The 72,089-nt window shown below is 34.3% G+C and overlaps 7 protein-coding genes and 1 long non-coding RNA gene across 8 annotated transcripts; 3 read left to right on the top strand and 5 right to left on the bottom strand.

The window, feature by feature from the left end:
* Window positions 1-1,989: 1,989 nt before the first annotated feature.
* LOC101245783 (probable polyribonucleotide nucleotidyltransferase 1, chloroplastic) lies at window positions 1,990-5,856 on the bottom strand. Its single transcript, XM_010326760.3, has one exon. The coding sequence runs from the start codon at window positions 5,752-5,754 to the stop codon at window positions 3,034-3,036; it is 2,721 nt and encodes a 906-aa protein (XP_010325062.1). The 5' UTR covers window positions 5,755-5,856; the 3' UTR covers window positions 1,990-3,033.
* Window positions 5,857-13,555: 7,699 nt separating this feature from the next.
* On the bottom strand, window positions 13,556-16,560 carry profilin (protein). The gene is given in 4 exon segments (NM_001247044.3): window positions 13,556-13,840; window positions 13,933-14,076; window positions 14,457-14,594; window positions 16,320-16,560. Coding segments are annotated over 3 exon segments (396 nt in total). The 5' UTR covers window positions 16,443-16,560; the 3' UTR covers window positions 13,556-13,840; window positions 13,933-13,941.
* Window positions 16,561-24,478: 7,918 nt separating this feature from the next.
* Window positions 24,479-32,302, top strand: LOC101245480 (ATP-dependent 6-phosphofructokinase 6). Its single transcript, XM_004245088.5, has 14 exons — window positions 24,479-24,897; window positions 26,099-26,145; window positions 26,250-26,289; window positions 27,035-27,097; window positions 27,215-27,352; window positions 27,433-27,591; window positions 28,105-28,158; window positions 28,666-28,734; window positions 28,994-29,123; window positions 29,505-29,773; window positions 30,711-30,759; window positions 30,842-30,996; window positions 31,804-31,978; window positions 32,122-32,302. Exons 1-14 carry the CDS (start codon window positions 24,796-24,798, stop codon window positions 32,172-32,174), a joined length of 1,503 nt encoding a protein of 500 aa, XP_004245136.1. The 5' UTR covers window positions 24,479-24,795; the 3' UTR covers window positions 32,175-32,302.
* A 6,056-nt stretch (window positions 32,303-38,358) lies between these two features.
* On the top strand, window positions 38,359-40,516 carry LOC544143 (exocyst subunit exo70 family protein). The gene is given in 1 exon segment (NM_001247463.2): window positions 38,359-40,516. A coding segment is annotated over 1 exon segment (1,893 nt). The 5' UTR covers window positions 38,359-38,430; the 3' UTR covers window positions 40,324-40,516.
* A 1,657-nt stretch (window positions 40,517-42,173) lies between these two features.
* LOC138337777 (uncharacterized) lies at window positions 42,174-43,166 on the top strand. Its single transcript, XR_011211188.1, has 2 exons — window positions 42,174-42,311; window positions 42,793-43,166. It is a non-coding gene; the product is annotated as an uncharacterized lncRNA (long non-coding RNA).
* An 11,082-nt stretch (window positions 43,167-54,248) lies between these two features.
* LOC101245189 (serine/threonine-protein kinase Aurora-2) lies at window positions 54,249-57,252 on the bottom strand. The gene is made up of 9 exons (XM_004245087.5): window positions 57,094-57,252; window positions 56,628-56,765; window positions 56,195-56,341; window positions 56,008-56,103; window positions 55,658-55,753; window positions 55,471-55,567; window positions 55,211-55,328; window positions 54,816-54,888; window positions 54,249-54,721 (listed from the first exon to the last, which is right to left on the bottom strand). Exons 1-9 carry the CDS (start codon window positions 57,136-57,138, stop codon window positions 54,620-54,622), a joined length of 912 nt encoding a protein of 303 aa, XP_004245135.1. The 5' UTR covers window positions 57,139-57,252; the 3' UTR covers window positions 54,249-54,619.
* Window positions 57,253-58,045: 793 nt separating this feature from the next.
* On the bottom strand, window positions 58,046-58,468 carry LOC101245571 (oleosin Ara h 15.0101-like). The gene has a single exon (XM_004245335.1). It carries the CDS (start codon window positions 58,466-58,468, stop codon window positions 58,046-58,048), a length of 423 nt encoding a protein of 140 aa, XP_004245383.1.
* Window positions 58,469-58,929: 461 nt separating this feature from the next.
* LOC101244793 (uncharacterized) lies at window positions 58,930-63,063 on the bottom strand. The gene is made up of 5 exons (XM_004245086.4): window positions 62,765-63,063; window positions 62,167-62,305; window positions 61,952-62,077; window positions 61,767-61,857; window positions 58,930-59,360 (listed from the first exon to the last, which is right to left on the bottom strand). The coding sequence occupies exons 1-5, from the start codon at window positions 62,848-62,850 to the stop codon at window positions 59,191-59,193; spliced, it is 612 nt and encodes a 203-aa protein (XP_004245134.1). The 5' UTR covers window positions 62,851-63,063; the 3' UTR covers window positions 58,930-59,190.
* Between the last annotated feature and the right edge of the window lie 9,026 nt (window positions 63,064-72,089).

The raw sequence follows: 72,089 nt of genomic DNA, 5'->3' as shown, positions 1-72,089 counted from the left end.
GCACCCACAAATTTGTCATCATGATAGGAGAAAAAGAGACCAAACACGATCACGATAACAAAGGTGAAGATGGAAAGATCTGTGAGCTAAAAGCACAAGATTTCCCATCAAACAAGACTCGAAAGGGTAACACTCAGTAAAAGGGAATAATCAAGCCTTTGACTAATACAAGACAAAGTAGGAAAACTCTTAAGAGAGGAACCAAAAAGGATATACATCAGTAAAGTAGAATAACCATCACCTCCCTATCCACGTACAGTCGTGCATCCTCTTCAGGATCATGTCCATGCCGCAGAAGTTCAGGCAATACAGGAACTTCACCCATAAACTGTAACCTGGAGCGAGAATATCACTAGACTGCATTGAATTGAACACGTCGTTTGTGGTATAAAAACATCTAGACAGACATTAACAATATGACCCATGTATTCAATGAGGAACAGGACCATGGTGAGAACATTCTTGGCTTCAACTAATTCTCCTGTGTCATTCCAAGTACACTAGCTCCCTCACTAGGTATAAGTATTGTGATCCTGTGGCAAATACCAGAATAAGTTTATAGACATAGATGAATACAATAGAAGCAATATCAAGAGTGCGGTACGGAAGAACCATCCATAGACCAACAATATTTGCTGATTCAGTAGTAAACTTAGTGACCAAAGCCAACTCGGAGAGCGCACGAACCACACGACTGAAAATTGAACCATTGTCATGAACCTGCCAACTCCTTTAGGAATGCACGGTAATCAAAATAAACCAGAAATGATGCTGTATACCACTGGTGTTTATGCTAAAAAAAAGAACCAAAAACACCAATTGTCATCTGCAGAGTGAGGAAGGAAAAATAGAAGAAATTACCAATTTGATCCTTTACTTGAGACGTAGAAATAAAGTTCCAATTACCGAGGAAGGGTCATATTTGACAAAAATATGTGTGCGCCAAGAAGTGTGTTGCCTTTAAATACCACACCAAGGGGCAGGAAGATTATCAGGCAATATAAACTCCACCAGCATCGCACCAAAAAAAGAATACACAAGGGAAAGTTTGGAAAACCCTCCCAGTAGCTTGTAAGGTGCAGAAGCAGTTCACTGCCTTCAACACCCATTTTAAATCCACCTATCATCCATGAAGTCCTGCCCAGTATCAACCCACACATCCACAACACTATCAAATGGTAAAATACCTAGTATTGGTTCAAGCTCAAAATGGAGATATGGCACATCCTCATATGATGGCTAAAACAACTTATAGACCAGATAGACAAGGAGAAAAACTGTACTTTATTCATACACTAATGAAGAATATATAGGAGTTAATACAACACAATGAGTCCTAAGTGATGCAACAACTAATCTCAGCTGTACAACCAGATGACTGTGAGATAATTAAAAAATATTCATGTATCTCTTTTAATAGCAACATGAGGTATCAAGTAGTAGACCAATAGGAAGCTTCTCACCAGAGAGTTCATATGCGTTGTGTTGTACAGAGCCATATGATGGAGCAGAAGCGTTGAAATTAGTGCATAAGCATGAGCTATGGCTAATAGAAATGGATGCGCATTTGAATTGAATCCCAATTGTAGAAACAGGGACAGTTAACTGAACATTCGCTAAGATTGGTGCAAAATTGTCTAGAAAAAATTCTAGTCTTTAACAAACAGAATTTCTTGAACCACACTCATTGAACCTTCAAATTCATCTAGAGCAGAGTGACTCTCCAAGCTAAAGATTGTTGCATCAGAATGGTCATCAACAAACACCTTGTCATTGTCTTGTTAGGAACATTCATTGAACAGTGAGCTTCGGTAGTGCTACATATCATTCTGTAGATACAAGTACCTCATCATCTGAATTAAATGGTGAATCCTCTGCCTGTGTTATTTCATCAAACACTTGTTCCGCATCCGAGTTTCCAACTTTGGAAGTTGAATCAAATGTACAATAGGTATGGGTATTGCTCAGGTTAGCAAACAGAAACCAATGTAACAAACTAAGTTTTGTATTGATCAATAAAAAGAACTCACAATTAAATTGTTCATCAATTTAGCAACCAAATAACAAAAGTAAAATAGAAAAGGAAGATTCCAGACTGCTAGTACAAAATACCTAATGAGAAGAAAATAACACAAGTCTTGACATGAGTCCTAACAGATTATTTCTCTCTTCTATATGTAGGCATCTTTCCAGGGTCCCAAATGTAATTTGACATACTCCCACAAGGGTCTTCCACCACCATGGCTAGGTTTATAACACCAAAGGTCCTCAAGCACTCAATTCTGGAAGGAACTAGACAAATATCTAGTAATTCATTGTTCCGTGGCCGAATGATACTTGGAAGATAATTAATTATTTTAATATTCAAGCGAAGCTCTTATGTAAGCTAGTATCAGATGGGAAAAGGGATAAAGATTTGTCCAACCCCAACAGGACGTTCCAGCATCTCAACAAGGCTCAAGTGAACTAAAGCATTAAAACCCGTATATGGGCTTCTACATCTGCCCATGAGCAGGCAGTTTAGTAAAATGAAGATAAGAGATAATAACCATGAAAGGAAAGAGTGAAAAACAGCTTGAAATTACTAACTTCAATCACATTCAGAATGGTTACAGGCAGAGATGAAAAAAAGCTTCATGGATGTATAAGCAAGCTGATCGTACTGGTCTTTCTTTCGAAAAAATGCATCTTGATCAGGGATGCATATGTCGCCGAGAAAATTACTGCATTTACATTTTTTTCCGCTGTTGAAAATATCAGAATCAACCTGCTTACTCTCATGTCAGCTTGAATCATATCCCCCCTCTCAATTTGATAAAAAGAGAACTATCTGAATTTCAGCCTATCCAATAACTCAATTCTTCCCAACTCTCCATCCTCTTTAATATCCAACTGAGAGGACAGTCACCTGCCACATTTTCAAAATGAGACTAAATTAATCCCTCATTATAGCTTTCTTATACAACTTTTGACTCTCCATTGACTGATGTTGCCGCCACTTATATTTGATTGGGACTTGTCTGGTCCATCTTTTTATGGACTTACTGATCTCTTGTCTGCTTCTTTCACTGGGCTTGATATGTTGACCGGAACTGTTTTCTCCTTCAGAGGATTCTCACTCTCCTTTGAGACGGTCACAGCTTTCTTTAATTTACCCTTGTCTGAAATTTTTGGTGAAACTGCATTGTCATTTGAAAGGCTACCACTGCGTGGTTTTGTACTTTGTCTCTCGGTCTCAGCATCTGGAAGTAATGCACGTCGGCTTAAGCGAAGCTGCCCCTTGTCATTGATCTCTATGAGCTTGACATCCAGGCGGTCTCCAACTTTGAAAGCATCTTCAGCCTTGGCTAGCCAATTTGCACTCAGCTCACTGATATGGCATAATCCCTCTCGTCCAGGCACGATCTCCACAAAAACACCATAAGGCGCAACCGATTTAATTTCACAGTTCTTATATATGTCACCAACAGTTGGAACCATTGTTAGATTACTTATGATGGCTTTTGACTTTTCCAGGCTTGACAAATCCTTTGCAGTTATTTTCACCACACCATCATCTTGTGTTTCAATAGCTTCAACACCAGTTTCTTCAATAATGCTCTTCACCTTCTTTCCACCGGCGCCAATTATAAGGTTTATCTTTTCTGGTTTAACCTTCATAACATGGATGAGCGGAGCATATTTCGACAGCTCTCTTGAAGGGGGTGGTGAGCATTTTGACATCTCAGCAAGAATGTGCTTTCGACCATCTTTTGCTTGTAAGAGAGCTTGTTTCATGATTGGCAGTGTGATTCCTCCAACCTTTATGTCCATCTGAAATGCTGTAATACCAACATCATTTCCAGCAACCTTGAAATCCATATCTCCTGATGCATCTTCAGAACCCAATATATCTGAAAGGATGAGTGGAGTTCCATCTCCACCAAATTCCTTTGTGTCCAGAACCATACCCATTGCAATACCTGCAATAGAACACTTAACAGGAACACCGGCATCTTGCAAAGCTAAGCACCCACCACATACAGACGCCATACTCGACGAACCATTGCTTTCAGTGATGGTACTCTCAACACGAACAGTGTAAGGGAAGTCATCTTCAGGGGGCAGTATTGGTTGTAGTGCTCTCTCTGCAAGCGTGCCATGACCAACTTCTCTTCTAGATGGGGCCCCTACCCTCCCAACTTCACCAACGCAAGAGGGTGGAAATGAGTACTGAAGATAAAATCTCTTGTATTCATCTTCATCCACAAGGTTGTCTATCTTCTGTGCCATTTGCTTATCTCCAAGTGTTACCACCGCCAGTGACTGTGTTTCACCTCGAGTGAAGAGAGCACTCCCATGTGCCCTAGGAAGCAGTCCACAGCGTGCATCAATCAATCGTATCTCCTGAGGACTCCTTCCATCACTTCTCTTACCCTTGTCCACAATCTGTTTCCGCAAAAATTTGGACATAACTTCCTTAAATACCAGCTTCACATCAACCTCAGAGAACAGCAATGGCACAGATTTTCTTGCAACTGGCTTTATGTGAATATCACCCTCATCAACTTCACCATCAACCACCACTTCTTCATCTTCGTCCTCCTCCTCTAGCAAATCTGGCATCGTCTCAGTTGACACAAAAGCTTCCATCGTACTGATATAACCCTTTTCAGACAATATGCTTATTACATTATCTTCCAGTGATGATAACGCCTTTCTTCTTGGAATCTTGTTTTTGATTTGTAGAACTTCCACTAACTCACTGCCAGCAATTTCTTCCACTAGCTTATACAGCTCCTTAGGAGGTAATCTGATTGCATCAAACATTTTGGGCTTTCCACATTTCTGCACTAAAGCTTCCACCTCCTTGCAGATACCTCGCACAGCATCTTGCCCAACTTCTACAGCTTCAAGCAACTTATCCTCCGGAAGAAAATCACAGTACCCCTCAATCATCAATATTGCTTCTTTGGTCCCCGCTAGTAACAAATCCAACTTGGAGTTCTCCATTTCCTTAATGGTTGGATTCAGGATGAATTTTTCACCAATAAGACCAATTCGAACCCCAGCAATAACTTGTGAATTCGGTACTTGTGACAGAGCCATAGCAATTCCAGCAGCAGTAACTGACAATGCATCTGGTGGATGCACACCATCATAACTTAATACCCAAGAAAGCAGTTGAGTTTCATGATAAAACCCCTTAGGCATGGTTGGACGTAAAGGCCTATCTATCAATCTACAAATAAGAACCTCATGATCTTTCGTCCTCCCTTCCCTTTTAAAAAACCCCCCACTAGTCCTACCAGCTGCAGAGAAACGTTCTTGATAATGTACAGAAAGTGGGAAAAAGTCAGCAGGCTCACTTGGTACATCAGCTAAACAAACAGTTGTATAGATAATAGTTTCTCCATCTCTAATTGTAACAGCCCCACTAGCTTGCCTTCCTATAAGACCTGTTTCAACGGTAATATGTCTATCACCAACAGGAATTCGAACAGAGAAAGGGGAAGGAGAACCTGGAACTCCTGCAGTATCCTGAGCTAAAAGAGACAAGTCCTGAGGGTCAACTGAAGCTCTTACGGAGAATTGCTTAAGACTTCGTCTTCGTTTTCGGCTTCTGTTCCTCCTGTTTTCCAATGTTGAGGAAGCAAGAAACTGATAGGTTGTGCTGTGAAGCTGTAGAGGGAAAGCGTATGACCTGCAGAGTTCATTGCGAACTGTTGGTAGGAAGTGTAGAGGTCGGCCATGGAAGCTAGGGTTGGCGAACATTGCTGCTTCGCCACAAAACTACAGGTGCAAAGTGAGACAGGGAGTGCTGATATCCCTTTGAAATAAAATGAATAAAATTAGAGGATAAGAGAAAATGCATTGACTTTGGAAATATGAAAAGTTGAATAATCTAATTATTCATTGAACTTTTCTAACGGTTATAAAATTAAACTCATAAAAATATAATCAAAAAGAGAAAAAGAAGACAAGAAAGTAGATAGAAGAAGAGGATGTTTCTCCTTATTCAAGTATATGTAAATCTCATTTGTATATCATACGATAACGAATAAACAACCTTATTTATAAAATGAGAAATCACTTCAAAAGTTACCATAATAAATAAATACATTTTTATCCAAAAAAGTTCATAAACCTAGTGAATATGGATGATTGTTCATGTACTAACTTTATGGACTATCCACTCATTCAATAGATTTATAACACTCCCCATTGGATGTCCATAGATAATGTGCCTCGTTAAAACCTTACTAGGAAAAATCCTGTGGGAAAAAAGTCTAGTGAAGGGAAAACAGTACACATATCTTTTGATACGCACTATTTGTTGCCTCATTAAAAACCTTGACAGGAAAACCCAGTGGAAAAAACCTCGATCAAGGAAAAAGAGTGCAATGCGTATTATACTCTCCTGATTAAAATATCACTTAATTTCTTGTGATGATGTCTACAATCTTCGTACATTGTGGTTGATATATTCTTTTTCAAAGAAAAATCACACATTTTCTGAATATGGTGCGTCATTTATCTCAACTAGACGCACTTTCGACTTGCTTCATGGAGGGCTTTTATTTCTGCATAGCAACATTTGCTTCATTGATCGCCAAGATATTATTGTGTCTCCACATGCAAACACATAGCGTGCTTGAGATAGAACTTTATGCGAATCAGATAAATATTCTGCATCTGCGTAACCAATCAATTTTGTCTTGGATTCCTCGGAATATAATAAATCCATAACTATGGTCCTTCGAGGATATTCAATCATGTGCTCAACACCATTTCAATGTCTTTTTTTCGATGAGAAACTAAATCTTGCCAGTAAATTTACTGCAAAACAAATATCTGATAATATTGTTAGCAAAATGCACTAGTGCCTGATTGCACCAAGGTGTGGAGTTTTTTCACCAAGAAGCTCTTCATCCTTCTTTTGAGATCAAACTGAATCATTATTTATGTCAAGCGATATCATAATCATTGGAGTACTCAATGAATGTGATTTATCTTATACAAAAACATATCTGTGTATGTGTAATGATAGACAAATATTTCATTTGTCAAATTATCAATCAGTAGGTCAAGATAAAATTTTGTCTTACCAAGACCTTTTCATAAAAATACAAAGACAATTAGGATCATTATTTTGTATCATTTTCTTCCTTGACTATTTCAATCCATATAAGGATTCTTGAAGCTTTATTGAAAAAGTTTCTTTCAAGCTTTTATATGCTTCAGGCACCTCGATTGCTTCAAGGATTTCCGTATAACCTTCATTGTCTAGCTAGACATGACAATTATTCATTATATGCATTCAAGTTTATGTTGTCAGATCAAAACAAACTTTATTGCATCCACCATAGGAGAATACATCTCCAATAATGTTAGGAATTTTGCGACAAACCTTTATACCCCAAGGAACAAGTTATACTTGATATATTACGATTATACCATCGCATAATAATTTATCGTACCCCACTAACATTATACCTTGATTTATGGACTATTTGTCCAAAACATCATTTTTCTAAGTGAAACAATATACTTGAATATGTATTTTACTTGGCCAACCATTTATTTGTCCAAACTATATGACATATTTGAATTCAAGATCCTCGTCACAATTTATATCATTGAGCGCTACCTCATATCAAAGATACCGTCGACGGTTATTTGATATCAATTCCAATATGACATAACTTGTCGAGATCTCTTCATTTTTCATCATTTTTTATGTACCTTAACCTTTTCCGAGGTTTTATGAAGTGTTATGTCAATGTGCTCTTTTATAGCACTTGTCTCATTATCATGACCATATTGATCATTTGCCCCTTTTCTTCATCAAAGAATTTTATATTTGCAACCGATTGGTCTATTACGCTTCGGCGTATCATAGACTCTGTCTTTCAAGGACTTCAGATTGAAGCATTTGCAGCTGAATTATATCATAAGGCCAGTGCATTTATCTGGCAATTGATTTAAAACATCATGCAAATGAATTATCTCTTGAACTTGAAGTTCACATATTTATTTAACGAGGATTTTATTAATTCATAATTAACCTCACATAATTTTCAGCTGTCAAAATCATCTCTCCCCCTAATGTTAGAAAATCTAACATTCATCCCAACCTTATTTGGGAATTCATCTTTGTGCGTGGTGGAGCAATTAAAATCATAACCGCACATTTAACATTTTAGATGAAAATTATATGGTTTCTGACCCTGAACCAATTTTAGTGGGGAAAACTTGTTGGCTTGATGCATACATATGTTGCTACATGTTAAATAAATTTATATCATACCAAACTTTATTTGGGAGTTTTATTCTTATAATTGGAGGCATAAAATTTTTCCTAAATCAACCAGCATTATCAATATAATTTCACAATTTGAAACTATGCCCTTAATTTAACAATTCGAGCAAATAACCTTACAAAACCAATTTGTAAGTTAACAACAAAGCACACGTGATCATCGCATAGATGCACCTATCATATTGTTGCAAATGATCCACATGGCAGGTGAATTGGTCCATATTCACCTTTTTATATATTCCAAAAACTTTAGGGGATTACAATCTCAACCTTACCTGGTATAATGAAAACAAGCAACACAAGAGAATTTTTAAAAAATCTTTTAGTTCTTAATCATATAAGCCACATAAATTCTCAATTATATTTGCATCACATCCAAACCATGATGGTCAACTGGTCATGCTAACTGATATTTATTTCAGTACATGTATAATTTACTTTTGCATGTGATTTCATCAGTATGTTCATGTTTGTCTGCAACAAACAAGAGGAAAAGTGGGGTAATCTTTTACATAAATATTTATAACCCTCTTCGATTGTAGTGATTTAAAGTCTCAGTATTTATTTTCAATTCATTCGAAACTTAAAAAGTTCTTTTTTGAGACTTACTACAACCCCAATATTATTCTTCTGATAATAGCACAACTCGTTAGAACTTGCAATTAATTTTATGTACTATCACATATTGCATGACACCATCCCTATGGTGAGCATCTTCTTCAAGGAGGAAATTATATTATTATTGTCATGGTCAAAATCATTACGAGCAAGACGTCTTTCTTGCTTTACTTTTGTTGTACCATAGATACACAACCAATGACAAATTTGTATTGTAATGACCACAACCCTTATAGGCAAGAACTATTTATTTCTTTTTCCCTTTCGGTAGTTCATAATAAACATACCATAATGACGTATAAACGTACAATACGATTAGCCATTTCTGCCAAATAAAATTTATTTCCTCTCAAACCTCTCGTAGAGGTGAGTTTTGACATATATCATTTTTTCTCAAACCTCCATAGAAATGAGTTGTGGAATATATTCAATCCATAATGATTTTATCACATCTTGACTCATTCTCTTATAGAATGGTCGATAATTCACGATACTCATCACAAGTCACATTCTCTTCAAGGAATGGACTAATCATTTATATGTACTTCATAAATTTGCATTATAAGTACATTATCATGTTTTAAAATTCAGCATATTTTCATGACACACCTCAACATCACTTTGAAAGATCAAGTGTACCATCACTTTATCTTCTTGTCTCATGATAGAGGATTTATAAACTTGTCAAGTTATTAGGTTGACAACATTCACAAGTCTAATAACTTTTCATACTATTTTGATGATAAAAATTGCCTTCACATTTTGAAGGACTATTAGAAGAACTCATAGTGTTCTTTCTTTTATCATTACCACAATGATGACTATTATAATTCTGTCGTTCCGCGCCCTTATTCATATCATTAATCATTTATCATCTTTCAGACTAATCATTCACTGCTATCACATTCATATGATTGAATGGAGCAAGTCAACAAACGGATTTCAGAGATATCACATGTTGTTACCACATTCTTTTCAAGGAATAGAGCAAATTCAATATGATGAATTTCAAGACATTTCATGAAAAATGTATTATTTTTGTCTTAATCATCATTTTATCACCATTATGGTGCATTGAGATTCAAACTCAATGTCTTATCCATACATTATTATCACGGTGCATCAAATTTGATGTCTTACCCTCTTGGTGCGATAGAATTTGAATTTATCGTCTTATCCTCAAATATTTTTCACTATGTGCATCTGGACTTAACCTGATGTTTTACCCTTTTTGGTACGATGAGACTTGAACCCATCGTCTTACCCTTAACCAACGGTATAATAGACCGAAGTACAACATGACTCACCCTTTAAGTCTTTCAAAACAATCAAAATAATATTCAAAATCATGCTATTAAAAATTTATACCTTGTTCTATTTTAAAATTTTTTTATAGCATATCATATTCAACAAATAGTAGTATATGTCTTCGGTTCCTGATAATTGTTAGTGACTGAATACTATTTTATTCAAAATCATAAAAATATTTTAGAAAATACATACATGATGTTATACATATAATACCTTGATTCTCATAATGAGATCAACCAAAACATGAGTTAAAGAAAAAACTAAAACTCAATCTTAATTGGCTAGAGACTCGTGCTGATAACGTGTTATAAAATCACATTCATAAGAATATAATCAAAGAGAAGAAAACAAGAAAAGTAGATAGAAGAAGAGGAAGTTTCGTCTTATTCAAGTATATATAAGTCTCATCTGTATATCATACAATAGTGAATGAACAACCTTATTTATAGGTTGAGAAATCACTCCAAAAGTCACCATATTAAGTATCATAATAAATAGATACATTTTTATGCAATGAAACCTAGTGAATATGGATGATTGTTCATGTACTAACTTTATAAACTATCCACTCATTTAATGGATTTATAACAATAATATTTATTTAATAAAAGATAAAAATTATGTTAAATATTGGTCATATAAATTAACGGTCACAGATGTAAAAAATGTATTAGAGAAAACTTGCTTAGTATAATTTTAGGAAGACAATCTTTTGTCCTAAATATAACACTTCACTTCTATTTTGGTTTCAGTGTATGCTTAACATATTCATATGAGGCTAAAACTATCTGAATAAACCTGCTTGCAAACACACTAAATCATTCAGGTCTATATTGTCTTAATATTATTGTCTTTATTTTATACAATTCACTTTATTTTAAGAAGCAGAATATATTCAAACCGTTTGTAAACGTACCTAAAAAAGAATTAGATTAAGACGTGTGCTCTTAACCTCATATGAATTCAAAACGAATTAGACAATACCATACACTTCATAATTTACATGCTCAGGTCCTTGAGGGCCACATGGTGAATGTGGTTCATGATTCCTGAATAAATTTGTGATAATCTAGGATTGAAAGTTTCGGGCTAATTTTTGTATGCTTAGGGATGCGTATTCGATTATAGGTTTGAAATTTAAGGTATAAAAAATATTAAGGACTATGTTTAACTTTTACCAAATCGAATCACCCCCTTCATGAGTAAAACTTCCAAGAGAGTTTAATGATCAACCTTAAATGCCAGTCTCTCCGCTTCACATCCGAATAAGATTTATGTAGACTTTGAGCATATATTAACCATTTTCTAATCTAATATAATTTTTTTCATGACTTGATAGGCCAAGTCTTACCCAATCAAAGCACTCTCACGAACTAACCAATAAAAGACCTACATCTTCTTTCATAAAATGCTTCGAATGGAGCTATCTGAATTAGGGGTATACAAAATTAAACCGAAAATCGAACCAAATTCAAATCAAGTTAAACCGAAAAAAAATTTGATTTGATTTGGTTTGGTGTTGGAAAAAATAAATCGCTATATATGGGTTGATTTGGTTTTAACTAAAAAATAACAACCCGAGACCAAACCAACCCGATATTATATATATAATTTTAAAATTTTATTTTTATACGCTTCTTTGATATAATTTTTAAATATCACTTATACTTTTTCATAGTTTTTATCTTTTAATATTATTTATTTCATGTTTGAAAATTAGAATTATTAATAATCTAATAAAGATAATAGTCCATACATATTGGTAATTATAATAAAATGTAAATAAAAATCAAATTAATAAAAATGCAAAAAGAAAATGAATTCAACACTAAAAATGACAATAAAATTGAATATTTGTTTTTTAGTTTTACATGGATTTAGACAATTAAAATACATGATCTAATTTTACCTTCTTTTAATATTTAGTCATATAATCAATACTTACTAAACTTATTTTAGCATGATTTAATATTTTAAATTATGATCAATTTCATTATGACTTATTAATTTGCAATATTTATTTTACGCGATTTTACTAAAATTATTTTATTGGATATTTTAGTGTTATTAATCATATCATATTTTTTGTTATTTTCTTGAGAAATAACTTAGATAATTGCATTTTGACAAGACTAGAAATATTTGAAGTACAAGTAAATTATATGTTTATATAAATACTTTATTAAAAAAAACCCGAAAAATTCGAAAAAACCTGAGTTTTATTGATTTATAAATTCAAAAATTCGACACAAATGGCTTGATTTGATATTTGAAAAATTCAAACCAACCTGATTATGTACGCCTCTAATCTGAATGATGAAATGATAATTGTTATTATAAGCAAATTTAGGTAGAGGTAGGTAATCATTTTAATTACCTTGAAGTGAATCTTGAAAGTCCTTGACATATCATTGATGGGTGTGAAATTGTACTGAGATTTACACAGATACCTAAAGTCTTTTCGAAAAGACTTCCAAAAATGATGGTAAACTAGACACTACAATTAACAATGATACACAAGAACTCCACAAGCCTAACTAACTCTTAAATATATAATCTGAATAAAATTCTCTGTGAAATTTATGACCTTGATAGTCAAGAAGTGAGATGACTGAGTCATCTCTAATCATCCAAAATGATTCATATTGATGATACATAATCTATTATAAAATTCATGTTGATCACCTCACATAGTGTACTTGTATCTCGAGTCTTACCACCAAACTTTTGATGTTCAACCTTTACTTATTCACAGTTGAAATATTTTACTTCAACATCTACAATGTCCTTTCCTGTACCATTCCACCAGAAGACTTCTCTCAAGTTCAGAACCTGAATGAATAAATTATCTAGAGCTATGAACCTCTATCAAAATCTGATCTCTGAACCCGTCAACATCTGAAACACACAACCTATCTAGCCGTCTACATCTGAAACACACAACTTATGTAGCCGTCTACATCTGAAACACACAACCTACCTAGATACTGAAAAATACTAATATCCACAAGGAGAGAAAACTTCAACTTGATACTTGAATCAGCGGCTTACACACGTAAGCTATAGCCTGCATGTTGTATGTCTGGTGATGATGCTATGAAGTGAATTGCCCATTCACATGTTGTACTCATTTACGATTTGAATAATAACTGAGCTGAACGTGGCTGTTAATTGGTACAATAAATTAATAATCTTTGCTTGGTATTTCACCATTTACGTCGATAATATATCCACCATGTCAATTATAGATTCACAAAAGTGACTTGCAATAAAAGGTTCAAAGAAACTCCTGCATTATGCTACAACTCAAAATTGCTAAGCAAGTTGCACAAATATCATTTTTACTAAAGTAATCGAGATCCCAGCAAAGATAGCAGTATATATAAACACCACGACCAAACAAAATGACAAACAGATCAAAAATCCAAATTTAAGCAAGTCTCCATTATATATAACCAACCAAGTGCTCAATGACAGCTTATATCAGTAAAAACATAGAACAAAGAAATACAATGATAGAGCAGTTGATGATTACAAACTTCTCCTCGGTAAACAGCAAGCATGATAACTTGTTAACGGCCACAACTATGTAAGGATGACAGTAATACACTGCAAAAAGATTCAACTCAATATAATTAAGGTGTGGAATTAAAGAGACAAAGAAAACCGATGCCAATGGCAGAAATTAGGAGTCAACTTACCAATTATGCCTAGAGACTCTGTTCTATAAGATAGTCACCCAACCTTTCAACAATCATATTGCACTGTCCAGGAGTCATCGGCTCATCATATATTCCAATGATCAAAGCCTGGTTGGTCTTCTTAATGGTGATACCACCTGGACCCTAAAAATAACAACCACATCCAGACTGAGTCACCACTCACCACAAAGAATATGAAATATTACAGAGAACAATATTTGTTGGTAAACAAACACTCGCTCTCAATAATGAACATTAAAACAGAAACCAAAGGTCCTCAAAAGCTCCCCATTCCGAAAGGAACTCGAAAAGTATCATTTAGTTCAGTACGTGACCAAAAGATACTTGGAGGATGATTAATTATATTAACATTCAAGGGAAGTTCTTTTGTAAGATTGTATCATCAAATGGGAGAAGGGACAAATATTTGTTCAACCACAACAGGTCATTCCAGCAACTCAGCGAAGCCCAAGAGAGTTAAAGATTAAAACCTTTTTTTGGAAAAAAAAAAAACAATCATGTACCTTCTTCCCTCGGATCACAGCTTCTGGCTCTCCTTGAATCACCATGTATTTTGTTCCCCCAAGATACAAACCAGTTGGAGCAAGTGTTCCAGGTACCGCGAAGTCATTCATGATGCCTGTTATTTCTTCGGGCTTGAACTGCCATAAAACATGTATCAAAGTTCAACAAATAATTCAATAATAGACAATTTAAAAACAACAAATGATCATGTGCCTCTGAAAAAGAAAAATTGGCCTCTTCCACCCATCCCCTCATTACTCACCATGCTCCCCAAGGGAAATGGTGGTGGGCACAGAGGAAGGTGGCTCTACTGCTACGATTTCAACTTTATCGATTCTAGATGAGAATAAAGATAACTGGGTAATTAATTTTAATATTTGTTAAAAGATATATTGTTTGTGAAAGTCATTGGATTCGGCCAAACCCGTATTTGGACTTCGACGACTGACTTCAGGCAGGCAGTTTAGTAAAATGAAGATGAGATAACAACTATGAAAGGAAATAATGAAAAACAGAGGAAAACACAATTTTAATTTTCTACATTAGAAGCACTTAATTTACCATTCAAAGTAACCATATTTATAAATGTAATCTTCACACTAGCATAAAAAAAATCGAGAACAGCAATCATCATGATCGCAAAGTTCCTCAACTATTTAGCTAAGCTGCTATAGCTGTAACCTGAAACCTCAGCACACTTAATCAGAAATTATATCCCCTTCCTGTGATCCACATTGTTCCGAGCCAAAAGAAAAGGGGGAAATCTGTTAAAAACTGGAAATTTTTGAATCAGACTGGCCCTCACAATAAAAGTTTAATTGGAGAGAAGTAGTTCTCGAGTTCTACCTTTACAATTTGTTCCCTTTGTCTTGCTATTCTTTTTCACATCGATCTTATTACTCTTCTTTGGGCAACAAACTCATATCTTCTACTTTAACCTTGGTAAGGCTCTCACCATTTTCTCTAATTTTTCGACGTGTTCTCACTAGACCATACATTCTCACTTACCACACTCTCAGAAAATAAAAATCAAAACCCAAGGGAAGATCGGTTCAACACCTTGTTGGATTAGCACATCATTAGTATACTCCACCAAATAGATATGGCTCTTACCAGTAGGTTCAACCAGAGTAAAAGCTTTACCAACTACAGAAATAAGGGGAAATGAAACGCCTGAAGGTTCTTTTACCTCATTCCAGGTTAATTCCTCTCCATATCGTACACCATTTACATCTCAGTCATCACAGAGGAGGTCACAATTCCAATTTCCCACACTTCCTGATTTCCTTAGATAATTGTGGTGTTTGGCAACACACGCCCGCATCAATTATTTCACTGATAACTTGTTATCCCCACCCGCACATATACTAGGTAAACTATATCCACCAAGTCATTGGCTGATGGGAAAGTTACTGGTTTTCTTTTGTAGGTTCTAAGCATCCAGAAGCTCTAGATGAGCCAAATAATCTAATATACCTCCTTACCATGCTTCCAAAATTCTGAGGTACACAAATATCAATCAACTATATGAATCCTCTATATCCATCCTGCTCTATTCAGATCTATTACTTCCAGTATAAAATAATCATCTAACACCTTCATTTCTCTTATCTTAAGACTCTCCAAAAAAAAAAGTTTAATAATGAAAAACCAAAATCTTCTCCCATAGACATCGGGATATATCTGTTTTCATGCTAAGCTCACCAAATATACAACAATTCAATAAAAGCAAGAATTCCCACTTCATAATTTTGATAAAATATGAAGAAAATTCTGAAACTACTTGAATCTGAGTTAAGAGCAAAAACCAAAAGGAACCCAGATGAAATCTAGCAAAACTAGAGGTGGGTTTAGAATAAAACCTGAGGAAAATTGGCAGATTGAGCCCAAACAGTTCCATCTTGGCCAATAATAGCCGCAGAAGTGAGATGATTACCTTCAATCTCACAAAGCAAGTGTTCATCAACATATGTTTGCCAAGACATCTTTGATTCAACCCTAGTTTCTTCTTCTTCTTCAGAGTAGCTCTCAATTCAAGATCTATCGTTCAGTGAAATTGGTTGATAATGGCTTTTTGTACAAGTTGCGTTGATGTTAAGCTCATTAATTTTTTCTTTTTTTTTCTGGTGTAGTGTATATAGAATAATTAGAAGATTCGGACAATTATAAAAATCTACATTTGACTAATGTATTGACTATTGTTTAGCATGTTTTGAGCATATAATATTATTATTATTTTAATAAAATGCAACATAAAAGTTGTGATTATATGAAAAATGATTTTTAGCGAGGGGAAAAATGTTTTTCAGAGTTTAAAATTGATTATTATAAACTATTAATAGCTAAAAAGAATGATCATTAAAGAATTTTTAACGATAATATGAATTTTTTAATTCTTATATGTTTTTTTTAGCGGTAGAAATTTTTTTTTGTTAATTAGTAATTAGGTTATTAAAATTTTTAAAAATAATTAATTTTGATCTGCAGAAGTACTTTTTACATTGTAATTTGAGAAAAAGGATAAATTTACCTTCAAACTTTCATAAATGGTACGCGTATATCCTTCGTTATACTTTTAGGACGTCAGTACCTTTGTCGTCCAAATTTTAATGCATATATATCCTTTGAGTTAACGGTGGTACACGTGTCTTAATCTCTTAACCACTGATCTGATATTTATTAAATTTCTACCCAAAATTTAAAAAAATTCACCCGAATTAATCTAAAAATCAGCCCAAGTGCATAATACCCATAACCCAAAAATATCAACCCAAATCCCCAAATCAATTCATCTTCATCCACAAAATCATCCTCCATTTTCTCAAACTTCCTCTGCCTTGACCCACTTCATCTTTCTCTGTAGCTAAATCATATTTACTTATTCAATCATTATACTTGATAAAATCTCATTGGATGAACTGTCAAAAAACTTCACAAACTTTTGATATCTCAATGTAAATATCGAACTTACAAAAATAAAAATAAAAAGAAGACATTAATGGCAAAGGCATATGAATACTTCTATGTGACCTAGAGTAGAAAAATCTCTTTCAAAAGATTATAAGAAAAAACAAAGTAAAAGATTACATATAAGATTTAGAAATACAAGAATATCCTCTATAATTTTTTAATTCTAGATTTTCATGTATCTGCTATCTGTTGGCTAATTTCTAGTTCTCTGCTTCAATCTTTGCATTGACAAACAGGCCTATGCACAAAAGTTAGCGGAAATGTATTCGCAAACTAAGAAAATGTTGGAAAATCGGACAATGAGGATACGGGGAAATTTTAGATGTCACTTGGGAAATTCAGTGAATTGATTTGGGGATTTGGGTTGATATTTTTGGGTTATGCGTACTATGTATTTGGTCGGGTTTTAGATTAATTTGAGTGGATTTTTTTAATTTTGGGCAGAAATTTAATAAATATCATATCAGTAGTTAAGATCAAGACACGTGTACCACCGTTAACTCAAAGGATATATATGCACCAAAATTTGGATGGCAATGGTACTGGCGTCCTAAAAGTATAACAAAGGGTATACGCTTACCATTTATGAAAGTTCAAATGTATATTTGTCCTTTTCTCCTTATAATTTTTTTGATGATTTCGAGTTATGTCAATACGATAAGAAAAATTCTTCTTTAATCTCTATACAAATATTAGATAAATCAATTCCAAAAGACTAAAAAGATTATATTCTCATTTAGTAGTTTACAAAAATACTTTCTTTGTTTAAAAAAAATGAGTTGGTTTGAATAAGCACAAATTTAAGAAAATAAAGAAGACTTTTAAATCGTGTCAATTTAAATAAAAGTTATGTTAAATATACAAAATTATCATTTAATTTTGTGGTCTTAAACATGTCACTACGTGGAAAGTTGAAATAAAAATGTTACTAAAAAAAGTCATTCTTTTTTTAAACAGACTAAAAAGAAAAGGTGATCATTTTTTTAAACAGAAGAAGTAGTAATAAATATTTCATACGTACTGGTACAGTAAAAATATATACTACTCCCTTCGTTTAAAAAAAGATGGCCTAGTTTGACCTGCAACGGAGTATAAGAAAAAAAAGAAAACTTTTTATTCTTGAGGTTCTAAATTAAAATTCTGTCAAATGTAACAAAGTGTCCTTTAATCATGTGGTCTTAAATATGCGACGTGGAAAGTTAAAGTTAAAGTGTTGTAAAAAAATGATATGAGTCATTCTTTTTTTAACAGAATAAAATGGAAATAGGGTTATTCCTTTTTAAATGGCAGGAGTAATTAATAAGTACTTCCTCCGTTCGATATTGTTTGTCATGACTTCTATTTTTAGAGTCAAACTATAAAAATTTTGACTAATATTTTAAGATGTATTTTTTTTATCATATTAATATGCAAAAAATTGTAGTTTATAGTATTTTTCATATAGTTTTAGAATATCTAAATTTTTTGTTTAAAATATCGAATTAATGTGATCTAATTTATATTTAAAAATTAGTCAAATTGACTTTTGATAAGCGCAACATGACAAACAATTCTGGACGGAAGGAGTAATTAGTACTTCTTCTGTTAAAAAAAGAAAGACTCTATTTCCTTTTTAATTTGTTTAAAGAAAAAAGATCCCTTTTTAAACATTTTAACTTTAACTTTCCACGTGACGACGTATTTAAGACCACAAGATAAAAGAACATTTTATATTTGACACAATTTTAATTTAGAACCACAAAATTAAAAAAAATTCTTTCTTTTCTTTAATTTTACTCCAATTTAAATTAAATTATTATTTTTAAAACAAAAAAATACTATTTATCTAAAACTTCATTGTTAATAATACAAAATATCAAAGAATGATATAGCATTCGAGTCATATGACATTTGGTACATATAATATACAAAAGATTAGTTGGTATGTGAGTTATATTTACTATTTTTGAAAAATTTCATCCACAATCAACATGCAGACCGCTAGGTGACATGTGACGTCGCGTATTAAATGTGCTTCGTCTATTTTTATTTGTCATGTTATATTTTTTAAAAGTTAATTTAGTTAATTTCTAAAGTTAAATTATATTAATTGAATATTTTAAATAAAAAAATTTAAATATTCAAAAATTATATAAAAAATATTATAAATTGTAAATTTTTACATATCAATATGAAAAAAATAATATATCTTATAATATATGTCAACTTTTTTATAGTTTGATTCAAAAAATAAAAATCATAACAATGAGTGACTGTTTCTAATTATCAACATTTTATTTTATTTCCACCTCTTCACTTGACTTCAATTGATCTCCTTAATTCCTACTTCAAGGTAAGTGTTTTCTTGCATGTTACATGCTAATTCCTTCCAGAGGTGTATTCATAAGGTTTTTTGGTTCACGTGAATCATATATAATAATATTATATTTTTTAAAAAAAATTATTTAAATATAGAGGTGTGAAGTCATGTTAAAAATAACATAAAATAAATAAGATGATGATTGGTGCACCTCTTTAACCAAATATAGAAATTTAAATCTAATATCTACTCTTTTTTAGTGACACTCTTCCAAATGTTTATCGGTAACATTTTTGGTGTTCCAATTATTTTTCTTTTGTTTTTCTATTTAATTTTGCAAAATTTTTAAGTGTGTTGCATTGGAAATTTCAAAAAAAACAAAAAAACAAACAAAAAACAGCACTATAAATTTTTTATATATTTAAATCAAATGCGTATATTAAAATTTAAAACTACTAGTAGTATTATATATGTTGGATTATAATTTTTAAAATTTAACGGGTCAATATTAAAAACGTAAAGGTCAAATATGATTAAATTTATATCTTAGATGCATTTTTTCATAACAGTGCACCCATCCTCAGGGGCGGACCCAGTAAGCCAGACGCGGGTGCTCGAGCATCCATTGATTTCCAAAATTTTTTGTATATATATATATATATATAGAAAATATGATACATATGTTATTATAATTTAAATGAGCACCCATAGAACAAAAGCAGTTGTGGGTGAGCTAGTTTAAACCTCTGCAATAAGAGGTGCGTGAAGCCACTGACTAGGGTTTGAATCCTGCCAGTAGCATTTCTTTTTTTAAATTTTTTCCAGCGAATTTTACACCTGGAAGTGAGCACCCACAACCTTTAAATCCTGGATCCGCCACTGCCCATCCTTCCGAAATCCTGAATACGCCTCTTATTTCTCCCGCGTATACGCGATTTCAAACATAATTTCTCTTTGAAATCTAATAAATTGAGGGTTTCTCCTGCACAAGAGCCCCATTGAAGAATTGATATTTTTTTCTTTGATATCCATGCATGGTTTATTAAAATAATCAATTCAAAAGATATTTTACAATTTAAACACGTAAAAACAATTCAATTTCATACGTAAAGTTAGACTATTGTCCACGATCAAAGCAGCAAAAAAAAAAAGAGCAGCTTCATCTAATCATTTACATTGTTAATTTGAAAATATAATTGAAGATAATTAAAGACAAAAAAATCCTATAGCTCAAGTCACAAAAAAAAAGAAGATATAGGCTAAATCTTTTAGCAAAAAAGACATTAAATTGAATGAAATCAACATTGCACTCATCGATGGAAAACAAAGAATTTCTTAGAATATGTTATTAAAAATTTAATTATAAGCTTATGTTAATAATTTGAACTTCAAAACATTATGAATCGAACAAATTCTGAAGTTTTTGCTTTGATTTTAGATAAGCAATTCAATTTCAGAGTCATGTTTTGATATTATAGATTGAGAATTATTAATAGGTTTAGGTAAAATGGAATGAGCTAGAGGTGAAATATTTGTTGGTTTTTATTTGCCATGATTTCTTACCATAAATAGGTTTTCCTTTTAGGAAAAGGTTTTGCATTGACTAATTATTTTTCTGGTAGGAAAAGGTTTAGAATTCTATAAATAGAGGAATTTTCCTTCTAACTTAATCAACATTCACAATGTAGTCTTAAAGGGCTTTGAGAGTTTTGGTTAGGGGGGAAATTTGTGGGTCAAACCTCCCATATATTCCGAGTGAATTGGTTGAGGTTGTTTCTCTCTGTATTTTGTACTCTCATATTTATAGTGGATTGCTCATCTCCTTTGTGGACGTAGGTCAATTGACCGAACCACGTTAAATCTTCGTGTCTTTTGGTATATTTCTCGTTGTCTTCTTACTCGTGGTCTTTTGAGGTTTGCTTTGCTAGCTTCCGCGTTTACACCTGCTTATTTCCGATCCTAACAATATTAGGATGATTAAATTAGCAAAAGCACTGAAATATAATAGTGTAGAATGGTAATTATGTTATTTGATACGTGGTATCATTGAATATGTGTTTTTCATTTATCTAGGCATAATAAAAAAATAAATAAATTTACTTCGATAGATATATATATATATATATATATATATATATATATATATCGCTCTAAAAGTTAAAATGTGTAAATAATTTATTTAAACGACTATAACGTTCAATCTTAACCTTTCGTTAAAAAATGTTTAAAAGAAAAACTATGCTCATAAAAATTTTGTTCACAAAATTTATATAGTTAGAAAGTTGTTCCAATACTCAAATCCTAGCAAAAAAAATTATGATGTCATTCTTTTGTCCTTTTTAACATGTGCAAGATTTAACTATAGGAATGTAGCAAATATTATATTGAAGTTCTAAAATTTTATGCATATATTATACATGATTACATATTATCTAGAAACTTTTATTTGTCAAAGTTGGTGAAAACTATGAAGGATCTATGAAAATGATCAAGTCTTTAATTTGGCTTTTCTCTAATTTTGTTTAGTCAAATTAATCATACTTTTAAGACAAATGTGGTGCATGGTTTGTGACAAATATTAAGATCTAAACTTTATCTTATACATTCTAGAGGGGAGCTACATGGTTTGAATAAAGAGGTTTAAGTGAAGAACCATTTATTACAAAGTATTTTTACAAATTAAGTAGAAGTATTTTTTTAAATACACATACTGAAAGTAAAATTTTAAAAATAATGAGTTCAATTTATTTTAAATAATAGATTATAATATATAAACTAGTTATACACTAATTAGAAATATAGAGTTAAAATATTGATTACTATATGAACATGTTTTATCATTTAATAATCTTAATCTATGTATTGCTAATCCAACACTTTTATTTTATATATATATTTTTTTTACATATTACCTACTTATAGGAAAGGGAAGCTAAGAGTATATAAAATATATGGAATTTATACTAAAGGTATAGTCTGATCGATCAAAAATAATTTATTTATCTTACATAAAATTTGATACATTCTATTTTCACTGTTTATTTTTATATATACATTATACTATTTTGAAATGTCAAAACATATTTGTCAAGTTTATAAATTTGATAAGTAATTTATCACTCTGTATATATTTTACCTTTATTATTATATCTATTATTCATTTTTCAATGCTTAAATAACTTATATTAATAAAACTGCTTTTATCGTTTATTGCTTCTTAATTTTTGTATCAAGTCAATTAGACAACTATTATTAAAGAGGAAGTACTATATTCAGATTTGATTGTGAAACTTTACGGCATGTTGTTATTATAGTACTAAAATTTTCGTGAAATGGTAAATAGGAAATTAAAAGTGAAATCTGTCTGATAATAGTCATTTGATATTGATTCAGTATATAAATTAATAAACAATAAATAATCAAAATATTTTTACTAAATCACTCTTTTTAAATATAAAGTCATCTATACATTAAAATTGAGTGTATTTAACAGCAAAAATAAAAGAGATATAACATGATAAATTATTTATTGATTTTATAAATTAAATAATATTATTGGACATCTCAAAGTAGTATAATTGATACATAATGATGAATAGAGAAAGTATAATATTAATTTGTGAAATCTTTTTAGCGGGAAAATTTAGCTAGACTTAGTCAATATAATATTTCATCTAAATTATTTTACCTTTTTAAATATTTTTACCCTTTTAACTTTACTATTTTTTAATTAACTTTTTCTTTAAATTTTTTTAATTTTCTTAATTACTGCTTCCCATATTAATTTTTGCATGGAGAAGCAAGTCTTCTTTCTATTATTACAATTCCAACAGAAAAAAAGGAGAAAAATAGTTAGTTTCTAGACTTTAATTGATTGGGAATCCAACTTTTGACTTCATTTGGCTAATGGTTTTGCTCTTCTCTATATACCATCATTTTTGCATGTCAAAAGTGTACATCATAAATAATTAATTAAAACATATTTTGTCATTTTAATACTATATCTAAATTATCAATACAATTAATTAGATATTTTTTTGAATAAGAGATTTCATGCTAGCATCCAAAAGCTACTAAAATAGTCATTTAATACAAAACACTTTCATATAATGAGTAAAATTTCTCTGTCATTATTCATGAAGGAGAAGAGAGTGTTTATTCTTAAAGGGTATTTTCTCTAAATTGAATTGATCAAATTTTTGCATGACTTGATATTTATCTTTATCAATGTATATTTTACGTCTTTAATTTTTATGTTTATTATTTATTTCATGAAAATTTACTGCCCTAAACTCAAACATAAGTTGTTCAGGAGATAATTTAATTTTTTAAAAATAAAACATTTATTTTTTTCGACATAAATTTTGATGAAAAATTACAGAAATTTCACTTTTTAGTTTACTTATTAACATTATCCTCTATAAGTTTTACAAATCTTCAAAATTCCCTTATTTTCGCACATCAGATTAGTATATCTCGCGCATCAAATTAGTGTATCGTGTATAAAATATATATCAAATTAGTGTATCATGTATGAAATATAATGTATGTTACATAACGATTAATATATCTCACACATCAAATTAATTTATCTTAAATTTTAGAAAAATTTATATGAAGTGATATCGTATAAAATGATAAATATTACTTCAATTATACACTAACGACAAATATTAAAAAACGAACACATGACTAAGAATGGGAGTATGATTTTGGGGTATGGAAAGAGAAAGAATACGTAGTAGCAGAATTGTAGAAGTTTGAAGGGCAGCATACAAATTTAATTCCAAAACCATCGGCGTAGCGTTCTGGTTTTCTACCTTTCATTTCAACATTCTGATTCTGACTCTGACTCAACGAATCCTCAATTCACCTTCTCTTCTTATACCTTATTTATCGCACTTATAACTAACTACTATTCCAAGAACCAAAAAAGAAAAAAAAACCATCTTTTTTCTTCTGGATTGATCACAATTGCTGTAAAAATACAATCTTTCTACTATTTTCAGACACCCTTTTGAGTTATCATTGAAGTAGTGTTATTGTTTTTTTTTTAAATTTTTGGGAAGATGGGTACAGAGAGTAAATATCAAATGAAGGTGGTGAATGGAGATTTTGGCTACGTACTTGAAGATGTGCCTCACTTGACTGATTACATCCCTAATATTCCTGTACACTTTCTTACTCTCTAAATCTATCATATAATGTATGTGTATGTATTTCAATGGGTTGTTATGAAAAGAATGAATCTTTATTTAGCTTAAGAGATGTTGAGTGAACATGCATCAACTTTTGTTGTATTCTAGTGAGTTGTTGGAAAAATTGATGTAGGGACTTGTCTTAAAGGTTCTAAGATCCAATTGGGGTTGAAGATATAAGTGCTAACTAGGTATTATTTTAGTAGTTTATTGGAAGATCTAACATTGTTTACATAATTTGCGCGTTCTTAATTGAATATAAAGGGGTGGACATATTGAGCAATTTCTCTATAGAAATTCCATATATATATATTTGTTTATATATCGGATTGAGATTGGACTTAAGAGAGGGAGAGAGATGTTGTCACATTGAGAAACATGCATCAGTTGTGTTGCTATGTACTAATGAGTTCCACAATAACACTTAATGATTCATGAATGAAGGATGTTAACTCTAGCTCATGCAGAGTAGTAAGTTAATGCATTGATAAGTTATCACGCTTTGTGATACACTAAATTCATGCACTTTTAGATGATATTTTTAATTTATTTTATTTGAGACTTAACGATGATTTTCTCGCGTTTTACATTTAGGAGGAAATGAGATATCAGATGGCCAATACTTTGATTTTTGTTGCATTCTCATTTAGTTGAACAAACTTGAGCTTTGTATAAAAGAAGTTTTACTTTTATGTCTTTCAGATCAAACAAGCAATGCATTTTCGTCTTTTCCTCCTGAAGAGTTTCGTATATGTACTCTTTCTCTTCATGGTTGAGGGGCATACTTTTTCTTACAGGATGAGCTTTTTAAATGCGCATTGTTTTCATCCTGGCTGTACCCTTTCTAGGAAGCAACAAGTTTTAAAATGTTATTACTAATCTTTGTTTGTTTTCTCTCTCTGAAGTTGATTCTAATTTGGAATCACTATTCTTAACTCTCAGTTGGTTTTGCTCATACTTTTGGTTGGAGAAATTCACTTCTTTTTTATTTTGCAAGAGTTGTCTTCACTTTTTCAGTCAGAAAATAAGAAGTGTATCTGCCAGACACGAACACTTTGATTTCATCTATTACAAATATGCATCTGTGTAACCCCCTCAACCATGTGTTTTTGTTGCTCTACATGTTTATATTATACTAACTGGACTTTATTCTTCATTTCATTTCTGGATGCAGATTTTTGATAATCCCTTGCGGTCTAATCCAGCATACTCAGTGGTGAAGTGAGTCCATTATTAACCTTTCCTTCTTCAAAACTCTCAGGCCAATATGGCAGTTTTTATGCAATTGATCCTTGACAATTTATAAACTGTCTTTATGATTTTAGGCAGTACTTTGTCGACATGGATGATACAGTTCCTCAGAAGGTGCGTTCTTCTTTCTAACATGTTCTGCCCGTATATATAAATTTCTTTCATAGAGAATGTCTGTACTTCTTTCTTACTAACAGATATCTACATTGATCTGTGATAGTTGAGTTAGTGATTCTGCAAAGTGGGATGCTAGTCATATAAATGAAGTACAAATATAACTATCTAGAAAGCAAGAGTAGAGGACCATTATTGTCTGATGTGAGTTTTGGAGAAACAACAGATCCCAAATAATATCGTAGTACCACTTAATGAGAAATTCTATGGCCACTTTTATCATTCCACTGCTATGAATGATGCATCAGGAAACATACTAATGTGAGCATATACTTTAGTGGGTTCCTTAAAGAATAGAAAGGCTGAAGTAAATGTGAACAGAGTAAGAACTAACTGCACCTATTCTAGAAGCTAATGAAAAGGAAGACATGACTGACTCTTCAGAGTGTCTACAGAGTCTCCAAACTGAACTTTGCATTCTGAATCATTTCTTCAATCTTGCAGCAGTAACCAATCTACTATGCCATTGGAGTGAAAGGGCCAAAAAAGTTTGTAGAATTTTCTGAGTTGGCTTTCTGGGACAAAATTATTCAGCCATCCCTTTATTTTACTTTCAAATTCCTTGTCAGATTCTCTTTTCTTTTGCCTATAATGATTTTTTTTTTGTCCGACAGAGCTCTTTTATTCATCAATCCATCCTCTTTCATTGTGATAATAGTTGTGAATTTGTTTGATCACTTTGCAGATAGTTGTTCATAAGGACAGTCAGCGAGGAGTACATTTTCGGCGTGCTGGTCCCCGTCAGAAGGTATGCCTACTTTTTTCAAGGACGGCAATATGCAATTTGTTGCCATTAACCAATCTAGCTATAAGCTATTATTGATATGAAATCTTTCACTCAGAAGAAAGCTTCAATATTTCTCAGGTTTATTTCAATTCAGATGATGTCCGTGCTTGTATTGTAACATGTGGTGGTTTGTGCCCTGGGCTAAACACAGTAATCAGAGAAATTGTACATAGCCTTGATTATATGTACGGTGTAGATAAAGTCCTCGGAATAGAAGTGAGTTAGCTGATGTTCAACCTTTTCGTTCTTGCTAGGCTTTTGTCTGTGCAGCTAACAGTACATTTTCTCCTTCATAGGGAGGCTACAGAGGTTTCTATGCAAAAAACACTATCAATTTGACTCCAAAGCTTGTAAATGATATTCATAAACGTGGTGGTACAATCCTTGGAACGTCACGAGGGGGCCACGATACCAAAAAGATAGTTGACAGCATACAGGACCATGGAATAAACCAGGTAACTCAACTCTGAAGATTGTCTAAATACGTCCACTGCTGAATCTTACAGGACCTTTTCTTCTTTTGGTCCCTTTTCTCTCTTTGGGGTGGATTTCCTAATTGCTATAAGCAGCTCGTTTAGTTATGTATAATTGTCAACAGCGGTATGCTGGTCATATGAAAGAGCTACGTATAATTTTTGAAAGTGGTATGTTGGTCATATGAAAGAGCTATGTATAATTATCGAAAGTGGTATGTTGGTCATAAGAAAGAGCTATGTATAATTGAAGAAATGTACATGGTGACAAGTATCTTCTTAATAGAAAAAGAAGTTTGAGTAGAATATGGAAGGAAAGATTCTTATTGATTAATTTTAATGTTACAACAACATAAATATCTTCTAGAAATTTTCGTTGTTCTATTTTTGCAATTTCTTGTGAGCTTCGTCTTGGGCCTCTTTGATTTCATCCCAAAGAAATTATTTTTTGCTCAAAAGCTTCCACTTGGTATAATGATTTTCTTATTGATTCAGGTCTATATAATTGGTGGTGATGGGACTCTAAAAGGAGCAGCTATCATTTATGAGGTATGTTAGATTCTACAAATTATGAGACCAGTTAGATACCCACCCAAAAACATGAGATAGTTTCAACTAGGGCAATTCTGAAGTGCAACAATCCCTTCTTTATAATTAGTCTGTTGATCGGATTCTCTATCACTCTACAAAGATCAAATCAAATATATTGTTCCAAGCCTGATGTACTATGTCAACATCATCTGCACAGAGATTCAATATGGTTGAATATACCTTACTAACTAGTTCTAGCTAGCTTTTGTCAGTATGTTACAGTAGTTTCCACAGAGTTGCTAGTCTTTTACATGATAAACGTTTTCTTTTGAATATGGTAGATGCATATTTAGTTTCACTGCAATGGTAAATGGAACACCCTACTGTTATATGCATTACTTGGTATCTGATTTTGTGTTCTGATGGTCCTTGTCTCTTTGAAGGTTTCAATTTGTCGCTTGGTAAAAGAGAATTTCTCTTCATCTTTGCAAGCACTCTTAGAATAATCCTACTCCCTTTTTGCAGGAAATTAGGCGGCGTGGTCTCAAAGTAGCTGTTGCTGGGATACCCAAGACAATTGACAATGATATTCCAGTATTTCTCATTTCTTCATGTTATGATTTATTATATTTTGTTCTAGTACGATAGACAATTTAGCAGCCTTAGGAAGTAATCTGAAGTTTCTTGCAAAGTGCCAAGCATAAACTTTACTACTAAATTTTAAATGTATAGTGTAATGTCTTGAAATCTCATTTTGGTAGTTTACCGTCTCATTTGACTTAAGCAACTAGTAGCTAATAGTGCTCTTCAGTTTGAACTCCTGTATGTAAAATAAACTTTGTTCTGTTATCAGATCATCGACAAGTCATTTGGCTTTGATACTGCTGTAGAGGAGGCTCAACGTGCCATCAATGCAGCACATGTTGAAGCTCAAAGTGCTGAGAACGGTATTGGTGTGGTGAAGCTAATGGGTCGCTATAGTGGTAACATGCTTTTACAAAGTTATTACGCATGGCAAATAGACTAGTATATAATTTTTTTAATCAAGTTTTTATAAAGACTTTTATCTTTTATATCTATCTCCACTGCATATCTTATCTGTGACTTTATTGTTAGTTGTTTGCTGTCAAGTAATAAGCTCTTCTCTGCATAGTTAGCTGAAAAACTTGTCACTAGATAGCCATAGCTGTTATTGATAAAACATAGCTAAAGTGAGTTTTTATGAGACAGCAAAATGTTTTTCAAGTCATATTTTTAATGCTAAACTGCCTAGACGTGTCCATGCTTCCATAATTTATAGATTTTTGTACTTTCCAACGAACAACAAATCTTGATTTTAATCAATTTTATGGAATTGGGTGCAGGATTCATTGCAATGTATGCCACTTTAGCAAGCAGAGATGTTGACTGCTGTTTGATTCCAGAGTCACCCTTCTTTCTTGATGGAAGTGGTGGTCTATTCGAATTTGTTAAGAAAAGGCTTAGAGAGGAAGGACACATGGTTATTGTGATAGCCGAAGGGGCTGGGCAGGAACTTCTTGCAGCAGAGAATTCCAATGCTGGAAGTCAACAAGATGCTTCAGGAAACAAGCTTCTCCAAGATGTTGGTTTGTGGGTATCCCATAAAATCAGGGTAAGGTTATTATAGTCTGAGTTGTTCAATCCTTACAGTATATAACAGAATGCAGAATGAGATGCGAATTTGTAGAAACGTGAGAGAACTAATATCATGTGTTGGAGAATTAAATGTACTAAAGTTCATACCGAATGTACCTGTTGGCCGACTCAAATTGAGGTGTGTTTTAATACAAAGGGAGTAATATTTTAGGTAGGTAAAGAGAAAATGGATAAGTATGGAACTCCCGAAAAAGTGATGGTTTAGGTGTGTTTTAATACAAATGGAGTAATATTTTAGGTAGGTAAAGAGAAAATGGGCAAGTATGAAACTCGCGAAAACGTGATAGTTTAGGTGTGTTTTTTACCATATACTCTTTGAATAACTTAAGAAATATTTGGTGAGGCATTATAATTCTATATTTAGATATTTTGTTTTTTTTTTAAAATTTTGAATGCGTTGTTGTTTATCCATCACCTTGAGGAATGATATGTTATAAATTTTGTACAAAGACCGGACTCCTAAATTTTCCTTTAAACACTCTACTAATTACTATATCATCTAACAGAGATGATCAACATGAAATTTGTTGAATTGCTTGTTGTTGTTTATCCATCACCTTGAGGAATGATATGTTATAAATTTTGTACAAAGACCGGACTCCTAAATTTTCCTTTAAACACTCTACTAATTACTGTATCATCTAACAGAGATGATCAACATGAAATTTGTTGAACTGCTTACTGAAAGCACCCTGAAGCAATGACAGAAGTAGTCTTAGATTGTCATGTTTATCCAGTATAAAGATTGCTATGATTCAAAAACATGGAAATGGTTCTTGGCCTACTTTTTTCTTTTTCCATATTTTCTTGCATTTATGGGAAAACCATGATTGAGCTTAATTAAATAAGTATATGTATTAGCATTGTACTCACCATTTCTTTACTTCTTGCAGGATCATTTTGGAAAAAAGCTTAAGATGCCCATTACTCTTAAATATATAGGTAGGAAAATTTCAACCATCTGAATGGCTAAATTTTTTTGGAAAACTTATGGAGCTAATCAGCAATTCATATTTTCACGCAGACCCAACTTACATGATTCGTGCGGTTCCAAGTAATGCATCCGACAATGTATATTGCACGATTCTTGCTCAAAGTTGTGTTCATGGAGCTATGGCAGGGTACACAGGCTTCACCTCGGGGATTGTCAATGGTCGCCAAACATATCTTCCCTTTAATGTAAGTATCCACATTTGGTTGTTGATCTTTCTAGTTGTATATCTGTTGTTTTCTTATTAACAACCTCAAGGTATTTACTGCTACCAACACTGTGCCCATTGGAATCTCACTGGGACTTGGCTGCGAATTATCATACCATAGGCATATTTTAGTTCCTAGATGCTTTATATTGAGCAGCTTCCAGTCTAACACCTGGTTTGGGGGTTTCACTTGAGAATGAACTCATGTTCTAAAAGATTGATGTCCTTTTTATGGTCACTCCTCCAACACTCACATCGTGCATTAGATTCTATCCATCCAGTTGTTCTTGAATTTTACAACGTTAGGAGATATTGTTTGCTGCCTTTCGATAAGTAAGTTAAACAGTCAGGAAGTTTTGCTTTACCATTCAGTTAGAAGCAGTTACACCTTAGGAAAAACATATGCTGTTTTTTCTAAGATTATTATCAGCAACCTGTTGTTCTGTACTCAGGGTTATGGTGCTGACATCTCTAATATGACATTAAACATGTCATTATTCTAATTTCATGGCATTACTGGAATCAGCAACATTTTTGTGCATTGTATGTAAAAGCTTATGTTGTCTTCCATGTGAAAGCTCGATTAGGATCATTTTCGCCACTGTGACTTGGTGGTCCAAAGGGGAACCAAAAGCCATTCAATCAATTATGTCGCCGGTTTTACCTTGTCAAAACATATTCTATTGTGGGCACTAGTTTTATCTTGATTCGACTTTCATAGCCATTTGACTCCTATTACTAAGGAGACACCATTTTCACAAGTTGACTACACGTCTTTCCTATGCAGCGCATTACTGAGAAGCAAAATAATGTGGTCATAACAGACAGGATGTGGGCACGGCTTCTTGCTTCAACCAATCAGCCTAGTTTCTTGAGCACAAATGACATTGTTCAAGTGCATAAGCGACAGCACTCACAAAGTCAGTTGTTAAACGGAGACGAAAATGAAAGTGAGATTACAGGTAAACAAAACACTAGCACAGCATGAAACAAAACACTATAGTTAGTAATTGTTTTCACTAGTCATTGCAGTTGCTCTCTATCTCTCTCTCTGTCTCTCTGCTACCTTCGCTTACCATAATGTTAGATTAATCGGGTCGTGTAGGAACTTATTTGAAGGTGTTGGATCTGTTACCATGCCTCAGCTGTGGGCAGTAACAGATGTATATTGAAGGTTCTCTGTTGTATCTAGTGAAGTTATGCTAAAGCTTTGTTGTATTTAATTCATGATTATGAACCATATTTATTTCTATGTTGTGGAGGTGTTGCTCCACAATTTTTGGTTATCATCCTGCTAATCAGTTTCTCCCTCAATATGGCCATATTTATCCCTTTTGTTGTTTTGTATTTATTCTTTCTCCTAACCATCCACTACTGTGTATTTTGTCTATTGCTTACAATTCTTCCGCTTGCAAAAAAAAAAAAAAATCGAGAAATTTCACGAAGAGTGTTCAAGAATTGCATAGGTAAAAAATAATAATTTAACGAAGGGGCACTAAATTTTTGTAAATCAAACTATGTAACATTAATAATATTATTTTTTTAATTAAAAAATACATCAAAAATTTTAAAATCGAAGTACATGATATTTAGCTTGAAATGTTCATGTTTATTTAATAGGAAGTGAACGAAAAAAAGAGAGAAAAGAATGAATCCACTTTTTGCTTCGAGATTCTGTCAATCTTGGGTGACTTAACAACGAGACATGAAAAGTAATTCTGCACAGGGCTTCTTTCACTTTTAGTAGTTTAATAGAAAATATAGAATTTGCTTATTAATTTCAAAATAAAATATTTACTTTTAAATTTTATTTAAAATTTTAACGGCTTTTTCGCTTTTAGTATTTTAATAGAAAAAAAGAATTTACTTATTAATTTTAAATTAAATACTTACTTTTAAATTTTATTTAAAATTTTAACGAAAAGAAAGAAAAATCAAAGGGTCCTCGCTTGGAGTATTATATATATATATATATATATATACACACACACAAGGTGTAATTTTTTGAAGGGTATTTCGCTTGATGTCTTGGACATCTTGAACATAGTGTAGCTTTGTCCCCTATTATGCAAAGTAAAAACTAGACAAATAAGTTGAAATAAACAGAGTAACATTATGTGACACATATGTTGCTACAGACGAATCATGTGTTGCTACATGTGCCACAAATGTTGCTATAGATAAATTGTCTATTGCGACATGTGACACAAATGTTGCTACAAATGAATCATCTGTAGTTACATGTATCACATGTCGCAACACACGACTCGTCTGTAGCAACATTTGTGGCACATGAAGGAACAAATGAATCATCTATAGCAACATGTGACACAAATGTAGCAACATATGTCTGTGATATACTAATAATAACTTACTGCATCAAAAGAAGGGTTAAAAAAATTTGGAATATGCCCTTCTTTGGTAGTTTTTGATCTTGCCATCAACCATCTCATCATCCTTGGGGATGATCTCTCTTCTGCTGCAATTACTTGGTAGGTCAAATGAGGAATGATTCAAATGCACAGGCCTGTAAAAAAGAAAAATCTGTCAATAATCAAATGTTGAATTATTACTTAATATCATATAAAAAGATTAAAAACATTCAGCTTTACCATGAAAGCCCATGGAAACCCCAACAAGTTGCTAGTCTTTTCTCCTAAAGGCCTCAACATGTAGTCGACAGTTAGATGAAAACTCTCATGACCCCACCTATAGTTCTTGAAATCTTCAATATCTTGACAGAAATTGACATACTTTAAAAGTATGTCGTTGCCCGAATTCTTCGGCAAAAGAATATTATGTGTAAACCAAAGTAAGCATAATGACTCCTTGTGCTTCCTTGATGTATCCTCCCGTTCCAACAAACTTAATAAGTCAGAATTTTTAAAGCTTTTGCCAACAAGGGATATCAAGTCTTGCTCCTCAGCTGGCAGTTACTGTTGTCCTGCTTCTGCTACTTCTTTAACTATTTTCTTTTGTTGTGGTTTTGTTTTAACAATGTATTCAGGGATGGGCTCAACAGGAGGATGACATTTTAGCCCTGTAACTATGGCAAACTCTCTTATTCCAAAAAAAAAAAATTGGCATGCCATAATAATTAATTAGAATTTCATCCTTCTTATTACAATTTTCAAAAATGAACTTTTTTTTTTCCTGAAGTTCATACACTATGGTCATTTGAAAACGTGAAAGTGGATCAATGGGTATATCAAGAAAATGACCAAAACAGCTATTTCTGGAAAATTCTTTCAATTGATTTCTCTTGAGGATATCCCTGAATTTGACGAAAGGTCTTCCCAGGACTGACCTAATGATGTTGTCACCATTAGCATCAGGCTGCAGATGCACAGGGAAAGTGTCTGCATTGATGATTTTAATCCCATCATCACCTCTAGCATTGGACTCTTCATGAAGTTCTTGCTCTTCTTCATGAACTTCATTTATTTTTTCTTTTTGTGCCACAACTACTACCTCTGTATTTTCCCCTTCTTCATCCTGAACTTCATTTATTTTCCCTTGTTCCTCAACTTCTTGTTTTCCATCATCTTCCTCCACTACTTGTCTTTATTCATATTCTTTTTAACAAAATTCTACTTCTGCTTGAGAAGAAGAATTTGTAAGATTTTCTAAAAGTGTAATATTTTCGTTCCTCTTCCTATGAATTTTAGACCTAACCTTCTTCTGGATCTTTGTTTGGTAAGATGTATCAATATCAAGTTTTGTTTTGACAGGAGCCATTATACTTGTATCTGCAACCACAAAAATAAAATATTTGAAAGCCACACACACATGAGCTACAACCACAAGTCAAAACAGGGCAATAAGCAGATAAGCACATGCATTTCAAACCCTAATTAAATGTTACCTTACCTGAGAAGATATATATCAACGATAAAGTAGAAATTATGAGGACAACACCGCCTTGCTGTAGAAGATGATCTGTGAAGGAAGGACTAAGAGAAGAAGAGAAGAGAGAAGGAGAAGTAGTTGCTAGTAGAGAAGAAATAAATAAATTTTGTGGAATACGAAACGACATTTATAGAAGAGAGGAGAGAGGAGAGAGGAGAGAGGAGAGAGGAGAGAGGGAAAATGAAAATTAAAGTTGTTTAATTTTTTTCTTTTAATTTTGACAATTCAAATTGTGACATATGTTGCTATATACATAATATATGTTGCTACATATATACGAATTGTTGCAACATATATACGAACTGTTGCAACATATAATTATTTCGTGTTTATTACGACAGAAATTACATATATAGAAGAGAAATTAGTATAAATAAATCTTGTGGAATACGAAACGATATTTATGGAAGAGAGGAGAGAGGAGAGAGGAGAGAGGGAAAATGAAAATAAAGTCGTTTAATTTTTTTTTATTTTGACGATTCAAACTGTGACATATGTTGCTACATATATACTATCTGTTGCTACATATATACGAACTGTTGCAACATATATTTTATCGTGTTTATTACTACAGAAATTACATTTTAATTAATACTTCACCAATTGTTCTATACAACTTATCAACAAAAAGGTAATTCATAATGATATGATATACATAACCACCTATCTAATTAATGGTTGTAAACTCAACATTTTCATCGATCTTAGATTTTTTTTTAGTTCTACGCATCTTTAGATCTTCATTGTTACTAACGTAACCATTTTGAGCCTTTACAATCCCATAATCCCATAGGAGTGAAGCATATCTCAAGCGAAGGGTGTCAGCACTAATTCTGCATGATGGTACTTGTAATCCATCACTCAAATACTATGCAACAACAAAAATTCCACAATCTCTGCATAGTATATCATCAATCAGAAAGTATAATAACATCACATTTCGATAGTCGTAAGACAAAATAATATTGTGATACTTACAGACTACTGCTTTCTTGTTGGGCAATACAAGTAACATGACTGACTTCAATGGGTGAGATTTGTTCTTTTCTTGGTAACATTTAAGAACTGACTAGTTGTTTCGCTCATTTTGCTCAAAAAATTCACTTAACTCAAGATATTTTGGCAACATTGTAGCCATCTTTTGAATCTCGGAGGATAGTTTTCTATTAGACCTATTTGAGGACATGAAATCGTACACTTTTATGCACCGTTCCTTCAATGCAACAACTGCCAAGACCCAATGGAATTTCTCATTACTAACATAAACATCATCCATCAAGTGCCAAGACATTCCAGAAGGTATAGCATACCCTTTCATTATGTCAATGATTTTATCCTCATATTCACTAGAATTGTCAATGTATGTTTTGAAAAAATAACTAGTGGTGGTATATTGATATTCAGATTGAATCTTTTGCTTCGACTTCTTACGCAAATAGTAAAATATGACATTCACATACTGCACACATGCATCAATCAAGTGTATCAATTTAATTATATATATTCATGTACTAAACAGTACATATAAAAATGAGCATGGATTTTCTCATCATTCCATCACCTATTAGGTTGAGACATTACGTAGAAGCAGTCCTTATTCATTGAAAATGCAACTACTAAATCAAGTTCGTCAAATTCAAGTTTTGAGCAATTGGCTAAGTAGTGATCCTCCTTGTTTCCTCTGCAATTGTGTAATTATAATAAATCATTATATATTGGACAACAAGAAGAAATTCTAATAATAGTTGAACGACTTTACTTGCTTTACTTTAGTTACTTTTTTGCATGATGCTTGTAAAGACCCTCTTTTATCCATTGCGAGAAGGATGACATTAGTTCAGTTGGACCCTCGCCGTCAATGTTAAAACCTTCAAATGCCTGACAACTTCGACTTTCTTCCCTTTCTTTTTCGCTTTTGCCTTTTCTTTCTGCTTCTCCTTCTCCTTCTCCATCTTCTTTGCCTTCTTCTTCTTCTCCTTCTCCTGTTTTGCCTTCTTTTCCTTCCCCTTCTCTTCATTTGCCTTCTTCTTCCTCTCCTTCTCCTCTTTGCCTTCTTTTCCTTCTTCCCCTTGCATTTTTTTCCTTCTCCTCCTTTGCTTTCTTCTCCTTTTCTTTCTTCTCAATAATCATAGAAGGTGTTTGAGAAATAGATTTTTTCAACCTCCTATATTTCAAAGGCTGTGAAATCTTCTTGGATCTTTGCACATCAATATTATGAGATATTTTCTTAAAAGTATCAGTGAATTTGTTAACACGACTAATAAAATAATCATGCTGTTGCTCACATTCTTCTCATAGACAAAAAAAGCATTTCATCTTAGAAGATTAAGTTGTTGTCATAGATGAAGTTTCTTGTATCATTTCATCTATAAGGAAAATAAAAAAATATTGAGATTTTACAATTCATTATAAAATAATAATAGCAGTATGTTGCTACTGATGGATGGTCTGTTGCAATGAATTAACATTATGTTGCCACATATGTACCTGCTGTTGCGCAACATATCCATCTTATGTAGCAATAACTGCATCATATGTTGATACATCTGTACAGATTATTGCAACATTTGAATCTTCTGTGGCAACAGATGAGCAACATATCAATTTTACAATTCATTATAAAATAATATTAGCAATATGTTACAACCGATGGATAGTCTGTTGCTATAACTTAACATTATGCTGCCACATATGTACCTGCTGTTGCGCGACATATACATCTTATGTAGCGACAAATGCATCATATGTTGGCACATCTGTACAGATTATTGCAATATTTGGATCATATGTGGCAACACATGACCAACATATTACTAAAATGTGGCAACATACGCTAAAATCATATCAACAAAATGGTCAAAAAAAAGAACAACAACATCAACAAAAAATGACTTTTCACTTAATGATAACATTACAGTACATATACATTTTCTCAAAATAAGGATTTTTTGAGTTGACTAATTTTCTTTCAAAAATGATATATAATACACGCCATTAAGTCGATTATTCAGTTTTTACACCTACAAAACATTTTATTGTTCATTAATCCAAGAAAAAAACTTCGAAAATTGTAAAGTATTTCAAAAAATAACTTACCCATTTCTAATCGAACACGATTACAGCTCAGAAAGATGAGAGAGTAAAGAAGGACTGGAGAGGCAAAATAACGACTGCAAAAAAAGAGTAACGACGGATTTTCGAATTTCTAAGGAAGAAGATGAAGAAAAGAAGAGTACAGATGAGGGAAAATTTTTCTTTTTAAATAATTTGGTTTGAATTATAAAAGTGTATCTTTTTATATTTTATAAAAAATCAAAAAAACTTATTTGAGTAGTATTATTGAAAGATCTAATTTTTGCGCGTTGTCAATTTAATGTAAAGAGGTGGAGACATAATTGAGCTATTTAGACTTTTCTGTGGGCCCCAACGCCCAGCTCTTATCCTTAAACATTTCTTCTTCTTCCTCCATACACAAATTTGAATCAGAGAAGCTAAAGTTGTATCCATGGCTGAAAATGGTGAAGAAAAACTCATAGCTGTAGCTCGTCATATCGCCAAAACACTTGGTCATACTGATACTATGACTGATGACATCCTTCAAATCTTTTCTAGTTTTGACAATCGATTCCGTGAAAAACTTACTGATGATCAACCACTTGAACGGAGCCTTAAATCTCTTCATCGGCAGATCTCTCGTCATCTCTCTGCTCAGCATCCTATATGGTCTGATTCTGCTGATTCTGCTGCCTTCCTTGATTCTGTTGACCAATTATTGGCTATAATTCATGAATGGAATCCTATGGCTAATGATAAATCTGTTTCTGCTTCTCTTGATAAAGCTGAGGATTTACTTCAACAAGCTATGTTTCGTTTACAAGATGAGTTTACTACCCTCATGCAACGCGCCTCCGAGTCCGTGGATCTCACGCGCCACCAGAATGGTGGTGATAATTTGGGAGGTTACTACGAATCTGAAGAAGAGGAAGAAGAAGTTGATGATGATGATGATGATAGTGGCGAGATTCCTATAGCACATCCTGTGACGGATTACGGGATTCTTATTGAAGCTTTACCGGCGGGAATCATTAGTGATCTTCATGAGATTGCTAAGAGAATGGTGGCTGCTGGGTATGACAAAGAGTGTTCACACGCGTATAGTGTGTCTAGAAGAGAGTTTTTAGAAGAGAGTTTAAGTAGATTGGGGTTGCAGAAGCTGAGTATGGATCAAGTGCAGAAAATGCAGTGGAATGAGCTTGAAGATGAGATTGAAAAATGGGTTAAAGCGGTCAACGTAGCTCTCCGAATTCTGTTCCCGAGTGAACGTCGACTTTGTGATCGGGTCTTCTTTGGATTCAACTCTGTTTCTGATCTATCTTTTATGGAAGTTTCTAGAGGTTCTACTATTCAACTTCTCAACTTTGCCGATGCTGTTGCGATCTCTAGTCGGGCACCGGAGAGACTTTTCAAGGTACTTGATGTTTATGAGGCGCTTAGGGATTTGATGCCTGAATTTGAATTTATGTTTTCGGATCAATATTGTGTGCTATTGAGGAATGAAGCATTGACTATATGGAGAAGATTAGGTGAGGCTATTAGAGGGATATTTATGGAGTTGGAGAATTTGATTCGCCGTGATCCTGCTAAGACTCCAGTGCCTGGCGGCGGACTCCACCCAATCACTCGATATGTGATGAATTATATCCGGGCAGCTTGTCGATCCCGGATCACTCTTGAACAGGTTTTTGAGGAAATCATTGTGCCATCTGCTAGTGCTGTTGATTATAGAGAAGGGGATGATAGAGCACTTTCGTCTTCATCATTGGCTGTTCAAATGGCATGGATTATGGAGTTACTTGAGAGTAATCTGGAAACAAAATCAAAGATTTACAAGGACTCGGCTTTGTTGGCAGTTTTTATGATGAATAATGAAAGATACATTGTTCAGAAAGTTAAAGATAGTGAGTTGGGATTACTTTTAGGTGATGATTGGGTACGAAAACACGCGGCCAAAGTTAAGCAGTATCATGTAAATTATCACCGTAGTTCGTGGAGTAAGGTTTCAGGAGTTCTGAAGATTGATAATAATGCTATGTCGTCACCTACTGGAGCATCGAGGTCTTTGAAAGAAAAGCTTAAGTTATTCAATTCCTACTTTGAGGAGATATGTAAAACTCAATCAACTTGGATAATCTTTGATGAACAACTAAAGGAAGAATTAAGGATTTCTGTAGCAGGGGCTTTGTCTCCAGCATATCGCAACTTTATTGGGAGGTTGCAGAGTAATAACGACTCCAGCAGGCACACAGAGAGGCATATCAAGTTTAGTGTGGAAGATCTTGAAGCTCGAATCTCTGAGTTGTTTCAAGGGAGCAGTGGATCGGGTGGTGGGAGGAAGTGAGAGCAAAGTCTGTAAGCAAGTCCTTGTACCATATATGTATGCTAGTTTAGCTGTTAGAAATTTTCTTGTGTGTTCATGTAATGCTGGTCATTAATCATTGTGGCCTTTTCATGCCTCTAAATCGTCTCCTCTAATACTTATTGTACACACTGATGGTTAGTTTGTTTGAATGACTATGTTTGTTTTGCAAGAACTTTGCGGCTGGTAGTTACTTCTATTTTTTTCATTTTTATGGCCAGTAACTCGAAAACACAAGTCGTAGGTGAATGTTCTTGGTTCCTTTTAGTTGTTCCCTTTGAGAGGTAAAAATTTGCAAAAGAACAGACAATAATCACTTTATATTATGCAGACATAACCAAACCTTGTCACCAAACAATTCAAGATTGGTGTCCACCCGAAAAATTATCTTTTCAGTAGTCAGTAACTTCCTACCAACATTCAGCCCAGAACTTCCTTGACTTAGTTGTAGAGTAAAAGTAGCTGGTGTATCTGTTATAAGTTGAACAGGAAAGGTTTAAGCTTTAAAATAGCGATAGGGTATAGAAAACTGGTATGCAAGAATGCAAATGAACATACAGAAGCAGGATAAGAGATCTTCACTTCATACCACTTATTGGAATTCAACCCTTGCAGTTCATAGTCTCGATCCGGATTGTAATGTAAGGGTTTCCTTCATTAGCTCCTGTCTGACTTGCAAAACTTTTATATCCATCCTATAACATTATGAGTTTTAACTTTTTGAAACATATTTACTCTATGCAATTATTTAAAGAGCAATTGCAGGTAACTTGGAAAAGGTATACAAATTTTGCACCCTGCAACTGAAATCCTTATAGCCTATAGGTAACTATCCCTAATTAAACATGGCTTTGTAACCTGGAAAGTATGCTAAGCTGATCCGACCAATTAAATTACATTGACAGGTCAAATTTATGTATTAAAGTTACATCCAACAATAATTTCAAAACTTTAATGGGGATCTACAATGACAAGAACAAGCCCAGTGTAATCCCATAGGTGGTGGGGTTTAAGGGTAGAGCATACACAGATCTTACCCCTACATTGTGAAGGTAGAGAGACGATTTCCTATATATACCCTTGGTTGAACGAACATGACAAAGAAGCAGCAGGTAGTTATAGAAATCTAAAGATAAGGAGAAACCAGAAGAATAATGCTAAAAATTCCGAGAATGGGAAAGAAATACATCTGACTACGTACTAACCTTCTTTAATCTTTGGCCTCCACACCCATGGGCCTTCTCAGTGAGCTGAAGTTGTGGCATATTCTGCCTAATTGCCTTGGCCCAGGGACAGATCTAGGGGGTCACAAGGGATTCAGCCGAACCCTATCGGTAAAAAATTGTTCAGTATATAAAGGTACCTTTTATATTTTTATGTATATACATTGATTTTGAATTATCGAATCATGAGTTGTTTTAGGGGAACAGTGGATCGGATGGTGGGAAGAAGTGATAGCAAAGTCTGTAAGCAAGTGATTGCATCTCTAGTTTAGGTGTAAGAAATTTTCTTAAATGTAATGCTGGTCATATGGCCTTTCATGTCTCTGAACCGTCTCCTCTAGTATTTATTGTACACACTAATGGAAATTCACATTTACTTTTTGCAAGAGTTGTCTTTCCTTTTCAGTCAGAAAATAAAAAGAGTATTTGTTAGACATGAGACACTTGATTTCAACTATGTATCTGTGTTATCCTCTCAACCATGTGTGTTTGTTGTTGTAGATGTTGATATATCTACTAACTCGACTTTATTCTTTGTTTCATTGCTTGATGACATACTTATGCTAACACCTTGCATTCTAGTCCAGTATACGCAGTTGTGAAGTGAGTCCATTATTAACCTTTCCTTTTTTTAGTGCTATCAGGCCATGTGGAAGTTTTTATGCAGTTGATCCTTGACAAGTTATAAACCGTCTTTATGATTTCAGGCAGTACTTTGTTGACATGGATGATACAATTCCTCAGAAGGTGCAATCTTTTTGCTAACTTTATACATTTCTTTCGTAAAAATGTCTGTACTTCTTTCTCTTTCAATAGTTCATAAAATGGTTAGACAACAGATACTAACATATAGCTACCTTGATCTTCATTCTGCGGTAGTTGAGTTAGTAATTCTGCAAATTAGGATGCTAGTCACGTAAATGAAGTACAGATACAACTATCTGGCAAGCAAGACTAGAGGACCATTATTGTCTGATGTGGGTTTTGGAGAAATGATAGATCCCAAATAGTATCGAATTCACACTTCACGGGAAATTCTATGGCCATTTTATCATTCCACTGATATAAATGATGCATCAAAAAACATACTTTATGTGAGCGTATACTATAGTCGGTCCCTTTAAGCATCAAAAGGTTGAAGTAAATTTGTCCAAGAGAGCTCCTTTGTTCAGCAATCCATCCTCTTTCATTGTGATAATTGTTATGAATTTGTTTGATCACTTTGTAGATTGTTGTTCATAAGGACAGTCAGCGGGGTGTACATTTCCGGCGTGCTGGTCCGAAGGTATGTTCATAATTGTTATGAATTTGTTTCGTCGATAGCGTTATCTGATGTGGGATGCGTAGTAGCTGTTGTCACCGTAGGGGTAGCTAGAAGTTCCCAATCTGCAAGGACGAAAGTCCACAAAGGCCATAGCGATTGGCTGCCCAAAAAAATGTTTTCATCCAACAAGGAAGCTCCCATATCCTACTTAGGATAGAAATATGAATAGTATATAGTGTCCTAATTGTTAAAGGATTGTATTATAGTGTCTATAAATAAGGCTCTGTGTAATAATGTAGATACTCAATTATACTATTTTTCTCCAATATTTCGAACAATTGTGTGAAACACGTCGTTGACATCATTTCAGCAAAATCAGGGTCTTCCTCTGAGTTCTGGTTCTTCGCAGGCCTCACACACCGAAGCATGCGAGCTTTTCCGGCCAGTTTTTCAACAATTTCTTTCTTCTAGTGAGGTTGCCTCTCCACTCCGAGGCTGTCCATATGTTTTATGATTCCCACCAGTTTCCGGCAACCATATATATTTTCGGCGACTGGACGATTATTTTCCAGATTCTGGCACTCTATTTCCTATTTATTTATTTTTTGGGGGAAGTTCTGATTTAACAAGTTGTCATTTGAGGTTTGACACTTTTGGCATAAAAAATATGGGAGTTGGGAGTTCAAGCGTTGTGATCACTTCCGAACCATTAATGGGAAGTTCAAATTATCTAGCTTGGGCCTCCTCCGTTGAGTTATGGTGCAAAGGTCAAGGTGTCCAAGATCACTTAATGGAAAAAGTATGTGGTAGATGAAAATGCAAAGTCTAGTGCAGAAGATGCAAGAGTCAAAGCACAATGGGAGAATATTGATTCTTAATTATGTTGTCTCTTGTGACACTCTACTTATTCCAAGTTGATGCCCTTGTTTTGCTCATTTCGGACATGTTTTTGTTTGGGAAAAAGCCTGTGCTTTATACATTAATGACATATCTCATTTATATGATGTGATATCTGGAATGACCAACTTAAAGAAATAAGAATCTAGTATGTCTACTTACTTGGGATAAGTACATTCAGTCATGGAGGAATTTGAAACGTTGATGCCCATCACTATGAATATGGAAAAACAACAAGAGTACAGACAAATGTTGTTTCTAGTTTTTACACTTGTTGGACTGCCTAATGACTATGATTCAGTGTGTTAAGATTTTAGCTAGTCCTACAACTCCTACAATAGATGAGTTATTCTCTCGACTACTTCATCTTGTCATGCCTCCCAATCACAAAGGTATTTCATCATCCGCCATTGACTCCTCTGTTTTCGCATCTCAAATCATAGAAAAACAAATATATCAGTCTATGGAGAATTGGCGAGGAGAAAGTCATTTTGGGAAACCTCGATCCAAGTGTAGTTATTATTGACATCCTTTGAATGGGAGCAACGTCGCGGCGACTCAATAATAATAATAAAAAAAAATTGGTTGATTGAATTTTTAAAAAAGGGTAAAGGGGTCAAAAGTGGTAAAAGGGGGGTTAAAGGGAAAAGGGAGTCGCCACCTAATTTTTAGGAAAACTAGGAAACCGATTAACTAATTAACCTGAAAGAAATGCCTACGAAACCAATTTGATTCTAGGTAAGGGGTTCAAGTTATTCCGAAAGGAAGGGGTTAGGCACCCTTCGAAATCCACAAATGTGGTTCCCGACTGAGTTCATTTTTTCAAATTGAGGAGATAACAATAATATACAAGTAATATAAATATGCAATAAACAATAACAATAAAATAAAACAACATGAGAAACGGCCTAAGTTTTGCCTAGCATCGACATATACAAAATAATGAATTGTTAAGTATAATTCGAACTCCTTTCGAATAACTTCAATGAAACAAGTCTTGGGTACCTGTAAACACACTTAGTAAAAGTGTTAGTAATAAATATGAATTAATCAAATGATAACTTAATAATAAAAATCCGTCTTATGAACATGGAAGGCCTTGGAAATCGACGGTAATTTCTTCATCGGCCATTTGAACAATTTAACAAACAAGTTATATGAACTTAAACTAAAAATTTCCGTCTTTTAATATTGGGGAGGCCTCCAAAATCGACGGAGAGTTTTTTCATTGGCCATTAACAAATATATTTAATATAACCTGAACATCAACAAAACATAACAAACTTATCCCAAGAGAATATGGAAAACAACAACCAAACTAAAACAACATAATTAGAAATGAAAATAACAATAACGTAATATATAAAAATAACATTAAAATAAAATAATAACAAAACCCTGAAAAGTTAAGATAGCAAATAGTTGACTAAGAATTTTAAAATAATAATAATAATAAATAAATAAACATCAAACCGTAAAATAATGCTAATATTAAAACTACAATAAACACAAATATTAATTGACTTTTAGAACTACATTAAACTAAAAAAACAAAACAAACTACATATAATAAACAGAAAACATAAAATAGCTGGGAATTAAATAAAACAAGGCTAAGAAAAAAAATTACCTGGTTCTGGGCGGCGAATCGAAAGTACGAGTTTGAAGGAGACGACTTCACCTCCTCAACTCGAAAAACCACAAAAACACTTTAAAATTTTTGAACTATGGGAACCAAGAATTTTCAAAATTTTATGAGCATTCTTTTGTTTTCCCTTCCAAATCCTCCCCCAAAAATAGTGAATGAAGTGGGTTTATATAGAAACCCAAAAATTTTCAAAAAGGATGAAATACCGATGTGGGACAGTTGCAAAATTGAAAATTATTTGAGAAAAGATGTGGGAAAGGCAGATTTTTTTATTTTTTTTATATTATTTATTTTTTGTATTTGACTCAAAATATTTTAATTTTAAAACCATCGGACCGAAATTTGGTGTCAACAATTATTGCCATAAGATTGGACACACTCGTGACATATGTTATGTTTTGCATGGCCCACCACCCAGTTATGATCCTATTGTTCTAAAGAAATATAATATGTTTCTTCGAAATCGTGCTAGTACATATACATATCTACAAGTAGCCTCGGTTGCTCCGCCTGATCGACCATCCAATGCTACTCACATTGCTCAAACAAAATATGATGAGTTCCTTTTGTATCGAGCAAGTAAATGAATGTCTCCACAAGTAGCCTCAGTTGCTCAGCCTTATGGTTTTGATACTGGTAGTTCTTTTGCTTGTATTTCACAACCTAGTACTATTGGATCACGGGTCAAGGACTCAGGTGCTTTTAATCATAATTCTGGTAACAAATCACAATCTCTTCCTGCTATTATTTTATCCAATGGAATCCAAACAAAATCTAAAGGGGTTACACAAGCCAACCCTACATTGTGGCATAACATTTTCTTGATGACTTTTTTCTCATGTAGGTTACAACTCAGGACAGATGATTGGCACAAGACATGAATCACAAGTCCTTTATTATATTACCTTTTCAAATCCCTTCGCAACATGCTCCGTTAGAGAACCTTCTAACCTAATTCACAAACGTTTGGGACATCGAGTCTATCCAAACTAGAGAAGATGGTGTCTAGTTTATCCACATTAGATTATGAGTCGTGTAAACTTGGGAACACACCCATGCTACATTTTCATGTAGTACTTAGTTCATTATGATATTTGGTGTTCGAGTTAGTTCAACCTTAAGATTTCGTTAGTTTTATTGATGATTATTCAAGATGCATTTGGATTTTCTTATGAAATTTCGTTCTGAGTTATTTTTTATATTCTAAAGTTTCTTTATTGAACTACAAAATTAATTTGGTGTTTCTTTTCATACTTTTCATAGTAATAATGCCTTAGAATACGTCATTTCAGAAGTTTATGACTCACCAAAGAATTATTCATCAAACATCTAATCCTATTATTTTTTTATTTTTAAAAAAATGGGCAACACAAAAATGATTGAAAATGATACTTTTAATTGATTTCAATAATATTATAAAGCATTTGACATATGTTATGTTAGGATCAAATTCACGCACACACACTAGATGAATGAAGAAAATAAGAACTTTCAAGAGAAAGAGATGAGAGATCTAGAGAGAGAGAGAATCCAATATTTTGTGGTAACACCCCGTGAGTAAACTTCCACGGCAGTGAGGTATATTTATATTAATAAATCAGAGTATTTTTGGTTACAGAGAATAAATAGGAAAGCCTAAAATAGAGAATAAATAGGAAAGCCTAAAATTAATCAGGCTCCACTACCTAACAATTCTCCCACTTGGAGACTGACTCGGTCATCCAAAAAATACATTCTCAAAAAAAATCTTTTCATCATCAACATCTTTACGGAACCGCAACATCTGTAGCAACAACTATAGAAGACCAACTGAGGTTTTACAGAACCTCAGTTTCCAAACATCAACACATTTCGTCAACATGTCTGCCGGGTTCTTTGCAGCCTCTATCTTCTCCAAGCACATATCACCATCCTCCACTGCCTGCGAGTGAAATGGTATCGCCTTTTGATGTGCTTTATCTTCGAATGATAGACTGGATTTTTCACCAACTGTATGACACTCTGGCTATCTGAGTAAAGAATCTTCTCGCTTTGCTTCTTGCCCAATTCCTCAAGATAATCTGCCAGCCATATCATCTCTTTCCCAGCTTTAGCTATTGCCACATACTCAGCTTCAGTAAATGAAAGAGAAACACACTTCTGAAGCTTGGACATCCTACTCACCGCTGTTCCACCTATGGTGTAAATGTACCCAGATGTACTCCTGATTCTGAACACCCACTTGTTCAGCAAAGCTCTCTTCCCTGCAGGTAGCTCATTCAACACTCATGTGTCGTTCTTCTCAAGTGACCTCATCTCATTATCTATGACTTGCTCCCACTTGATCGAATCCTCCACCTGTAGGGCCTCATCAAAAGACTTTGGTTCCCCCTCATCAGTCAGCAATAGAGTGTAATAAAGGTGAATACCTATCTGGTGCCCTGATGGATCTGGATGATCTCCTTTACACCTGCTCAGGTGTAACTTGCTCCACTTCAAATTCTTCAGTAGGAGTTGGTTGAGTATCTGCTTTGACATCTCTGGGGATACTCTTCTCCAACTCAACCTCAAATCCCAGTTGCTTTGTAATCTTTAGAACCTTCTGCTCTCTGTCCTTGTACAGGACAGACTCATCAAATGTCATGTCACAAGTCTCAGGATCTTTCTGTTCTTGTCATCCCAAAACCTGTAACCAAATAAATGAGAACCATATCCTATGAAGTAACACTTCACAGCCTTGGCATCAAGGTTGTCTCTCTTTTCTGGATCAACATGAACATAAGCAGTGCAACCAAAAGTCCTCAAGTGTGAGTACTTGAGTTCTTTTCCTGTCCACACCTCCTCTGGATTCTTGAACTCTAAAGGAACTGATGGTCCCCTGTTGATCAAATATGCAACTGTGCTCACAGCATCCGCCCAAAGTGTTTTGGGCAGCCCACAGTGTAACCTCATACTCCTTGCACGCTCATTCAATGTTTTGTTCATCCTCTCATCAATTCCATTCTGCCTTGCCTTACTAGGAACTGTTCTTATCAATCTAATTCCCTCAGCTGCACAGAATGCCTTGAACTCTGATTTGTCATACTCCCCTCCATTGTCAGGCCTTAAGCATTTGACTTTCAAATCGGTCTGATTCTCAACTTCAGCTTTCCACTTCTTGAAAGTTGTAAACACATCTGACTTATGCTTCAAGAAGTAAACTCATACCTTCCTGCTGAAATCATCAATGAAGGTAACATAGAATCTGGATCCTCCAAGTGATGATACTGGAGATGGTCCCCAAACATCTGTATGAACCATTTCCAACCGCACTTTCTTTGGCTCTCTAGAAGTCTTTGTGAAGCTTACTCTTTTCTGTTTGCCTATAACACAACTCTCGCAAAGACCCATATCAACAGACTTCAGACCCTCTAATGCTCCTTTTGCAACCAGCATCTTCATTCTTTTAGTACTCATGTGTCCAAGTCTGTTATGTCACAGACATGAAACGGAAGCACCTTCAGCAAACATCCCCCTTTCCTTCAATCTCTAAGGCTTTATTGTCAGCAAGATATACTTTTCTAAAATTTCCAGATTTGAAGTTTTGGAACAACTCCTTGCTTGGAGACGAATGGAAAGATGCACCAGAATCAAAAATCCATGATTCAACCGGGCTGTTCACATTAAGGATAAAAGCATCCCCAATGTCCTCTACTGAATTTACAGAATCATTGTCATCTCCAAATTTCTGATTCAGTTTCTTCTTTGGCTTTGTACAGTTCGTCCGAAAGTGCCCTTTTTCTCCACAGTTCCAACAAGTCACATTTAATCTGTTCAGTGATCTTCTTCGATTCTTTGATTTTGATCGACCATGTTGATTTTGGCATTTCGTCTTACTTCTCCCCCTTCGATCAACGCTCGATGAATCTCCACTTCTCGTTTGCGAATACTTTCGATAAGAACAACATCACGGATTTCATCAAACTTCAGTTTCTCAGATCCACGGGAACTGTTAATCGCAGCAACAACAGTATCACAAGACTCAGGCAGAGATGACATCAAAATCAACGCCTTAATTTCATCTTCGAAATTAATATCCACAGAATTGAGTTGACTCACAATCATATTGAACTCGTTTATATGATCAGAAACGTATCCAATTTCAAACATCTGTAAATTGAACAATCTACGCATCAAATATACCTTGTTCATAGCCGATGGTTTTTCATACATATTTGATAGTGCCTTCAACAGACCGGACGTAGTCTTCTTCTTCACGATGTTGAACGTCATGTTTCTTGACAAAGTGAACCAGATCAACCCTAGAGCCTGGCGATCCTTGAGTTTCCACTTCTCCTCCGTCATGGATTTCGTCTTCACCCCGGTCAACGGCTCGTGAAAATCTTTCTGGTACAGATAATCTTCGATTTGCATCTTCCAGAAACTGAAATCGAATCCATCAAACTTCTCGATTCCAAGCTTCAAACTATCCATCTTCTGTAATCGTGTTGAATCTCCTTAGCTCTGATACCATTTGTTAGGATCGAATTCACGCACACACACTAGATGAATGAAGAACACAAGAACTTTCAAGAGAAAGAGAAAACTCAATATTTCGTGGTAACTGTTTACATCCCTACTCTGTAAAAATAGGGCGAAACGTCGCGGCAACTCAAAAATTAATTAATCGATTCAATTTTAACAAAGTTTTAATAATAAACAAATTTTGAAAACAGTCGCCACCTAATTTTAGGAAAACTAGGAAACCTATTAAATAATTTACGAAACCAATTCAATTCTAAGTAAGGGGTTCAAGTTATTCCGAAGGGAAGGGGTTAGGCACCCTTCGAAATTCACAAATGTGGTTCCCGACTGAATTCATTTTTTTCTTTCAAATTGAGGAAGAATGTAAAATAAACACATAAAAAAACACACGATATACACAATAAAATAAAATAATAATTATCGGCCTAAGGTTTGCCTAACGTCAATATTCACATAATAATGAAACAAAGTACGATTCGAACTTCATTCGAATAATTCAAGGAGAAACATCTCCGGGTACCTGTAAACACACTTAGTAAAAGAGTTAGTACCAAATAAATATAAATAAAAATGAATAACTCAACTAATAACATAAAAATAAAAATCCGTCTTATTAACACGGGAGGCCTTGAAAATCGACGGTTATTTCTTCATCGGCCAATTTCAACAACTAAAAATATATATAAACTTTAATTAGATTTCCGTCTTTTTAAATGGGGAAGGCCTCCAAAACCGACGGAGAGTTTTTTCATTGGCCCGTCTCAACATGTAAAATATATAAACTTGAATTAAAATTCCATCTTTTTAAAGTGGGGAGGCCTCTAAACCCGACGGATAGATTTTTCATCGGCCCATTTCAACAACTAAAAATATATATAAACTTGAATTAGATTTCCGTCTTTTAAAATGGAGAGGCCTCTAAACCCGACGGATAGATTTTTCATTGGCCCTTTTTAACAGATAAATATTCAATAAAACTCCAACAAGCTAATTAACAAAAAAAATGGTCCAAAACAGAAAGCAACAAGAATTCTAAACAAACAACCATATCTTCTTAAAACCAAAGCAACAATAAATTATCAAAGCCACCTGATGATCCAAAAATAATAATAAAATAAGGTAACTTTCCAAACAACCAACACTAATAAATTGATAAAAAAATAATATAAAAAGATACAAAATCAAAGTGTTATCACATTATATAGCAATCATAATAAAGGAAATAAGGCATAGCATCAATAAAGAAACACACGACCCTATAAACAATTGCTATGTAATCAAACCAACCTAATTAACATGTATTATATTCAAACAACAAAATGCAAAATAGGTAACAGTAACATTAGATTTAGAAAAAAAATAAAATAAAATTAAATAAATGGCTAAATCAATCCTAACACATGCTAATAAATTTATTTTTAAAAAAAAAAATAAAACAGTAGCATTAAAGGCAAAATAATAAATAAGCAAAGGAAAAAAAAGATTAGATGGGAACAAACAGTGATATTTGTCAAAATATGAGAACTTTCAGTTGTGTTGCTCGTGGCCGGCCGGAGTTGTCTGCTTGCCGCTCACTGCTTGCTGGTCAGAGCAGCTGGAGCTGCTGTTTGTTGTTGTCATCCTCACTGGAGCGGAGGAGAAGAGAGAAAGAGGCTCGCCTGTCAGATCTTGTCCTCGCCCGGTTTCCGGCTGGTTTTCGTGGCTGCTCGCTGGCTTCGTCCTCCTCACTGCTGGCTGGAGAGGAAGAGAGATTGGGGAGGCAGTCTGAGGGAGAGGGAAGGAAGAGGAAAGGGATGCGGTCTGTCAGGGAGAGGGGAGGAAGAGGAGAATAGGGAGGGGAGGTGTCGGAAAGAGAGGGCGAGAGAAACGGGAAGGGAGAAAGGGGAGGGGAAGCGGACGGGGAAAGGGGAAGAAGGGAGAGGGAAGGTGGGCGATGGAAAGAGGGAGAAGGGAGGGGCTGGAGGCGGCTGGGAGAGGGGCAAAGGGGAGGTGGCGGCTGGGAGAGGGGAAGGGGAGAGGAAAGGGAGAGAAAGGGGAGAGGGAGGGGAACGACGGGAGGAGGGAGAAGAGAGGAGAGGGGAAGGGAAGAGAGGCTGTTGGGAGGAAGAGAGAAGAGGGGGGCTGCGGCTCCCTTTTTTTTCTCAAAAATTCATTCCCCCTTTTTTAACCTAAATAAAAACTCAAAATGGGCTCAAATGACGGATTTAGCATTGTGGCCCAAAATTACGAATTTTTAAAAATATTAAGTCAAAATTGGGTGTCAACAGTAACACCCCGTGAGTAAACTTTCACGGCGGTGAGGTATAATTATATTGATAAATCAGAGTATTTTTTATTACAGCGAATAATAGAGAATAAATAGGAAAGCCTAAAATTAATCAGGCTCCACTACGTAACATGTTATACAATATAATACTATAAAGCATTTGACATAGCCAACATAAAACACATAATCTTAATAATTTGAAATTTAAAATAAGTTAAAATACCTCAACAACTCAAACAAGCTAATTAAAATTCAAAATGCAAATTCATCTTATAAATTAAACAACTTATTTTACCAAAATAGATGCAACAACTAAAAACAAACTTAACACTCCTCCTTTGCTTTAGTTACTGCAATTAAAAAAATGTTCCTCTTCAATTTTTACTTTGGTAGTTGATGCGGATTATTTTCATTATTTTTTAACTTGCGTAATTTTTTCTTTTTTCTTTTTCTTCTTTTGATTTTTTACTTCAAAACACTGACATTGTATTGTGTAGAAGTTCTTCAGAAAGTGATTTTATTTGGGAAATGGTGGGATTTGCAAAGTATTGTCGCAAGTATTTTTCTTCCGTTACAACACATTTGACATAGGTTATACAATATGATTTCATTTTCACTAATCAAATCCGATAGTTTTTGTAGGCGAAACTTTTTGGGCATTCTACGAGTGATTGTTTACTTGCCATTTTTTAGGTTAAGAATTGGTTTAGAAAAGTATGTGAATTTAAAAAAGCACGGGTTGAAAATAGTAACCCGGATTGGTTAAAAGGGCAATCCTTATGGGTTAAAAGAGTAACCCTGACGAGTTAAAAATGGTATGGTAATTCTTTGAAAAATTTCACAGATCTCTTGATATCACTTCCGGTGTTTTTTTTAAAATGCGGAAGCACAAAAGGATTGAAGATGTCTCTCAATGGATTGAAATGTCTTTCAATAGCTTTAAATTAATTTTAATAATTTTATAAAGCATTGAGGGGCTTTAAATTGTCAACATAAAAATATGTCTAATTTGAAATTTAATACAATCTAAAATATCTCAAGAATTCAAATAACCTAACTAAAATTCATAATTCAAATTCTATCTTAAACTAAACGACTTATTTTAATTGAAGTAATTACTACAACAACTAAAAGCAAACTTCTAACATGTTTGTACAACCCTCGACAAAATGATTAGCTGAAAAGAGGAATAGATATTTAATTGAGACTGTTCCGCTGCGTTTTTGGGTCCTTGCGTCTTGCTATTTAATTAATAGGTTCGCCTTTCATTTTCTATTCAAAATCAGGTTCACATTCCGTACTGTTTCCTCAGTTGGATGTTTACTCTATCCATCCACGTGTCTTTGGGAGCATATGTTTTGTTCATAACTTAGTTCCGAAAAAGATAAACTAGCCCCCGTGCTCTCAACTATGTCTTGCTCTCGAGTTCAAAAAGGGTATAGTTATTATTAACCTGATCTTCGTCGATATCTTATGTCCGTTGATGTCATATTCTTTGGATCTCAACCTTACTATACATCTTCTCTTCTGATTTTCCTCGTGGTAGGTACACAATAATATTTTCTCCAATATTTCTCAATGAAACATCCAATAACGAGTTCTGGCTAGCTCCTGTCTTTATGTTCTAATTGTCTCCATGGACTCGCCAGTCTCTTACATGGAAACGTTTCTTTATGTCCTTCTCCACTAGAAATCTTATCTGGCACTCCATTGTTGGTTGTTTGCTGTTAAATAACAAGCTCTTCACTGCATAGTTAGGCAACCCCCATCGTTCTTACTCCGGAGGTTATGGTAGTGTTACATAAACCATCTCAGTTTTCTAATTTCATGGCATAACTGAAACCAGCAACAGCTTTGTGTATTGTATGTCATCATCATCTTGCGTGTAAAAGGATCATTTTCACCATTGTGACTTGGTGGCCCAAAGGGGTACAAAAGCTGTTTAATCAATTATGTCACAGGTTTTACCTTGTCAAAATGTATTTTGTTGTCATTTTCACAAGTTGAATAAAGCATCTTTGCTACTGAGAAGCAAAATAAGGTGCAGGATGTGGGTACGACATGTTTCTTCAACTAGTCAGCCTAGTTTCTAGAGCACAAAAGACATTGTTCAAGCGCAAAAGTGGCAGCACCCACAAACTCAGTTGTTAGATGGAGATCAATGTAAGTGAGAAATTACAGGTAAATAAACCACTAAAGCATGGCATGAATGTCCAATGGTGTCTAAACTCTAGCCAGATAGTGCAGATAGTAAAGTACAACATTGAGAAAAAGCAAAATGAATACATATCCTATGTAAAGAAACCTCCTTTCGTGCAAGGTTCGAAGATCCCAAAGGTTTAACATCTTGGTGTGGTTATTTTTACATCACAAAGTTATACGATCCAGCTGAGCAAGATGCTCTTCAGTAAAAAAATGAAACAATTGTAGTCTGCCACAAAGATTGTGAGAGTAATTGGTGATGTAGAACTCTCTCATCAGCCCTTATAAACGCCTGAAGGATCAGCATTCTGCACAATCCAACCATGCTCAAGTACCTTTTTCAGGGGCAGACGCTGAGAAGAATCCTTTACAAGCATCTGTATATCCCAACAACATGAAATCAAAAGAACAAGTTAGGCCCGACACTACGAGCTGCTGTATTTCAAAGCAATCAATGGATTTGTGAAAAACCTGACTAATGAGGTCCTTGGCAGCTAATGAAACAACTGGTTTGGCAGGAAACTTGAGATCCACTTGCACAATCCTGTCATATCCATACGAAAATCTTGTCACCCATGAGTGTTAAGTTGGTAAAATTCGTAAAAATCTCCTGGCATTTTACACTCATCCATGCAACATTTAGCTTAATAAAGGCTTGAAAATTGTACTACTTTTGTAATGATATGTGTAATTCATTGTCATTTCATATTCATTCATGAGTTTTTGAAGTTGAGAAAGAGATTCTGGAAGTATTTAGTGACTAGAGATTTGAGAATAGCAATTCACACATTTTCTAAGAGAGGAATTGTGTACAAAAAGTACTATTTCTTGTAAAGTAACATCTACATTATGGAAGAAAATCTCACCTCCTATATGTGTCTGAGTGTTCCTTTGCTTCAAATGGGGGCATCCCGTACAGAAACTCAAAGCATAGGACACCAAGGCTCCAAATGTCCACACTTGCATCATGCTCCACACTTTCCACTGCAAGTACAGCAATTTATGTATTAGAAAAAATGTAAAAACAGTTAAAGAAATACTAAATCATTTAAAATAAAACTTCCAACTAATGCCGTATAACATGAAACCTTCTGCATAAAATATTCATATCATATAACATGCATACCCATCTCAGGTGGCAAATAGTCTAGGGTGCCGCACATAGTCCGCCTTCGATTAAAGGTATGCACTGACCACCCAAAGTCTGCAATTTTGAGTTCACCCTAACAGCAGAAATATTAAAAATAATTAATTTCAGCTGTCATTTTACTGCAATGCAGTGTGTAAACTGTTTAGCAATGTTAAATATATACCTGTGCACCAACCAAAAGATTCTCTGGCTTGATATCTCTGTGTATTACGTGCTTCCCATGACAGTATATGAGAGCCCGGGCTAATGATGCAATATACTGCTCCAAGATCAAAGATAAAGAAAAAAAATAGAGAACTTATTGTCAGTTTGAATGTACATGTGAAGGGCGTGATAATATACTTTAAATGTCGGAGATATATAAATCTGCTCAAAACTCAAGGCTATTTAGAATGTGATCAGAACTGAAAATGTTAATTGAAAAAATGCTCATTTACCAATTCTCATGATTCTGTAATTCAAGATTATGAAAAAGGAAATCCTACACAGTTTTGTAATTCAACAAGAACTCACAGTTGCTGCACGCCGTTCACTAAAATATTTGCATTTCTGCAACTCCTTATAGAGTTCACCCTTGGCAGCATATTCCAGGATCAAATACACACGTTTCTGCATTAGTAAGTGCTATCATCAGTCTCTTGAAAGTTCTTAAGACCAAAAATTGAGAACAAGCAATGCAGAAGAAGTTATGACAAGTTACCTGGTCATAAAAGTAACCATAAAGTCTCAGAATATTTGGATGGCGAAGGTGGCTTTGTATTTCAACTTCACGACGAAGCTGATGTTCAACCTGGGACTGTTTTAGCTGGCTCTTGAACAGCACTTTTAATGCAACAATATGATTGCTCTGTTTTCAAGAAACAACTAACCTTAGTATTGGAATGTGATTGTAGAATGTCAAGTCTATCTAATAGAATTCAAAAAAAAAAAACTTTTAAGCCATGCCCATAAGATATCATCCACAACTTCCCACCATTACCATTAAATGCTACAGAAAACTCCTGATGTAGAACCTCGAGTATCCAGACACTACCATAGCAGATAACTAATTCCCAAAGCATAAAATCTGAGGTTTTGAAAAAAGTAAGTAGCTTTATCAGCCATTTTTAACATATAAAGCTTTAAGAACTTACCCTTTTCTCCCTAGCTAGATATACATGACCGAACTTTCCTCTTCCAAGAGGCTTCCCAATGTCGAAATCATTAAGCGTCCATCTCTTTTTATCAGCCTCTGATGATGCCTCTGATGAAGTCTGTAGAAGTTGAAAATTCTGTAGTCCATATAACAAAAATTAATAACAAATTCTTCTTCTTCTTGTACATTATATCATCAATAATCAAATTTGGAATTTTAAACCATAAATAAATAAATCATCCCGTTCATAAAAAATGAAGAGAAAAACCCTAATCATATCATAAACCGAGCTGGAATCTCTGCAAATCTTCTAAATTAAGAGATAAAAACTCAATGAAATCATGCTCGTCCAATGTAAAACCCTACATACTCAACAAATTTCAAAATCTGAAGGGGAATCCCTACACATAATTCTTCGAAAAGCTCGAAATCAAATTTCAACAAAAAATCGTGGATTTGTTTACCTTGTGTTGTTGTTGCTGTGGTTGGTTCTCCATGGCGATCCCCATCCTCTATTGTCTATTTCAGAGAGAGAAAAGAGAATGAGAAGAAGAGAGAGAGTGGACGGCTAAACGGGAAAAAGAAAATGAATGGTGAGTCGTTTGAAATTATTTTCGATTTGAATATAGAGGGAGGAGACGGGGGACATAATTTCTCTTACAACGGTCATATTTTCTGTAATGTGCCACGTGGACCAATAGCGATCTAGCACTCTTTTTGTTCAATTAATTCCTTTTTAGAGGAGGAGCGTCTTCATCATTTTTAAAAGGAAACAAGTTTTAAAATTTTTAACAAGTCAATTAAAAATATATTTTAAAAATAAATAGAGTTATTGTATATGCTAGGTGGACGGCAATCAGCAGTTTTAAGAAATAAAGTGTGGAACTAAATAAATAGGATAATATAAGTGTCTTTTTTTTTTTACTCTCTAACCCTCAAATTAATAATGCTTGGGTTTTTTATATGAATCTTTTACATTAATTTCGTGCTATTTAAGTTATTTTGTTCCACGATACATACAATTCTTTTTTAGTGGAAAATTAGGAGTGATCCAATATTAGTTTTGTGTTATTTAAGTTATATTGTATTATTAGTTTAAATACTATATTTATTTTAGTTAATCAAATTTTATTATTTACCCTAATGTTCCATATCACTATGTATCACATTATGTAACAAACAGACACAATACAATCTATTTAAATATTATATTCATTAAAACAATACAGTACAATAAATACGATACAATACAATATATTATGAAACAACACGTAAAAATCATATGAACGCAGTTTTAACAAGGATCAAGATCAGTAGGAACAAGACATTCTCTTTTCCCACTTTATATTATTAGGATATTACTCAGTGTCTTAAGATAAGGTAACACAAATTGCACTTCAATAACATTTCATATTGTTAGGCTTCAGTATTTTCGTGGGCCTTGTTCTGCACAAATTGTTCACCCTCTTTAGCTCTTTCCTTCATATCCCAAGCTTTGCTTGCAATCCTCATTCTAGCAAAATCAAGTTGGCCTGCAGCATAAGGGAGTTGCCCACGAGCTTTCCTACACAACCACAATATTGCAGCTAATCCCCCTATGCCACTCCCACCAGAAAACAAGAAACCAGCAGTGCTCAAGACGAGAATCATCGCAGCTGGAACAAGAATTGGGCTGAACACGACAAGGAATGGGGCTGCAAGGATCATAAATATAACTGTCCCTGCAAAGATAAGACTGGACAAGCCTAACAAAGCAGCACCAAGTGTTCCTGCTGCCACGAGCCTCAAGGCTTCGTAATTTGGTGGTGATCCACGGAGTTCTTTCTGCTGATCAGACATGGCTAAAACTTATAACAATAGAGGTTGTTATACTTTTTAGGAAGGAACTGAGAATGAATGCAAAGGACTAGGAAAGTCTTGCATTATATAGTATTTTTTGTGATGAAGTGGGGGGGACCCAAAGGACACATGAAAATACATAGGCATCATCTTCTTGGGTGGTCTGACATGAGGGGTGATGGGAAGCTTGGCATGAGCCTTTAGTTTTATGAGCATTCATGATCAAACAATTGGCGGGGAAGAAGGAAAACATGGAGAAAGTGAATTATGGTCTAAAATGGAGAAAAGGTTCCTGGTTTTACCTCGAGAAAGATAACAGTATGGGAAAAGTAAGGTGTATCACATGTATCTTGATGCTTCTCCTGGTTCTGAAATAGGATTCCTTTCCGCTAATAACAAGGGGCACATTTATGAACAGGGGCTAGTAGATGTTAATTCACTTGAACAATATCACATGATAATTTTGCAAGCTGATACTTCATTCAAGCTAGAAAAATGACAGCACAAACTAACTCCGTGTTTACAGCCAAGAGAAGGGAAAAGAGTACATAAAGAGATAGGGTTTTGAGAGTTGCATTGAGTAATGACGTAGATCTTAATCATTTGCAATTAACAAAACTACCTTACACCAGTTAGAAAGTTTTCTAAATACTTGAGCTTCAAGATCTACTACTACCATTGCTGAATGTATGTTACGTCACAGGTGACATACCAAAACATGATCAAGAGTCCTTAGAAATACCATGATCAGCAGCATCTAACCCTTGATTCCTTGGTAGAAGATAGGATGGAAGAAATGACGGGATTACAAGTGCCAGTGCTAAGCAGAGCACCACCAGCACTACGACATACCATGCTTGATGAGGGATGCCAAATAGTAGCTCATCACATACTGCCATGGAAATGCACATAATATTAGCAAGACACTGTGAAAGAGTAACAGTTGAAGATACTAACAAATACACAGGCCACAGCTGCCCAAAAGCTTCAGAGACAAGGCTGTTGGACAGCAAGCATATCACGAAACAGGGGTCATAATCATCAAAAAATCTGTTCATTTGACCATATTCTACATGAAAACAGTCATTTTAATGGTCCTAACATCAAAGGGAAAAGGAACAGGAAATCCACAAGCTCTCCAAAACTTCACAAATCAAAATTTTACAATTGCAGGTAAGATCATATTGTAGATAGACCAGTATAGAAAAGCAGATACGCAATTGAGCTAAGAAGTTTTCTATTGACTAATGCTCCACAATAGTTATTACAATATTTCAACATCAAAGAAAAGAGGGACACAGTTTAACGAGATACTGGTCAAGATAATACAGAAGTCAAAGCTACACTCCGTAAATGGGTTGGAACAAACCAAAGGACCTCATTCGTCTTCAGATATTATAGCTACAGCCTACAAGCCACTTTTTAGCCTACATTTGTAATCCCTATCATCACAACGACGAACACAATTGATGACCCAGAGATGTTTCGAACATTTAACACAATTCTCTTTATTTGAATTGAATGCCTTGAGTGATATTTTATTGCTTTGAAGTTTGAACTGCCTAAGTGTGTTTGTTTGAAGGTGGGTGCAATTGGTACGAGGAATGATTTTCCACTGTTATGTGCAATGAAGCTCAAGATCTCAAGCACAGAGCAAAGAAACTAAAGATTAAATCCATAAAGACAAGAAGAGGAGGAAAACGGGACACCCAAGAGGGAGAAAGGTGAAACAGCGCACCGCATCGCATTAAGCTCAATGCATCAAGATGGCTTACTGCAAATCGTCGTAAAATTGTCCTAGACAGCAGGACACTATGAATTAAAAAGAAAATCAAACTACCCAAATGCAACATATTAGAACATGAAAGATTAATGTAGTACTCAAGCGCATACAAAGTCGCACTGGGAAAAAAGATTTCTTCAGCACAGTGCACTTGATATGTTGAGCGAGAGCTCAAGCGTTATTCTATCTTTTCCTTTTCTGCGCATAAGCTATACATAGTTTGGGCTTGTTTCCGGGGCACTCATTCTGATGTCTTGCGAGCTACTGGAGAGGAGACTAGAGACTTCATCGGGGATTTATCTTTCCTTCTCTTTTCTATGAGTTTTGGCTTAAAAATGTATTGTTCTTTCATGTACATGCATAACTAAACTCTCATTCTAAGATTACGGTGAAATTTTACATGGACATTATGCCAGGCATTCTTAATCTATCGATAAATAACGCCTAGTATTCTTTTTATTTGATTGTTTATGTTTTTATAGAACAGTTAGATATCATCTAGGATGAACTTGAGAAAGCATATCTAGGGATGTTTTGGATAGAATGGTGTAAATTCACAAAGGTTACACGCATCACCCCGTATAGGTGGTGCTTTACTGTCTGTGCTAAGATACAAGGGCATCAACTGTAGACACTGTCTTTAATAGGACAGCACTAGACAACAAATATAGTTGGCAAACTGATACATTACTTGTTAGAAAACAGTCTGAATGAAAATCTAATCGTAAGGAAGAAGAAGTCAGGAATCTAGTACCGTATGAAAACCAGCCCCAAAAAATATAAATTATAACTTTTTCATCTAAATCAGAAACTAAAATTGTTCTACTTGATTGACATTATTTCGTTTTGGACAAATAGGAAAAAAATCACCTAGTGTTTTTGCCTCTGTGGGTTTTGAACCTGAGACCAAAGATTTTCAACCCAATTCATTAATCATTGCTACACCCTCAGGGACAGTGTATGCAAAAAACTCCTAGCTACTCAAGGAGCTCACAAAGTTTTAGAGATCTAAAGGACTTGACACTTGAAGCAATATGGACAATTCATACAGCCGACCCCAAATTGCTCGACATTGGGAATTGTTGTTGTTATGACGTGGTGTATTTGTAAAGCTAACTGACAGCCTAGATAAATTTCAACATTTCATACTTTGACATCTTTCTGTTTAACATAAATATGCTTCCTAGATCAAAGAGTGTTTGCGAATACGCCTTTAATTTTGTGAATTCCAATTTATTAGCAGGCGTTCAGTTATAGTATTTATCTTTCTTTTTTTTTCATTTTTTATGGCAAGTTACTCAAACATACAAGTCATAGGTGAATATTCTTACTACCTTCCCACTCTTTTTTTCTGGGGATAAAAAGGAGGTTAAGGTGTGCCTGAAAATTACAATTGCCAATTCACTTCTAAATGATGACAACTCGGGTAACATAATTACTATATTGGCATGTGAGAAGACGATTAAATATGTTAGATGGAACTCTGAACTATCTCAATTAAGGGGAAATGTTTACCTATATTATATATGATGTGCTCTCTCTCCTTTACCCCAGGTATTGCAACAATTCCCTCAGGCTCCACATTTACCAGGACAAACATTTTTCCCTGTGAAAAATTTCATTATCAGTGCCTCTTCAGAGGTAAAAATGAGCAAAAGAATAGATGACAATCATTATATATCATGCAGACATAACCAAACCTCGTCACCAAGCAATTGAAGACTGTTGTCCGCCTGAAAAATAATCTTTTCAGTATTCAGTAACTTCCTACCAACATTTAGCCCTGAACTTCCTTTACTTAGTTGTAGAGTAAAAGTAGCTGGTATCTGTTATAAGTTGAAAAAGTAAAGGTTTAAGCTTTAACTACCAATAGGTATAGAAATCTAGTAATAGGGAAGAATGCAAATGTACATACAGAAGCAGGATATGAGATCTTCACTTCATACCACTTATTGGAATTCAACCCTTGCAGTTCATATAGTCTCGATCCGGATTGTAATGGAAGAGTTTCCTTCATTAGCTCCTGTCCGACTTGCAAAACTTTTATATCCATCCTATAACATTATAAATTTCAGCTTTTATAACATATTTACATTCTGCAATTATTTAAAGAACAATTTCAGGTAACTTGGAAAAGGTATACAAATTCTACACTCTGCAACGGAAATCCTTATAGCGTATACGTAAACTATCCATAATAAGCATGGATTTGTATACTAAAAGGTCAAATTTATGTGTTAAAGATAAATCCAACGATATATTGCAAAATTCACATAGGGATCTACATAGCAACAACAACAAACTCAGTATTAAAGTTAAATCCAACAATATATTGGGTCAGTCGTTTAGGGCATTCAAATTTCAGTTCAATTCCCAATCACTATTATTTCGAACCCTCTTAATGTTATCTATATCACTACTCTAGCCAAGAGCCCTTAAAACTCACATAGGGATCTAAATTTTTTCAAAAAAAAAGTAAGGTAAAATCGGATAGTGATGGTAAGAGGACTTACATGTATCCCTGAGCGAATGAGATTGGGGCTAGAACAAGTATGAGAATGGAGAAACAACTGCAGAGTGAAGTTGAAACGCTCCTCATAGTCGTTTGATCTGATTTTCAATGATGTATACTGTATATACGCATAAATCCAGACCTCTGTATCAGAGATACCATAGATTCGCAGGAGGTTGAAGAAGGTGAAAGAGGATTTTCATTCCACTTAAAACTGATACGAATATATAGCCGCTTCTTCGGGTTCAAATGGAACCATTTTTATTTTTTTTTAATCACACACTATTTCTCCTTCAAAATGTCAATATTTTGAGAGAAAGTAGATTATAATCGAAATTTCAGACACACACAGATTAACTTAATTAAAATTCTATTATGAATTTATTTTTTGTAATTTGGTGTACCTTTTTAGTTTACGTGGCATTCAAATATCTCTCAAGCATCTCAATTGCGTTGTCACGATCGGGGAGCACCCCTAGAAGTAACATGGCGTACTTTTCCTCTTGATGATCTTATATAAGCCCATAGTTATCATTCATCGCATTGTCATAGGTAAATTTAGCTGAAAATTTAAAATTTTCATAGCACATCATATGTTAGGACATCATTTCCATTATATATATATAAGTACATAGTTAGACTCTAAGACGTCCTTTGGTAGGAAGAGTGATAATGCAGAAATTAGTAATGTAAGAATTAACAATGCAAGGATTAGGGACTATTTTTTATCAAGTGTTTCTTTCATTATTTCCAATACAATCTTGTTTGTGGCTTAAGACTCTACAAAAGGCTTATTTTCAATTATACCTTTGAACTATTATGTGATTTTTTATTTTATGTATAACATTATGGACATATTAATTGTGAAAAAAAATGTAAAATAAAATGGTTATTGAATAATTGATTTGCAGTATATGTTTAATTTCTATTAACCATCAAAAAAAGAATATGTAATCAAAGTAAAAATAGTAAAAGGATCAATGTGGCAAATTATCTAGGTTAATTATATTTTTACAAGATTGTCAATTAATGATTAAGAGTTTAAGATCTATGAATTAATAATATATAAATTATTTACACAATTAAATTACTTAAATGGTAATTATATGTAACTCTATTTATCAACATACAGGGTTAAATTATAATAACAAATTAATAATCAGTTTTCAGTTTATTACATCCGCATTGGCAACATTTATTTGTAATGTTTTTGAAAAAGTCAACCGAATTCTCTTGGGCAGTTGAGTACAGTATAAAGAAATTGAGAGGCAGTTCAGTCATTTTGTTGCTTTATTCAAGGTTTATGAAACATGGTATTAGTAATCCCTAGGTATCCTTGGTATTAGATAAGACCACATTGTTAGGATCGAATTCACGCACACACACTAGATGAATGAAGAACACAAGAACTTTCAAGAGAAAGAGATGAGAGAGAAAGAGAAAACACAATATTTCGTGGTAACACCCCGTGAGTAAACTTTCACGGCGGTGAGGTATATTTATATTAATAAATCAGAGTATTTTTGGTTACAGAGAATAAATCAGAAAACCTAAAATAGAGAATAAATAGGAAAACCTAAAATAGATAATAAATAGGAAAACCTAAAATTAATCAGGCTCCGCTACCTAACAATTCTCCCACTTGGAGACTGACTCAGTCATCCAAAAAATACATTCTCAAAAAAAAATCTCTTCATCATCAACATCTTTACCGCACCGCAACATCTGTAGCAACAACTACAGAAGACCAACCGAGGTTTTACATAACCTCAGTTTCCCAACATCAACACATTTCGTCAACATGTCTGTCGGGTTCTTTACACCCTCTATCTTCTCCAAGCACATATCACCATGCTCCACTGCCCTGCGAGTGAAATGGTATCGCCTTCTGATGTGCTTTGTCTTCGAATGATAGACTGGATTTTTCACCAACTGTATGACACTCTAGCTATTTGAGTAAAGAATCTTCTCGCTCTACTTCTTGCCTAATTCCTCAAGATAATCTACCAGCCATATCATCTCTTTCCCAGCTTCAGCTATTGCCACATACTCAGCTTCAGTAGATGAAAGAGAAACAGACTTCTGAAGTCTGGACATCTAACTCACTGTTGTTCCACCAATGGTGTAAATGTACCCGGATGTACTCTTGCTCGAGTCAACATCCCCACCAAGATCAGCATCCACAAAACCCTGTAGAGTCACCTTGTCTTTGCCACAAAGTGAAGTACTGGATGTACCTCTCAGATATCTCAAAAGCCACTTCACAGCTTCCCAATGCTCTTTCCCAGGGTTCACCATGTACCTACTAACAACTCCCACTGCATGTGCTATATCAGGTCTAGTGCAAACCATAACATACATCAAACTACCAACTGCTGAAGCATATGGAACAAGTGCCATGTGATCACACTCCTCGGTAGTCTTGGGTGACTGCTCCTTTGACAATTTAAAGTGATTTACCAATGGAGTAGTCCTGGGTTTAGCATCATTAACCCTGAATCTGCTCAACACCTTCTCAATGTGCAACTCCTGAGATAGATTTAAAGTGCCAGCAGATCTATCCCGAGAAATCTTCATCCCCAAAATCTGTTTTGCTGGACCCAAATCTTTCATCTCAAATGCTGCAGACAACCTTGTCTTCAGATTGTTAATCTCCCTCGTACTAGATCCTGCAATCAACATATCATCCACAAACAAGAGTAGAAAGACATATGAATCTGTGTATTTCTTGAAGTAACAACAAGGATCCTTTTCAGCTTTGCAGAATCCACTCTTGGTTATGAAGGAGTCAAACTTCTTATACCACTGCCTTGGTGCTTGCTTCAATCCATACAAGCTCCTGGTGAGATTGCACACCATGTGTTCCTTGCCTGGAACCACAAATCCTTCCGGTTGCTGCATATAGATCTCTTTGTCCAGATCTCCATGTAAAAACGCTGTTTTTACATCCATTTGCTCTAGATGCAAATTCTCCGATGCAACAACACTCAACAAAATTCGAATAGACGTTAACTTCATAACAGGAGAGAATATTTTAGCATAATCAATACCTTTCCTTTGTGAATATCCTTTAATCACTAAACGAGCCTTGAACTTCTTTTGCCATCTGGTTCAGTCTTGATTCTGAACACCCACTTGTTCAGCAAAGCTCTCTTCCCTGCAGGTAACTCAGTCAACACCCATGTGTCGTTCTTCTCAAGTGACCTCATCTCATCTTCCATAGCTTGCTCCCACTTGATCGAATCCTCCACCTGTAGGGCCTCATCAAAAGACTCTGGTTCCCCCTCATCAGTCAGCAATAGATAGTGTAATGAAGGTGAATACCTATCTGGTGCTCTGATGGATCTGGATGATCTCCTTAACACCTGCTCAGGTGTAACTTGCTCTACTTAAGATTCTTCAGTAGGAATTGGTTGAGTATTTGCTTCGACATCTCTGGGGTTACTCTTCTCCAACTCAACCTCAACTCCCACTTGCTTTGTAATCTCTAGAACCTTCTACTCTCTATCCTTGTACAGGACAGACTCATCAAATGTCATGTCACAATGTCTCAGGATCTTTCTGTTCTTGTCATCCCAAAACCTGTAACCAAACAAATCAGAACCATAGCCTATGAAGTAACACTTCACAGCCTTGGCATCAAGGTTGTCTCTCTTTTCTGGATCAACATGAACATAAGCAGTGCAACCAAAAGTCCTCAAGTGTGAGTACTTGAGTTCTTTTCCTGTCCACACCTCCTCTGGAATCTTGAACTCTAAAGGAACTGATGGTCCCCTGTTGATCAAGTATGCAACTGTGCTCACAGCATCCGCCCAAAGTGTTTTGGGCAGCCCACAATGTATCCTCATACTCCTTGCACGCTCATTCAATGTTCTGTTCATCCTCTCAGCAATTCCATTCTGCCTTGCCTTACCAGGAACCGTTCTCATCAATCTGATTCCCTCAGCTGCACAGAATGCCTTGAACTCTAATTTGTCATACTCTCCTCCATTGTCAGACCTTAGGCATTTGACTTTCAAACCGCTCTGATTCTCAACTTCAGCTTTCCACTTCTTGAAAGTTGCAAACACATCTAACTTATGCTTCAAGAAGTAAACCCGTACCTTCCTGCTGAAATCATCAATGAAGGTAACATAGAATCTGGATCCTCCAAGTGATGATACTGGAGATGGTCCCCAAACATCCGTATGGACCATTTCCAACCGCACTTTCATTGGCTCTCTAGGAGTCTTTGTGAAGCTTACTCTTTTCTGTTTGCCCATAACACAGCTCTCGCAAAGACCCATATCAACAGACTTCAGACCCTCTAATGCTCCTTTTGCAACCAGCATCTTCATTCCTTTAGTACTCATGTGTCCAAGTCTGTTGTGCCACAGACATGAACCAGAAGCACCTTCAGCAACAGCGGCCATGTTTATACACCCTGCAGTGGTGTACAAGGTTCCAGATTTGGTGCCACGAGCTACTACCATAGCACCTTTCACGATCTTCCACGAACTTTTTCCAAACTCTGCTGCATATCCCGTGTTATCCAAATGACCAACAGAGATCAGATTTTTCTTGATCCCAGAAATATATCTGAAATCCTCCAATGTCCAGTGGTTTCCCGAGGTGGTCATTATGCAAATATCCCCCTTTCCTTCAATCTCTAAGGCTTTATTGTCAGCAAGATATACTTTTCCAAAATTTCCAGATTTGAAATTTTAGAACAACTCCTTGCTTGGAGACGAATGGAAAGATGCACCAGAATCCAAAATCCATGATTCAACCAGACTGTTCACACTAAGGATTAGAGCATCCCCAATGTCCTCTGCTGAATTTACAGAATCATTGTCATCTCTAAATTTCTGATTCTGTTTCTTCTTTGGCTTTGTACAGTTCGTCCGAAAGTGCCCTTTTTCTCCATAGTTCCAACAAGTCACGTTTGATCTGTTCAGGGATTTTCCTCGATTCTTTGATTTTGATTGACCATGTTGATTTTAGCCTTTCGTCTTACTTCTCCCCCTTCGATCAACGCTGAGAGCACTGCCCGATGAATCTCCCACTTCTCGTTTGTGAATACTTTCACTAAGAACAACATCACGGATTTCATCAAACTTCATTTTCTCAAATCCACGGGAACTGCTTATCGCAGCAACAACAGTATCCCAAGACTCGGGCAGAGATGACATCAAAATCAACGCCTTAATTTCATCTTCGAAATTAATATCCACAGAATTGAGTTGACTCACAATTATATTGAACTCGTTTATATGATCAGAAACGGATCCAATTTCAGACATTTGTAAATTGAACAATCTACGCATCAAATATACCTTGTTCATAGCCAATGGTTTTTCATACATGTTTGATAGTGCCTTCAACAAACCGGATGTAGTCTTCTCCTTCACGATGTTGAACGTCACGTTTCTTAACAAAGTCAACCGAATGAACCCTAGAGCCTGGCGATCCTTGAGTTTCCACTTCTCCTCCGTCATGGATTCCAGTTTCACCCCGGTCAACGGTTCGTGAAGATCTTTCTAGTACAGATAATCTTCGATCTGCATCTTCCAGAAACTGAAATCGGATCCATCAAACTTCTCGATTCCAAGCTTCGAACTATCCATCTTCTGTGATCGTGTTGAATCTCCTTAGCTCTGATACCAGTTGTTAGGATCGAATTCACGCACGCACACTAGATAAATGAAGAACACAAGAACTTTCAAGAGAAAGAGATGAGAGATCTAGAGAGAGAAAGAGAAAACCCAATATTTCGTGGTAACACCCCGTGAGTAAACTTCCTCGGCGGTGAGGTATATTTATATTAATAAATCAGAGTATTTTTGGTTACAGAGAATAAATCAGAAAACCTAAAATAGAGAATAAATAGAAAAACCTAAAATAGAAAATAAATAGGAAAACCTAAAATTAATCAGGCTCCACTACCTAACACACATATGGTGAATTAAGTTATCCATATATTAGGTGGGTTAGAGTTGAAATCTGCTACCAAACATTGTATTGGATGAATTAAATTTTTATCCAAGGACTATTTTAATTAATACATCCTACCAAACGACTCCTAAGTCTCTTTGTCATCTTAGACTTAACATCATTAGAGTACATTAGGGACACGACCCTTATAACATAAAATCATAAACTAAACTATTACATGACTTGTAAAAACTTGACTTAGGAAATCTTTGAATTAAGGATTCCTTTTCCTTAAGCTTGGGAAAAACATATCAAGCCCTTCACCTTAAAGACATCCTTTAAGCATCCATAACATACACTTTTTGTGAAAAGGTGAAGAAGAATAATGTCAGAGAATGCACTAAGTATGACAACCATGTAAAAATGTGTATTTAAAAGGGGATATTTTACTTTGAAACTATGCATCATGCTTTTTTGTGAAAACTTCATAAAATTTGATATCATAAGTCTTACAATTCACATATTTCATTTATTTTCAATATAAATAAATATATCCTTCTTTAAGGGGGTAACTGAGCTTCTTTTATCTGGTTAAAATACTTTTGAAATTTATTTACGTGCTTCTTAAAAATAATAGTTATTTTCTCTGTGTGAAAATAGTACTTTGGGAACAATTTGTATTTTCTTACACTCTTCTCAAAAAGTACTTCAAAATACTTTTGAACTCACTTTGAGTTTTCAAAATCAATGCATGAAAGTAAATGCACAAAGTCTTTCAATAAAAAATCTCATCAACTAGTGTTCATGCGAAATATAGGATGAACTACAATTCAAGGATATCAATACATAAAATTTCAAAATCTCATAATTAACATATTAAATTTGGAATTAAAATATAATTCAATTTCAGAGAAAATCATAAAACTTTGAGTAGAACACTAGATTTAACGTTAGTGACTGAATTTAGATTTAGGGCGTAAGGACGAACTTAGTCCATCACTATACATAGTCTTAAATACTTGGAAGAACAATTGAAGTATCTTGAAGAATGAACTTGTTTGGGACCCTTGAAGCCCTATTTTTTTACTCTTCCTTATAGTTTTATTTTTAAGTTGAGGAGTTGAGAGCGTAGAAATAAAAAAAAATTGAGTTATTTGTGAAATATATTTCTCAAATTGAAGTTAAAACATCTTTGACTTGGGATTAGAAAAGATGGGAAAATTAAAAAAAACTTTCTTTACAATTTGTCGAGAACTTTTCATAGGGCCATTTAAGATTCGTGGTTTGATCTATGTAAGGACAGTAGATCACATCTGTAGAATTCATATTGAAATTTTATGGCTGAAAATTTTATTCTACGAACCCAAACTTTCCCTTTCGTTGCGTCTTCAACTCAATGTAAAGTAGTAATAGTATTGTCGGTCATTATATAAAGTGTTTTGTTTTTTAGCATTGGCCAGATAAAGTAAAGGTCATTATATGTAAAGTATTTTGTTTGTTAGTGTCGGCCAAAGAAAATTAGGCCATGTGTAAAACTTTAGTAAAGTAGTGTCAGCCACTTATATTGGCCAAGCATGTAAGTTTGATTGTATAAATAGAGGGTTTTTCCCTCATAATAAAGGCAGGCTACTTCCAATTAACTCTCTTCTTCACTCACTCTTCTGAAATCCGCTTCTACCCTAAAGAACAACAACACACATATCATTAATTTTGATAATCGATTCAAATCGACCCAAAAGTCTTTCTCTAGAACTATGATTAAATATGAAAATTTATATAGAATCATGTACTCATGTTACCTAGAAATTTTAAAACTCATTGGTAAAAATCACATCCAAAAACAAGTTGAAATCAATCTTAAATCACAATTTTTCATAAACATCAAGTTCTTACGGGAATTTCTGAAGTTTGAATTCAAAAACAGTGATTACTTAACAAAATCATGAAATAATTAGTGAGAAATGGAGATAGAGAGTTAAGAATCATTACCCAATTGAAGATCTTGAAAAGTCACTTTAGAATTATCTCTACCGAGCTTCCAATGTTAAAAAATGGTAAAATAGGATAAAACTCCAATTTTGAAAAACAACACTCTTCATGTCACATGTAGTTTTCGAGATTTCAATTCCCTGTCACTTGATTGTGATGCATAAATTATGATTAACTCATTCATTCATCATCGCGGTCATGATGCAGAAGATAAAATGATAACGATCTGATTTATCCCACATGATAGTACCCTTTTGTGTCAACAGAGAAACGATGTGATAAATGAAAGTTATAAATATATTGAGGTTATTTGTATGTTTGGCGGTAGTTGAAGTCCGAAACAAAGACACATGTTGTTTTCTTTCTTGGGATAAAAATTGATGGTCCCTTTTATTTGTCTTATACAATGCTAAATAATCGAAAATTTCTAATAATATCATTGTAATGTTTCCACTTATCCTTTATTCCAGAGTGTTCCTTTGAAACTGGAACAATTTTTTTAAATTGGTGAAGCTTTATTTCAATAAAATCAACTACTTTACAAACATAGACCCTAAGCAATAGGTCCAAAGCAAATCTGAATACAAAAAATAAAATAAATCAACCCATTTTTAAATTTCAGGTCAACTTTTTCAAACGGTTATCCAGTTATCTTCTTCTCCTTTCAAAAATGTTAAGATAAGAATAGAGTTTCGGGGGTTCCGTCACACCACTTTTTAAGCTTTCCTTGTAAATTAACAACCTTCAAATTCAGCTTTTCTTGAGAAATTTAAATTACTCAATTTGTTTTTCCCCTCAATTTTGAAGCTTAAACCTCTCTATATAATGGTGGGGAGGCAGAGGTTAGTAAATGTAATATTTCAGTATTAGAAGGAACACATAGATTATTGATTGACTCTCCTCTTGAAAATTTCGTTTCACACACATATCTAGAGAGGTTGACATCTCTAGAGACCGAAATGCAAAATCAAATTGATAACTTCTCCGAAGTCTATAAAGAAATCGACATTCTACTTAAACTAAAACATGGAAATACAATATTGGCTACTTTGTTTGGTATCATATGTGTTATCTTCAAAAATGATTTTCCTTGTGTAATTGTTTTGATAATGATAGTTTATGTGTAGTATTCTATATACATCAGCTACCTACTTTTGTCTCGTTTCCTCTCACACGATTCATCTTAACTATATCATTGCGGATCTGATAAAAAGACATGTCGAAATGGTCGAAAAAGGGTGAAATGCCAATGGAATATGTACAAGAAATCACTGCTACGGAGGAAGACACAACAAGATCGCTGACAATAAGGACAAGTGACTATATCATGCGTCTTCAGACAATAGTAGATTTTTATTATCACAGGGGATACGTTCATTCGAGAAATTTGGATCGCATATATTATGTTGTGTTGTTTGCCCAAA

The sequence above is a fragment of the Solanum lycopersicum genome, chromosome 8 (assembly GCF_036512215.1).
Source record: "Solanum lycopersicum chromosome 8, SLM_r2.1".
Classification (NCBI taxonomy): Eukaryota; Viridiplantae; Streptophyta; class Magnoliopsida; order Solanales; family Solanaceae; genus Solanum; species Solanum lycopersicum.
The sequence above is the reverse complement of the archived record's forward strand: the minus strand, read 5'-3'. Positions and strand labels throughout refer to the sequence as shown.

What these genes read in the sequence shown, in the direction of transcription:
- LOC101245783 (XM_010326760.3), bottom strand. Translation starts at nt 5,754, where the DNA reads ATGTTCGCCAACCCTAGCTTCCATGGCCGACCTCTACACTTCCTACCA.
- LOC101245480 (XM_004245088.5), top strand. Translation starts at nt 24,796, where the DNA reads ATGGGTACAGAGAGTAAATATCAAATGAAGGTGGTGAATGGAGATTTT. An exon ending in CAATTGACAATGATATTCCA is followed by an intron (nt 28,735 to 28,993) that starts GTATTTCTCATT and finishes TTCTGTTATCAG; the next exon opens with ATCATCGACAAGTCATTTGG. An exon ending in AAACATATCTTCCCTTTAAT is followed by an intron (nt 30,997 to 31,803) that starts GTAAGTATCCAC and finishes TTTCCTATGCAG; the next exon opens with CGCATTACTGAGAAGCAAAA.
- LOC101245189 (XM_004245087.5), bottom strand. Translation starts at nt 57,138, where the DNA reads ATGGGGATCGCCATGGAGAACCAACCACAGCAACAACAACACAAG. An exon ending in CACTCAGACACATATAGGAG is followed by an intron (nt 54,889 to 55,210) that starts GTGAGATTTTCT and finishes TGGATATGACAG; the next exon opens with GATTGTGCAAGTGGATCTCA. An exon ending in CCAAGGACCTCATTAGTCAG is followed by an intron (nt 54,722 to 54,815) that starts GTTTTTCACAAA and finishes TGGGATATACAG; the next exon opens with ATGCTTGTAAAGGATTCTTC.
- LOC101245571 (XM_004245335.1), bottom strand. Translation starts at nt 58,468, where the DNA reads ATGTCTGATCAGCAGAAAGAACTCCGTGGATCACCACCAAATTACGAA.
- LOC101244793 (XM_004245086.4), bottom strand. Translation starts at nt 62,850, where the DNA reads ATGAGGAGCGTTTCAACTTCACTCTGCAGTTGTTTCTCCATTCTCATA. An exon ending in TCATTCGCTCAGGGATACAT is followed by an intron (nt 62,306 to 62,764) that starts GTAAGTCCTCTT and finishes ATAATGTTATAG; the next exon opens with GATGGATATAAAAGTTTTGC. An exon ending in AGATCTCATATCCTGCTTCT is followed by an intron (nt 62,078 to 62,166) that starts GTATGTACATTT and finishes AACTTATAACAG; the next exon opens with ATACCAGCTACTTTTACTCT.